Source organism: Cinclus cinclus, chromosome 5, assembly GCF_963662255.1.
Source record: "Cinclus cinclus chromosome 5, bCinCin1.1, whole genome shotgun sequence".
Lineage (NCBI taxonomy): Eukaryota > Metazoa > Chordata > Aves > Passeriformes > Cinclidae > Cinclus > Cinclus cinclus.
The window spans coordinates 62,267,496-62,338,819 of NC_085050.1; the positions used below are offsets into that span (position 1 = coordinate 62,267,496).

The following is a 71,324-nucleotide window of genomic DNA, read 5'->3' on the forward strand; positions in this document are numbered from 1 at the left end:
TGGCATTAAATAAGAGGAAGGGTGGGGCTGCCGAGGGTCTAGTGCCCCTGTCCTGTGACGCTCATGTTGAATTTGGCTGAAATTTGAAAAATACAAAAAACGTAAATTCCCTTGTCACACATGTTCTTCAGAAAAATAATGGCCTCCTTGTCAAGAGTTAATAAATTATCCAATCCCCAAATAGTCCACTGCTGAGCTCATAGCATTTGTAAAGCATTAACACAGTCACCCACAGCAGAAACACCAGCAACCTGATGGAATAAGAGTCTAAGAAAGCAGCAGCCAGGGCTGCTACTCCTTCACCCTCTGGGGCCCAGCAATACAGCCTCACTGGATAAAGAACCTTTCTTCTGCTGTCAATGTTACTCACATAGTTCAAATAAATAAACATTTGCACTCCAGTGCTGCAGAATCTAAGTTTAAAGGTGGATGATTTAAGAATAGCTTGTTACATCTGGACATAATGCGTGGGGTTTTTTCTTCTGAGACAAAACCGCTAACAAAGCAGCATTGAAAGCAAGAACATGAGGATGAAGGGAAGAAGCAGAAGAGACGATGGTGAGATAACAGAATTCCCAGCCCACAAAGCTTTAGGCCACATCTGTAACTAAAAATCCCCAGAGCTTGTAGTTTAGTTCTCAAAATCTCTGCCCTGCTTCAGACTATTTGTCCAGAACAGACTTATTGCAATGGAGGCTACAAGTCTGTAGAGCATAACTTGTCATACATAACTTATGTACCATGAAATATTATTCAAGGAATAAAGCATTGATAGAAAAGGACATGTGCCAAACTTGTTTGTAAACAAGTATTACATTGTGCATGTGTGTGTATGGCAAAGAGCACGTAGTTAACAAGAACATAAAATAAACGTCATTATACTTAATAGTCAGAGGATATGGAAAATTTAGAGGTCAGAACTGTATTCTCTGGGTGTAAATTTTTGCATACCTGTATGTTAATGATTCTTTTTAGACTCTCAGACCTGCACAAGCAAAAGGCAACCATAACTTCAAGGGCCTGGATTATTTTCAGGCCACCTGAATGTGACAATAAAAGTAGGAAAAAGGAGCAGGTGGCAACAGAGAAGGTGCAGTTCAGCTGAGGTCATTGTGGCTTACGAAGCCTCAAAGCCTGATGATCCCAGGAGTGAATCTGAGAGGATGAGATCACACTCAGTGAGGGAAAAATGCTGCCATCTGGTGCCTCTGGAGAAAAAAAAAAAAAAGGAAAATAAAAAGAAAAAGAAAAAAAAAGGATTATGTTGATGGTGTGCTTCATCTGCAGTGGTATCAGTGCTGCTGGTTCACTCCTGCAGACCTCCAGCTGTCTTTTTGTTGTTAGGAGGTGTTACTATTCTGCAAGTGTTACTTTAAACAAACAGGCTGAAAAAGTGCATTTTTCAGTGGTTTGCCTACAAGAGTAGTATCATTAAGTACTAATGTAGTCTTTAAGGCAATTTTAGGAAAGATGGTTTCAAAAAAAGTCACTTACTGACAATAACATAGACGTTACTTATTTTGATGAAGTTATGCATATTCACACAAGAGATTGCAAAAAGCTCTCCTATCACAAAAAAAAATATATATCTATATTTCACTATTATGTAGCAGAAGAAACTTGTAGTTTGTAAAGTACATCTGAGAAAGAATGAAGACACTGGGTTTTGCTATCAAGTTGTGTGAAAAAGTTTAACGGAACAGGAATTCAATGCATTTCTTTTGCAGAACTGACTTTGACCTTGACCATTGCTGCCCAGCCTCTAATGCCCACTATTTTATCTTATGAGCATTGCAGATGATACTGAGTGCATGTCAGAAGCCTCAGAGGATAGAGGACCAGACACTAAACACCACTTACTTTTATAATTTGCCTTTTACGTCAGCCTATTTTGGATTGTTGTTGATAGAGCCTCAGAAGATGTGCCAAATATGTACTGAGACACTCCACAGTGTTCAAATGAGGGAGTGTTATTTTTGTCTAAGATATTTTTATTTTTACAAGCTTTCACAGAAAACCATAATGGTAGCTTGGAGAGATTAAAATTACTGATTGAATTAAAACCCATACATTCCTCTATTTTAGATGTAATAAACATAGCTCTTTCTGGAACTTAAATTTGTTTATCCCTTGACTAAGGGAAATCTGAGGGCCACAGGTCAGCTTCCCACTGGAAGTAAACTGAGTAAAGTGGTTCATATTCATATTCATATTCATATTCATTTTTAGACACAGCTTTTTTGTAACTAAGTGGTCACAAAACCTCAGGAATGAAATTCACTCTTGCAGATAAACTAACTCCTGCAACACCATAAATTTTCTAGGAAGATACATCTAAGAACAGCTTCAAACTCATGGAGTAACTCAAGGACCAGACAGTCTTGCAAAGGATTTATTGTACAACTCTGCTAAGCAAAGAAAAGGAACATGTTCCATTTAGTTCCTAGCCTTAATGCATCTACAGCTGCTTTATGCATGTTTTCCCTAAAAAATCCCTACATTTTCATTCAAAACAGCTATATCCTTGTATCACTAATGTTGCATTGGAAGAACTTGGAGTTTCTTCCTCCCCAACAGCATTGAAATTGCTTGTGGTTACATGGAGGGAGTCTGGATTTTTCAGATGTGTACCTAACTTACGGTAGAGGAGTAATTTCTTTGACAGTCCCTTGACCATGAACAAATCAGGCAACTTGAAGCCCATCTAATATTCCTAGCCCTGTCATATAAAACTACATTTAAGAAACAGCAGAAAAGTTTTGTCAGTGCCTGTGGCAGCCTTGTTAACAGCAACTTCAGTCGTCAGTCTCCTTTTAAGTTACAGTCTGGGAAGGGCATTTCATTTCACACATGAAAGTGGTTTTGCACAACTTCCATCTCCAAGCAGACTAACTGAATCATGCCAGCAAGGTGATCCAAAGAGTTAATAGCCAAACTTTTGGCTATCCCCAAGGGAGATAATAAGAGTTTTCTATAGTAGATTGAGAGATGGCTAAGCAATCTTCTGAGCAAGTAATGGGAAATACGGCTGGAAAGAGCCCTGCCTTGTCAGTGGGTTTATATTAACCCGCTCTACAGGGTCCACATCTCCACTGGATCAATCTTTAGGTTTCCTGCCTTTTGAGAAGAATGGGAAAACACCAGGCTAAAATAAGCAGGGGTCCAGATATTCATGGCCCAGAGAAATGGAACTATAGCAGAGATAAGCTATAGCCCTGATGTATACGTGGGGTCTTGAGGATAACAAAACATAGCTCATGCTCTCTGAAATGACTTGGCCAATGCTTTCCAAATGATTAGATGTGTTAACCTCTGGACCCAGGTTGCCAAGATACCATGAGATTGCCTTACAAGCCCAATTAATTTCTTAAAATATTTTAGCCATCAGCCTAAAATCATTGCTCAGTGCATTCATGCATTTCAAAACCTCCTTTTCAGGGCCAAGAGAAAGATGTAGCACGTCTTAGCTTTTCCTTGATTTATGTGGATGGGTGCAGATAATTATCTGTCAGCACCATTGTCCATCTGCGCACTAACATATGCTACTTTAAACATGTAAAAATGGCACTTTGCCTTCAGTCACAAGAGGAAAGCAGTGACTCCTGGCTTTCTTATGTCATCACTTTAGCCAACGAGTTTTTGCAAATAAGGGGTTTTTTTTATACACAAAATGATTGCTTAACCAGTTCTGGAAGAAGATATGTGCAAATATCCCATAGTAAAACTACCAGCAGCTCAGTACATGGGCATTAGCTTCCTTATGCTTTAAAAAAATTGTCATATATAAATGCTACCTAAAAGAATGACTTCTTCTTTCAACACCCAGTTGCCACTGTCAGATGTAGAATGTTGGCTTCTGAAAATGAAGCAGACCCCTCAGCTACCCCCTGAAGCAGAAGAAGTGGTTGCAGCTTGATGTAATCCGCTTCTGGAATTCAATTAATCCACATGGCCGATCACACAGGATGGGGTTTCAACACTGCTTTGCCAGATGTACATTCATCCTAACTATGTTGTGGCTAGCACGTGCATTTCTTTTATTGCAGATGGATAACATCTTTGAAAATAAGACTGGGGTCTGAAATGCAGCAGTTTCCTGCATGATCTTAAGCTTGTTCCCCCCAACCCCCATTAAATCAGCTGATCAAAAATTACACAAAGTAGCTTGCATGTTCATTTTAATCCTCTCATCTATTCTCTTCCATCATGTGATCCTTTCTTCCTCAAAACATCTGACAGCTTTGTACATTGTCAGCAGTAAGAAACCAAGTGCAGGACCCTCCAGAACTTCATGGGCCTTTGACAGAAGGCAGTCCTGAGCATTATTGCACACTTGCTGTCTCTGCATGAGCCATTCTGCTCTCTCAAAACATCCAATGAATACTTTTGGAAAACAGTCCCATCCCATAAACTCTTACTGAGAATATTCCTTCATTTGTAGCAAAAATCTTTCCTGCCAACAGATTTACTCGCTCTCCTTATCACTTCCTGCTGTGCCCTCTGAAGAGATAAACTGCAAACCCTGCAACTCGCTTTTATTTCCTCATTCAGGCACTGACCAGAAAGGCATGGGGATATTCTCTTGTCGAGTCATCACCATAAAATGCTGACTGTCGCAACTGAGCAGAGATGGCAGTTCCTGCAAAATCTGTGTTCTGGGAAGTGGCCAACAGAGCTTGGATAACCTCTCCTAGCTGGTTAGTGGGAGTACCCACTAGTACATCTGAAACATTACATTTTCCAGCAGAGGCTACAGGGAGGAAATCAAGGTAAAGGAGTTGTATTTATGAGGAAAATAATGAATGTCAATTCAGCTACTTCTAATAATTACAGAGATGGACTTCTGCAGAAGACACTTCAGCTGTTCTTTCTCCTTATCACCTAATGAGAAATCGTGCAAGGAGATTTGTCTGTCCCTTTTGAAGGAAAGCCAAAAATCACATTTTTAGGAGGAGTGCCCTATTTAGCTGCTCATGCTAAAGCCAAAGAGGTAGAAGTTAATGTTTGCAGAAAGAGTTGTTGCAGTAATTCCATTTTACAGCATCTTCAAGCGGTGCAAATATTTTGGGCACCAAAACCTCAGTTATCTCTCATAAAGAAGTCTTTGATCTAGTTTATTCTGTGATTTGTGACACAATGTTAAATTACTGTGAAAATGACTCACCTTTGGTCAAAGATAAGGACTGCAGGAGAAAAGTTGTTGGCCTTCAACCTCTGCAATATAGACTCTCCAAATTCTTCTCATTTCCCCTCAGCAGAGAATCACCCTCAGATACAGAGTCTTCTCATTCTCCTCACCTGGGAATCACAGCTGGTTCTTAAGCCTACCTATTGTAAGTCCTATGGAAGTGGTCTTTAGATTCTACTAGCACAATGGTTGAAAGGGAGAAATGAAGAAAGTTTAAACAAATACTAAGACTAAAGCAGAGAACAACATCCTGTGTTCACAGGAGAATTCATGCTAAGAACAGAATTTGTGGTAGACTTGCAGTATTACATTAATTTAGAGGATTTTAACCTTTATATGAAATCTTAAACAAGAAATACTTATTGGGGAAAAAATCAACATAACGTTAAGTTGTATGATTTGTCTTTTCCTCCATGACTGTCTAAAGACTGGGTGAAGGCAAGAAAAACTAAAAAAATCAAATTATATTGGCTCTCGTGACTGACTCCTGATAGTCTGAGAATCACATTTCTGTGAGCATTTGCCAGCAGTAAAAAAGCTTCTAAATTAAAGGTGAGATTGCTTAGTCATCAGGACGTGGTGGTGTAGTTGTACCTGCTGTAAGGGATTGTATTACATGACCTATGATTACCATTCTATTCCTACTTCTCTGTCGCACAAACTTCCCAGCAGAATTCCTAAAATTGAAAGGTGACTCAATCTCCCTATCCAGAAATAACGTTGATATTTTTTGCATGAGTATAAGCTCTAGCTTGCAGTGTGATGATAAAATCCTTCCTGAGACACCAAGGGAAGGTCTCTACCATGTAGGAGTTTCTATCACTGTTCCTAGAGGCTTACTGAGCAATTCACATGCTTCCCACGTACCACATTTCCACCATCTGCAGCTTCCACGTGGTTTCCAGATGTCCTATTGCCACCAGCAGCCGTTTGTGAAGCAGCCTCCAGAGCAGGGCTCTCACTGTTTCCAGGCAATGCAATGTGGCCACACAGTAGCCCCAGTTCACCAAAACACTATTCCTGGCCTACACAGCATCCCAGAATCTTCTCACACCAGCCACAAGGCTGAATTCAGGCCAGACTCACCTTGTCTTAATTGAACAAAGTGATTCAGAGCAAGAGAAATTGTGTCCAGCAGGCTGCAGAGGGGATTTTTTTTCTGAAGGTGGATTTCAGGGGGTGAGAGCTGCTTTCAAGAGACAGGTGCCAGGAAGGGGACAGATCTTTTAGGGGATGGAAGTGTTTTCTAATGGAGATGGCCTGAAGAATATAATCTGTGTGCTTGAGCAGGTCCAACCAGGCTGGCCAGCTTCAGCTGGGAAATGCTGTGTGCTCTTTCCTGATTATGGAGACAGATCTGAGAGTTGGCTATCTTGCACAACTGCTTTAATTTCATGTCATCTCAGTCCATACAGAAAACAGAAAAACATTAATCTGCTTCCTCTATAGCTCTCTTTCCAAAATACAGAAAATCATTCTTTTTCATAATTTTTTCTACTTTTTTTTTTTTTTTTGGCTAAATGTGCAGGTGAGAAGCATAAGTGGCCAATTCAGAAAGATGGTCTGTCCCAATATTGCAGAGACATTTGCATGGTCTTGTGAAAAAAGATGTGGCACCTCAGTAGATTACTTGATTTTCAAGTTGTTGCACCTAGACAGAGTCATAAGGTAGAAACTCACTTTGTGTTTTAAATACCTAGTTCTGGCAAAGTGTCATCTTTCCCTCAGGTTTGGGGAGTTTGTTCTGTGAATACAGCTAATTTAGGCATTGTACTGCATTCTCTTGGCTGGGTGGGTGTTGGGTTAGGTGCTCGTGGCTCTGTGGGACCACCAGGTAAGTGCACTCTGCAAGGCCATCCTCGGTGCCAAGGACTGCAGACTTGCCTTCAGGGTGGCTGCAATAGGAGAATGGTACCCCCAGCACCTAAGACCCGAAAACTCCCCCGTTCTCAAGCCTTTGGCTTTGCTTTGAGGGTTTTTTTTACAATACCTTGCAGAGGAGATGCCTGGTGCAATCTGTGTTTCACAGTCGAGGAGGTGGAGCCTGCAGGAGGGCTGTAGGTTGCAGACAGTGCAAGAGGGGAGGGAATCAGGATCTTCTCTAAAGCTGCAAGAAGCTTTTTCTGGGGGCACGCACACAGACAAACTTCCTCCTCTCCTCTCTTACTGTACTTGTCAAATCAGTGTTCAAAAAAACTAGTCTGGTTTTGTGGAAACAAGGGCTATTCTCTAAAGACATTGAGAGCAGGTAAAGCATCTAGCTTAGTCTTTTTCATCTAAATGAGACACCTTTCATTTGAACTACTATTCTAGTTCTTTAGTCCAGGACACAAGTGCCATTTTTCAAAATACTGCATTAACTGAAAGTCTCTCTCCCTATGTGAATGCGCTTGATTTCCAGGTTTCTCCTCAAAAGTCTTGCTGTAGAGATTTCTACTGTAGTGTTTTGTGTGTGTTTTTAAAAATAATTAACCCTTCCAAACAAACGTCCATCTTTGCAGCATATCTAAAAAGGCAAACATAAAATAACCCCTTTACTGATGGCTAGATGGAGAACAAAGCTGAATGGCGACAAGGCTGATTTGTAATGCATTTTCCTAAAAAACTATTACTGAAAGAAGGATGTAAGAACCAGGATTAAGCAATAGAGAAGTCACACATCATTTAATAATAATTTTTAAAAGTAAAACAATAGTTTAGCCGTTCTCCACTCTAGAAACACACTAAACTACAGTCTGAGCAAATGTAGTATTATTCACCCAACTGTGTTCTCACTTAGGTCAAGTTTAATTAAGACATGTCTTAATTCAAACAATAATATCACATCCCTGATAAAGAGCAAGTTAAACCTCTCCTTGCAATGAGCACCATCACATTCCCAAGAGTTTCAGTGTTAGCTCAAGTTAATTATGTTTAAATTATTTCCTTCAGTGAGCCGATGTAAAGATCATCATCTGACCCCCTAGAACAGGAGCAGCGAATTAAAGCTTTCTGCCGCTGCCAGCAAAGGCTGCCTTACCACTGCACCCTCGTGGTGGTTTGCCTGCCTTGAATTTTGACACTGGGGGGCTACATCTTGTAAAAACCATTGCTCAGTTACACTGCTTGGCTTCTTACCTCTTAAGATTCTTCCAGGGAGGTTTTTCCAAATATCTTTTTTCTGGCAGTAGCATGAAAACAAAAATCACTGAGCATAAATGCTCACCTGTGAAAGCTTTTAAGCATGGGAGTGTGTAAATTGGAAGCTGTTTCTGTCCTACAACGCAGCTAAAGACAGATGACTTCCAGGTAAGGCAGTTAAGAAAAACTCAGTGTTTCTTGGGTGGCATTCCCTTTTTGAATGTTTTTAAATGAGCCCTCCAAACAGGCAAGGGACAGGAATGAAAAAAAAATGGACAAAATTGCCTCAAATCTGTTTTACAAGTTTCCAAAGGTTTTAGCCCAGGAGCATTGAAATTATCAGACAATGGGGACCTTTTTCACATATTGTGAGTATACAGATGCTCTGGCCACAAAACCAAACCGAACAACCATGAACCAGAAGGATTTGTTTGTAGTTAGTGTTATCAGTGGCTTGAATAAGCCCATCCTTGTGCTGAAGACATGTCAAATCTCTGCACAAATTAAGAACTGACCATGAAGTACACAAAGGGACCTTGTCTGATTATGAAAAATGCTTTCTTCTGACCTTTTTGGGGTAAATTTCTACACCATAAATAAATTAAAAATTACTTAAGGCTTTCTCCTAGAAATTTACCCTTTGTGATCTGGTGGCTAAGGATGATGCCACCTGCAGCAGACAGGCTATTCTTTTGTTCTGCTGTACAGGCGTTTTCACAGAAAAAATGTCTAAAAGTAGCAGAAATCTACAAGCTGTTTTTTCTTACAGCCTCTGTTCAAAAAGGGTAGCATTGCATTTGCTGCATACCAGATGAATAAACATGATAACCTCAATGCTGACAAATTGTTTAAGAGAAGACAGAAGGCAAATACTGCTTCATCTTCTAGCCAAAGCTTCAGAGGACTTTGTCCTTGGTTTAAAAACGAGGTCAAATACATCAATCCCTACACTAGCACTCTTTTCAATGCCACCCTAGCAGGGGACTCAAAGTCCCATCCAACTTGGCCTTGAATGCTTCCAGGCATGGGAACTTTAAAGCCATTCTTCCTTTTTCTGTCACTACATGCCCTTATAAACAATCCCTCTTCATCTCTCTTGTAGCCCTTTTCAATACTAGAAGGCTGCTAAAAGGCCTCTTCAGAACCTTCTCCTCTCCAAGCTGAACAACCCAAATTCTCTCAGCCTGTTTCCATGGGAGAGGTGCTCCAGCCCTCTGATGATCTTTGTGATGTCCTCCAAACTCCCTCTAACAGTTCCATGTCCTTCTCATGTTGGGGACATCGTACTCAAGGTGGGGTCTTAGGAGAACAGAGTAGAGGAACAGAATAATCTTCCTTTTCCTGCCTCTTATGTACTTTTTCATGCAGCCCAGGACACCTTTGGCTTTCTGTGTACATTGCTGGGTCATATCAAGCTTCTCATCCACCAGCATCCCCAGTCCTTCTCAGGGCTCAATCCCTCAATCCCTTTGCTTCCCAGCCTGTATTTGTGCTTGGGATTGCCCTGACCCAGGTGCAGGATCTTGTACTTGGCCCTGTTGAACTTCATAAGGTACACATGGGCCCACCTCTCAAATCTGTCAAGGTCCCTTTGGATGGCATCCATCCCTGCAACATGTCCACCACACCATATGGCTTGGTGTCATTGCCAAACCTTGCTGAGGCTGCACTCAATCCCACCATCCATGTCACCCAAGATTTTAAACAACTTCTTTTCTAGCTGTGCCTTCTTTTTCTCTTTGAATAGGAAGTGTTTGTAAACACGTATTTTTTGCAATGTGGAATTACTTTAGTTGCATAATGACTGTAATTTGTCAGTTTACAGCAGAGCAGTCTAAGGTCAAATTTGCATGCTGCTTTTGAAAGTACATCTGGCATTAGAAGAGCTGAGGATGCTGCAAGCTGAAGAAAAAAAGCTTCACCTCACCTCCATTCACTTTACCAAGTGGCCTCCCTTGTTTTTGTTTGAAGCTGAAATTAGCTACCTTAGGAGTGATTTGGAAATTCATTTTTGCTGAGGAGAGGAGGGCCATTCAAGTGTGGGAAAAACTGTTTAGTAACAAGGTGTCAGACAGTTTTGAGCCCAAGTGGAAAACCTAAATTGTTCCTTTCTATTTGCTAACTATGCTTAGCCTGATTGCATGGGGTAGGAGCAATTTGGCCACTTTGCTCAAGTGCCTGGGTATAAAAGCCTTTAGAAGAAAATCCATCAAGATTACAAAAATCTTTCAGATCAACTTTATACGTTTCAATTAGGACTGCTCCAGTTAATATGAAATCTAGAATTTCATTGAGCCTTTGCTGCACCTTTTGGAAGTCATAATCTCAAAATACATTTAAAGTCACTTTTGCTCTGACAAGCAGAAAGATTAGGGGGTATTTAAATGCCCAAATCCAGATATGTGTTCTCCAGTATTCCTGCTAACTGATCCTGAAAGTTTTTGGCGACACAAATGCCCACAAGTTTTCAGATTAAAGCTTCCCGGGTTCACCAACTCCTGCTTCTGGGACAATTCAAAACATGAGTCTCTTTCAGCCTGAGGATCAGCCTGCATACCTGTTCTTATCCTGAACACACCAAACCCAGATCACAGTCTGCCACATCCTCCCCTCTGAGGTGCTTGGTGTGCAGCACCTGTCAATGACAGCTTTTTCCAGAAGACACCAGAAAGACAAGATTGCTTCCCAAGACAGAGAGAGCACCGGGAATTGGGACCTGCAGCTTTGGAGGTAAATGCCTTGCCCTTTAAGATAACTAAACACGGAGTTTTCTTCTCAGACAATTTCTGCATCACAGGATTTTGCTACAGCCTCTGTGGAAGACAGGGTCTCATTCCTGACATAGTATGGAAACTGGAACCTGAGCTGGCCACTGCTGTACACTGGAGTAGACAAGAAGGGAAGATGGCTGCATCCCTGCCCCACTGCTGGATGTGGGGAATCATGGTCCTTGCTTACCTCTCAAGACAGAAGAATTTGTTCTCTCTTCAGCAGCAGGAAATACCTCACTATAAATCACAGTACCTATATTCTATATCACTATATTCTGACCAGAAATTTAAGGGGATTTAGGATGTACAGGAAGTTGTCTACACTGATTCTGCCAGCTCCTCGTTCTGAAACACCCAATTCCTATAAACATTTAAAAAATTACTGTTACCAGGATTGTCCTGAAATCCCCAAACACATCAGGACATCCAGATTTCTAGCCTCAAAACAGCGTATCCCTGGTGCAACTGTAATTCTTCTGAGACACAGCTTTGCCCAGTAGAAGCCGTCCTTTATTCCTGTGACCTTTACCACGACTGGCTGTCCCTCGCTATTCTTTCGGTGAAGAAAGTTTCCTAATACCCAAGCTATATCTCCTTGCTTGCTGCTTGGGAGAAAAGACTAGCCTGCACCTCACTACACCCTTTCCTCAGGTAGTTGTAGAGAGTGATAAGATCTCCCTTATTTCCCGATCCCACTGCTCGTCCTGCCGAGACGGGAGGGAGTGGGATGAGGAGGGATGAGAAGGAGTGCGTCGGGATGCGCGGACGGCGGGGACCCCTAGTGGCATCGAGACCCGACCGGGAGAGGTTTTAAGTCCTGCTGCCTCACGCAGGTACCTGGTGAAATGCTTAAGGAAAAAAGTAAAGCCTGTTTCTTTGGACTCTCTGTTCAAAAGAGGGAAAAAATAAGTTCAGTGTGAGTAATTGCCACAAAACCCGGTCCACGAAGTGTGGCTGTTTGCAGCCTTTGTTATTATTTAGCATAACTGTGAGACTGTTTAAGTCTTACAAACCAAGCTTAAGAAGTGAGATGAAATGTTGAAGAGGAGAAGGAGGGTCCATTGAAAAATGGGGTGTACTCAATCCAATCAACCCTCACTTTAGTGTCCTGTGTCCATCACTGACATTAAACAGTTGACACCAAGAGCATAAGCCCAGAGCCTTCCTTAGGACACTACAAATAATCTTCTGACTTCATAATTTTCAGATCATGCTAGACCACATACTGGTGTTGTCTATTTAGGATGCCTCAATGTAGTGCAGACATGCCTTATACTCATGGGCCTGCAGTGGTACAGTTCAGTGGCTGGCCCTGGGCAGAGGGAGGCCCATCCCATCCCATCCCATCCCATCCCATCCCATCCCATCCCATCCCATCCCATCCCATCCCATCCCATCCCATCCCATCCCATCCCATCCCATCCCATCCCATCCCATCCCATCCCATCCCATCCCATCCCATCCCATCCCATCCCATCCCATCCCATCCCATCCCATCCCTGGCATTCAGCTGCCCAGGTCTGCCGTGGAACCACCAAGACCATGTCAGGGAGGCAAGAGCTGATCCTTGCCCTCCTGCTGCAGGAGGTTTTTCTTCAGCAGATATAAGAACTATAAGACAAATAGTTCTGATACCTGCAGGAGCTGTCACCTGCTTAGAGGTAATAATGACATCCTCTGAAATTTAAAACTGTACTTTTCCTCAATTTTTTGTTGAACAAATTTTTTTGCATGCACACAACTCAGTTAATTGGGATAAACTGACAATTTTATTGAAGAAAAATGATAACAAATACATATAAAATACAGTCTATTTGCAAAATACGTGAGACAAAAATGAACTAGAGCTAATAACAATGTCTGAAGGGGTATCATAGGCTGGTGTTACGAAGACATGGCCAAGAACAGCCTGGCAGCAGGATGGCCTGGGGACAGCCAGATGCCTGAGGCACTGTCCCTGCTTCCATCCCTGCATCCATCCCTGTGTCACTCTCTCAGAGGACGCTGCTGAGGCTTGGAGCAGCTGTCTCCAGGCTCCTGCCTGGTGCTGGGAGCAGGGCACTGCTGCTCCTGCTCCCGTGGGCGATGGGTGCCAAGGAACACCCTGTACACAGCCCTGAGTGCCCTCCTGAACAGGGATGGGCGCTGCTGTTGCACAGGGGTGTGGGTGGCTGTGAAGGAAGGAGATTTGTCTCCAGGGGGCTGTGAGGCCAACAGGCAAGCTCTTGCCTGCACTCCTGGCACTGAGGGCACTTCCCAGGAAGGAGTGGAGGGTGCATGGCCAGTGCTTGTGGGTGTGGTGCCACTGGCCTTCCCTCGCTGGTGTGATGCTCGACTTGAGGACGTGGCTGGCTCATCCTTTGTGTCCATGGAACCAGCCAGGGAAGTTTTGTTGATAGTCTCTCCTGTTGCTGCTTGGTTCTCATCCTCTTCCCATTTAAACAGCTCTTGGTCACTGTACTCTTCTGACACATCTTGGCTTGGGCTGCTGTCTTCCCATATCTCTGAGGGCACTGGACATGTGATGTCCTCATCCAATATCTCATGGGACTTCTCCTTGTCAGTCTTTATTTCACAGTCCTCATCCTCCTTGGCCAAGATTCCTGAATCAGTGGGAACATGGACTTTAAGCCACTGCAGCACCTTCTGCATGCTCGAAATGGCCTCCAACCCCTCCAGGCCTGTTGGCAATGGCTGCCCAAGATTGGGAAATGCTTTCTCCTGCAAAGTGAGAAAGGAGAGAAGGGCATTTCTTGAGGAGTTATTCCTCAGCTTCAGTAAGAGCTTCTTTACACTGAGGGGGCAGAGTACTAGAATAGGCTATCCAGGGAGGTTGTGGTGTCTCCCCCTCTGGAGACATTCCAAAGCCAGCCGAACTTTTATGTGTGTCACCTGCTCAAGGTGACCCTGCCTTGGCAGAGTGTTGGACTGGACGATCTCCTGAGATCACTTCCAATCCTAATATTTGTGATTCTGTGTGATTCAGTGATTCTGTTATTTTTAAACGTCACCTGGCTCCCTCCAGGAAATGCCTGCTGGAGTCCTGGCAGCAGCAGCAGGTGCTGGGACAGGGCTATGGGAGATGATGGGGCTGTAGTGGTGCAGTGCAGCAGCTGGTCTGGCCAGAGGAAGGCTCAACCCCCTCTCCCTTCCTGTCCTTGGCAGTCACCTGCCCGACAGACTAGATTAATCATAATTAGTCTGCCATGGAGTCTGCCATGGAGCCACCAAGACCAGGTCAGAGAGGCAAGCTGCTCCTTGCCTTCCTGCATTGGGAGCTCTTTTTCCTCCAGGCTGTCCTGCTGCCATGGCAGGATGGCATTCCTCTGTGGAGCCGTGTACCTGGGATGGGCCTGGCCCGTTTTGTCCAGCCCTTGCAGAAGTTTCCACTTGCTTGATGTGATGGCTGGGGGGCTCCCTCCATCCTGAGAGCTCTGTGGGTGGAGGAGCGGCCTGAGCCTGTCCCCGTGCAGGGATGAGGTCTGGGCCCGGATCTCCAGGCCTGTGACCCGTCCTTGGGAAGCAAGACCAGGAGGAGGAGAGGAGTGGGATGGAGGCAGCTGCCTTGGCACAGCATTCCCCACAGTGCCAACAAGCCCAGTCCCATCCCTCCACCGCCTGTCCCTCCTGCCCCTCCCTCACCTGGCACATCCAGTCCAGACTCGGCAGCCCCCGGTGCCGCCGGGAGCTGGCATTCCTCACACGGTTCTCCATGTCTGTCTCTGACACCCTCTGCTGCAGAGCAGCCAGGGGCTCCAGGGGAGATGCAGCCTCCCGTGGAAGTGCTCTCCTGAGAGCGGGCACCCCGGGATTCTGCGTTCCCTCAATCCCCCTGGCCAAGGCAAGGCCCCGTGGTGTCACAGCGCTCTCCAGGCCCCTCGTCACAAAGCCCTGGCAGCTGATTCCATTCCTAGTGCAGGTGTTCCACGGAAAATATAAAAAAACCTATAAAAACATTATTTTTTTGTGTTGAACAAAGTTTTGTGTGCACAACTCAGTTAATTGGGATAAACTGACAATTTTATTGAAGAAAAATGATAACAAATACATATAAAATACAGTCTATTTGCAAAATACGTGAGACAAAAATGAACTAGAGCTAATAACAATGTCTGAAGGGGTATCATAGGCTGGTGTTACGAAGACATGGCCAAGAACAGCCTGGCAGCAGGATGGCCTGGGGACAGCCAGATGCCTGAGGCACTGTCCCTGCTTCCATCCCTGCATCCATCCCTGTGTCACTCTCTCAGAGGACGCTGCTGAGGCTTGGAGCAGCTGTCTCCAGGCTCCTGCCTGGTGCTGGGAGCAGGGCACTGCTGCTCCTGCTCCCGTGGGCGATGGGTGCCAAGGAACACCCTGTACACAGCCCTGAGTGCCCTCCTGAACAGGGACTGCTGTTGTCACCATCCAGGGACAGGGGAGGAGTTCTGTCTCCAGGGAGCTGTGTTGACATCAGACAAGCTCCTGCCTGCACTCCAGGCTCTGGGGGCACTTCCCAGGGAGGCGTGGATGGTGCATGGCCAGTGCTTGTGGGGGTGCTGCTCCCTGTGATGGCTGGGCCAGGCCTGCCCTCACTTGGACAACGCTTGACTCAGGGATGTGGCTCATCCTTGGTGTCCACGGGACCAGCTGGGCCAACAGACAAGTTCTGTAGGTTTGCTTCCATCTGAATTTGAAGTCAGGAACTTGTTTTGTACAGCTGGACATGACACAGCATGGAGTCTGGCAGAGCTTGCTTTTCTCCCTGTCCCTGAATAGCCTATGCTTGTATCATAGTTTGTCACATCAGAAACAAGGTCAAAGTATGCAGAGCTACACACACCCTTCAAGTGTATACAACCCCCAGTGATAAGCCCCAGTTAGGTAGGTAATATAAGCCAGTATTGGGCAATTAGAACTCTCGGTATGTTTTCTTTAGAGGTGTGCATGATGTCTGCCAAATAGTACAAGTATTTCACTGAAGTATTTCACTTCCTGCAATCAAAGAGCCGGGTCCCAACAGCAGAAGTGAAAATCCAGCCTCTTGCTCTGAAAACTCTGCATGAGACTAGCTCAAAACTCAAGTTCCTGCTGAGCTGGGGACAACTGGCCCAGTCAGTTCACATGGGAGCAGCAACCACTTGAGGAAGCAAATTGTTTCTGTTGCACCTGGACACAGACAAGTGCAACTCACCTGGTGGCAATTCAAGGGAGCTCAGGCTTTACACCTTGACTTTCCTGTGAAAATATGTTGCCTTTAAACATTCACTTACAAAGGGTATGTGCATGCTAGCAAAATCCATATAACACAAGTCTTTGGCATCTGTTCCTTTAGGGATCAAAACGTGTCCCTGTAATTTATCAAGGAACAAGCGTCAGTATTGAGAAGTCAGGGTGCAATATGTTTCCAGTGGACAAATCCCAGGTTCTGTAGTACTCAGTTGTATATTAATGGGGAACTTGGACTGCTGGGCTAATGGCTAGACTCAAGCATCTCAAGGGGATTTTCCAACCTAAATTTGGTGTGTGTTTATGTGTGACACATTCCCACCTGTTTCTGGCATCCTGTCAGATACAGGACTCACACCTAAGTTCATGCAATTTGGAATTGCTAAACAAGGAACTGGATATCCATTTCATAATTGGGAAACTACTTGCAAGAGAAAGGGAAATTGCATTTTAGCTACATGCAGGTACTAGTATCAGCTGGACAAAAGGACTCTGGGCAAGTAACACAGAGTAATGCCCTAAATGTTATCCATCTAACAGGAGAAAACTCACTGCTAATTTTCCCCTTCCTTTCCTCAGAAGACCATTAGGAAGTAGGTGCAGACCACAGGAAAGCTCTGTGCTTCTCCGCAAGTTTTCTAAAACCCAAGGAGGTGCACAGCACACTTACAATTGGCTGAGGATAAGTGTTTAACAGATGTAACAGTCTGTGTAATTTAGAAACAAGATGCATTTCTTACCTGGCTTGTCTGAGGCTGTAGGAAGGTGAAGGGCCTCAACTCCAAGACTTAAAAGAGAAGGAGCAGGAAAGCAGGGAGAGGTAGCTGCCAGCTGCCACCCCATCAGCACCACAAATGGTGAATACTGACAGGTTTCTATCAGTATTGCTGCAGTGAGCACCTTTAGGAAAAGATTACAAACTTGCAAATCTTTGGACATGAAGCATATTGTACAAGTTCCAGCAGCAGACATAGATGGTCTGAATCCTTGAGGGGCAAAAGGTTGGAAATTAATAGCAGACTTTCTATTAAGAACACAAAGGTAAAGGAAGTTAAAGGAATATAAATTCCTGTTAAGAAAGCTCCACCCACTGTACATGCTATAGGAAATAAAAGACAGAACTTCTGTCCCAATTTTATTTTATTTTTTTTTTACAACACCTGCTTCAATGAAAGATTGAAACAGTCAAACTAAAACAGACATTAATGCTCATACCATTTACACTATTTACAGAATATACAGAACTTTTCTTTTTTTTGCTCATTAGGTAATTATAGCCACTTGAGACAAAAGTGCAAGTGAAAAGAATCACTGGTGTAAAAAGTTAAACTTCCCCATTTATCAGGCTGCAATGCTTGAACTAACAGAATTAGCCAGTGTGGTAAATTCTCTTCATAGTAACCAAGCATAGATGTCACTTCACAGTGACAGATCCTCTTCAGCCATATTTACACCAAGACTAAACCAGAAGGAAGCTATTACTCTATCTAGAAAATTAATAAGTGAGTTCACAGGTGATTCCATTTTCATTTTAACACTGAAAAGCAGAATTACAGTATTGAATTTTCTACTGTAGGGCTATGTATAGATAGCAATTAATTTCAAATGCTCTGTTGTATTAAATACTAAAATATATTTTAACTTCCTTATTATACATGCTATAAAATTACACTAAAAATTTCAAGTTTCTGAAGTAACAATTATCCTTTTACATATATATTCTCTATACATTTTTTAAATCTTTTGATTTTTTTTGAATACCCAGGATAAAGATATACTAGTTCCAGTATGGCTGCATTTTATCATAACATTTACCAGAGTCCCATACATAATGAAAGCCTCATCTAAAGGCTCATTTTGAAGAACTTCTACTTTGGTTTCCCTTTCATTTTCTCTTCCCTTCTTTTAAAAATCACCTTTCCAAAGGTAGCTGTGCTACCTTTTAACTTCAGGTTATGCTCTACCTGGAGTGAGGGCTGAACTTCAGTCCCCTCCACCTAAGAAGCCAAGCCACAGAGCCACGGATGGACAAGCAGCAGGTTATGTTTTTCACCTCTTGGAGTGTTCCTTCAATACAGTACTGACATAATTTAACTCTGTCAATACTTGACATCAACAGGAATTAATTTAGACCTGGATTTTGCTGAATGTACAAAGGGGTGCCTTTCCATACACAAGCTGTACAAGCCCAAGTGCATGGCGGTCTCAGCTTCATGGTGTTCAACAAAAATCAGTTTAAATTTTACAGATACATCTTATCACCCACCCAAGTGATTTTCTCCATGGTTGTATCCTCAAGTAGCACCAACCATTTAAATTTTAATCTTTAGTATATATACATACATCTTTTAATAATTTATGTACACACAGATAGATGTGGCATCAGTATGTTGAGAAACTTATTTACAGTTAGTTGGAAAAATGAAATTGTATCAATTTACAATATATGAAAACAAAATTGGCATTTGTGCTTTCTGTTTGTACAGCAATCATTTTTGTCATTTCAAAAAAGTTCATATTTTTATTTGCATCAAGACATGTTACATGATGAAAAAAGTTGTAAAACAACTAGGATTGAGAATAATAGAGCATTAATTCTCCTCATATGTCCCACTAAGCCTACAGAATAGCTGCTTTCTATAAAAACTCTCCATTCAAACCCCTCTCTGGTTACCCAAGCTTGCTTGAGGATGTTCTTAATAAATAATAACACACAGCAGAAGAACCACGCATCCTGTCTTGCACTGTGCACATTCATGAGATAAAAGTTCCTGCCTTCACTGAGTAACACACTGATACACACCACTTAAACATCACTTTTTACTCAGGACCTCAAAGTGGTTTCTAAAACAAGGAAATACCCCAATTCTACACAGCAGTTAAGAGGCACAAGGAATAAGGCTTGAATTACTGTCTTCAGACACTGACCTGGCCATGGAAACTAGGGACTTAAGCTTCAGATTCTCCCTGATCGGTTTACTGGGCTGAAGAATTCTGTTTTCTAGAGTAATCTCTACTCCTGGAGGTATACACTTGTTTATGATGTGTAATGTTAAAAACAAAAAAAAAAAAACCCAAAAACAACAACAACAAAAAAGGCAGCTCCACAGCCTGAACTGTCCAACTGTATTTCAATACTCAGCTTTATTTCCATAAATGTACTTTTCTCTTAAAAGTATGAAATGGTTTCATAAGAAAGCTGTTTAAACCTAGCTCTGTTTTTAATTTATCTTCATAACAACTAAGTAAACACAGGTAGTCTGACACAGTGGGCTCGAAGTACTTCTTTGCCCAGGCTAACAAGTGTTTTCTGGCCAATAGCAATTTCAGCATCAGCTTAAACAGAAGTTATTGCCTCCCTGATGTGTTTGCACTTCAGTAACCATTGGAGACCAAAAACATATTGCTAAGATACACAGCTTTAAATAATTCATTAAAAACTTGCAGTGATTTTTTTTTTTTTCTTAAATACGAAGAGTGTCAGGCTGGGTGCTGAGCAAAGACTGCTGTCATCCAGCTCAGGAACTAAAATACACACCATGTGTACCATTACTTTGTAAGCATTTGAATTGTTTTAGGAGTAAGATCTTTAGTGTCCTAGTAGGAAGTCATAGCATTCACATTCATTTCAGGAAACATTCAGTTTTTCTAGACTACAAACTACTTTTCCTTTAGCCATTATTTATGTGCACTTTTTGGAACATTTTTCCACAGGCTTCTTGTAGGTGGAATTTTCTTCTAGTCCTCTGTTTTGACAAACTACCCTCTTAGGGATGGCTGCAAGATCCCCTTTTCAACGAGGTGAGATTTCAGGGTTTTATACACACTTAATTGTTGTTCAGGCTGAAGTATCAACAACTGTTTCAGTAATTTGCTGGGATTTGGACCCCTGTCAATGAAAAAAAAAAAAGAGGTTTTTTTTTTTTTTGTCACCACAGCTCTAAAGAATCTTTTAGATTTCTTCTTGCTGCCCAAACAATGCCTTCCCTTTCTTGAGGGTACCAAGTTACAGATTTCTCCCAGTCTGTCTCCTCAGGATGCACAGGCTGACATTACTGGCAAAGCATACTCTTAGCTCAATATAAACAGAAACTAAAAGCATTTCTATTTGCTGTCAAATGGGGATATTAAGAAGGCTTATAACAAATAAGATTCCTTGATTCATCCTTTATCACTATAATCGATGTTTATTTTTAGCAGATCTTCATTTAGTATCTGCTGCCTGCCAGATAAGCCATGTACTAACGAACTAAATGGGAAATTGGCCAAGTCAATAAAGAAAACTGCACATTAAACCAAGCTTTTCTAAATATCAGCCTCATTTTAAGCTAGCCACTTAGTTACAATCTTCTTCTAAGATAAACCAAAGATAAGGTAAAGAATCTGTTGCTGATTAGGTATCTAATAATTATTTAACCATATGCATTTACAAAACTAAGGGCATGTCTTGATTTGGCCCCTTGAACCACCCCTGCCAAAGAAACTAAAATGCCTGCTGTAAGAGAATTGTGATTCCCATTATTTCTTCTTGAAAGCTGGTGTGGTTCAGGGAAGATGAGCAATATTTTACAAAGTTGTCTCCTTTCTTTAACTATAGTGTTTTCATCTTAAACAGAAAATCCCAAGACAAGCAACTGAGAAATATTGAAACTCATGGGAAGAACTGCAGTCTCACAACCCACAGGCTCTTTAGGAACCACACAGGGAATGCAGATGCTACACAACCCTCCTGTCTGAAACCCCATCCTACACCTTTCTGTAATCAGTAAATTCTAGTAAAACTTTCAGTAGACTGCTACACAAAACTTTCTGCTATTTCAGGTACACAGGTTACTTTCAACAGCAGTCACAGAAACACTAAGGCATAGCTTGAACCTGACACAAACCCTAGGCAGGGACACTGTTTTCTTAATAGTCCTGTATTTGAAGTGTTGGATAAATCCTATTTAGCAACCTGCAATCTCTGCTATGCTAACATAACCCCCCTATGCATTCATTATGGCACAGCTCCTGTGCATTCTTCAGTAGTTAATACTGTATCAAGTCCATACCTTATGAAACTGGTGATATAGACATGAACAAAAGTAGCCATCAGGTACTGACAATCAAAGCGATCCATTATCCCACCATGCCCAGGGATTGTGTCTGCAAAATCCTTTTGGGTGTCAAGGACAAGAAGGGGAATGAAGAAAAAAAAAAAAAGGAAGATGGTCAGTGGTTCCCACAAAACACCAACAGTGTTATCACTTGGCAGCAGCTCATTAGGGCTGCAAGTAAGCCATGGTTTCACTGCATGGAGCCAAAAATTAGCAAGAGGCTCCTTTGCTAAAGGAGTTTTTAACTGCAAAGGTGAGCCAAGGGGTGAGAAGAAAAAGAAGACAAGCAGGAATTTGTCCGCAGTATCAGGCAAAAGGACAGCAGTAGGTCAGGTGCAGGTATGCCAGTACTGAGAACACTTGTGTTCTCAGCCTATACACACTTCATTTTGTAGCAAGCCTCTTAAGCTACTGGCTGTTGCTTCTTGCCTCTGCAGAATCCAATTCTCCTCTTTAACTCCTTTTTTGCTTTATCCTCTACCATAGTTAAAAATCATACCATGCAAAAAATATAAATGGATCTAACAGAATCAAAAAACACACTGTAAAAAAATGATCACTACTTAAAAATTTTATTTCTGATGCAAACAAAGTTCGATACACTACCTTTGCGTTACCTATCTTGTCCATAGAACAGCTTTATCAATCGAAATACCTTCAGACAACCTTTCTGTCAGCCACACTCACCCATGTCCTGAGTGAAAACCCTGACCTTAGTCAGTTGTGTGGGGTGACTGCCAGCAAATTAAACTAGTCCTGCCTAGTGTGTGCCAGGCATGAAGTGTACTGCCTCCAGCAGCAATTCCACAACATCCCTGACTTCCCAACAGTTCTTAAGTCATCACTTAGGAGCCCAGAAGTTTTAAAAGGAATCTACTTTTTAATCTTCTACTTTAAGAATAAGTGCTGCTTTTCAGCAGCATTTTTTTCCACCCCAAATTCCATCTTCACACGAACAGTCTTCTGCTACATGGCCATACAGGTACAAGAGTGCTGTGGCCAGCAAAGTGCTAAGCAATTTGCTGGGACCAGCATAAGAAAGAGGGGTGAGTACAAGCACATGTACAGGGGTCCAGCACCAACAGGTTTACACACTTCTGTGCAAAGCACATGCCAGCTTGGTGGACATACAGGACAACAACATGAATGACAACAAGCAACAGGGTAAGAATTACAGCAGTCCTACCAAGACATAAAGAAGGTCAGGAGAAATTTGGGGCTGCCCTCTTGCCAAACTCCCGCTGTTTAATACCAGCCAAGGACAGCATTGCCACAAGCGACAGCGCACACCTTGCAATAAACAGAGGGTAGCAGGTCATATAATTTGCCAATACACCCTCCTGTTACAAGGCAGCACTGTATTGGCAAAGGCAGCCAAACTTCTCATGCTTTGGTGAGCCTCACACAGCAGTATCTGCCTGTGACACCAATATCACCAGCAAAAACCAGCCAGCCAAAATCTGAAGGGTAAAACACTGTCAGCACTTCTGAGGCATCTACAGATTGCCTTTCATGTCAGTTATCTCACATCTTGCTTGTCTAAACCACTTCTGCAACATGATTTGGAAGAGTAATTATCGGCCAAGCGATGCAACCAAATTATTCTTCGATTTCCAGCACTCAAGTCACATGCTGACTATGCAAAGTTTGAAGAGTATCAAACACACACATCTGATAAAACTAAGTCATGCTTCTTATACTAAAAACCAGCCAAAACATTGTTCAACTTAGTAGAAACACAGCTACAATGAAGGATTTTAAAAACCCCTAACCCACGTATTTATCTAATCCAAAGAGAAAACCAAAACAAAATTTAGAGGCTTACAGGATTCATTATATACCTTGATTTTGAAAGCTCTTTTAAATCCACTGGCAAAGAATCCTCCAAATGGCCCAATTAATGAGGCAAATGTTGACAGTGCAAAGCTGTGCATCTGAAATGGATACATATTCACCGTTTCCTAAAAGAAAAACAATTAACACTGTGTTTCAATATGTACAATTGTAGGCATTTTTAGCTTACATATTTAAAGGGTCAGAGAGTACATTAGAGGTAAGTATTCCTGGTAGTACTTCTTCACTCAGCATGGAAGTAATGACACTAACACACAGGATGCTGTGTGGTGAAGAGAGTAAAACACCAATCCTAACAGCAGTTGCACACTAGCTGAGAAGAGAATAAAGTTCTACAGGCTTACTTCAGCTTGCCACTAATTCAGGTCGTAACAAGTCTTTTTCCACTTCCCACAAAAAATTCAAAGGTTGCTCTTCAAAAATAAGTCTGCAAAATGCTTAAGTGGTACCCATGTGCAGCACAAAGAGAATGCAGGCCTCAAGAACACAGAACTCAAGTCACCCTTGGGTCACTTCAGCAGTGATTCAGACTGGGTGACCACACCCCCTGTATGAGCAATGGATAGGCTCATGGTATTGATTCAGTTCTTAACCTTAAGCTTTATCAGTACTCAGATACCCTTCTAAAATGGTTTGGAAACCCATTCAAGCTGGGAAGCACAATTTCAATTTTAACCAAAGGCTGTTTTTTTTCTTTCCTTACCCATCCCAACACAGCCTGAAGTAATGGTGGCACAGAATACTTCTTCATTTGGAAGAGCTCTGAAGGTTCACACTCTGTCACAAATCTGTTGGTTTCACTGTTGTATTCCACAGGGCAGACAAAGTACTGATGTTGAGCCAAAAAATAAGAAAACTGAAAAGCAAAACAAGAACTCCTGAATTAGGCGTTTGTTATTACACTCAAAAATCATACTTGAATGAATGGCTTTATTGCTACAAGCTCAGGTTAATAAAAATCTTTCTAATAAAAGACACAGAATGGAGAAAAAAAACCAGCCTGCTTAAACTAGAGAGTGCCTCAACAAGGCAGATGTTCAATGAGCTTACTGATGATTTCCCAAATTGCTTTACTTTCTCTATCTCTCAGATTTGTATCTGCTGTATATTTTGTATTATAAAATCCAAAAATGTCCTCCACTCAATTCTTTGCAGTTCACTTGTGCATTAAAATTTCAATATCTCTTCTACTAAGTTTGGCTATTATGAGTTATGCTGACCTCGGTGACAAATTACTTACGCTGGTATTATCTGTGCATATCATTAGAGTAAATTGCTTTCCAGGAAAAATGTCATTATAAAGCATGTAACACAGAAGAACTTTACAAAGCATAAATAATGCTATTGATAAACTTCAATTTCAAAATAGAGATGCAACTAATAGATAAAACTATTCCAGATACTGTCATAGAAATGGCAAAAAATGGCCAATATAATCTAGTCAGAAGAGGTTAAAACCTTGCCTGCCCTTTCCAGCTGGTTATGAATTGGCAGAACTCTCTAGGCAAAAAAAAACCACAACTCCTAACTCTGAGGCTTTCAGGAGTTTGAGATTAAATTAGTGATAAATTTGGTTATTTCAAGGGAAAATACAAAGACTGAACTTATACAAGGAAATTGCCATGCCTGGAAGTGTTCAAGACCAGGTTAGATGAGCTCTGAGCAATCTAGGGTAGTGGAAGGTGTTCCTGTCCATGGCAGGGAGATTGTAATGAGATGATCTTAAAGATCCCCTCCAAACACAACCATTCTCTGGTCCTATGAATGTCCTGTGGTTACTTACAATAAATCCAAATACAACAGTGGAAAAGAAGCCTCCAATGAACCCTTCCCAGGTCTTCTTGGGAGACAGCTAGGCACAAAAGAGAATGTTAGTCCATCAGTTAAATCTCTGCATCCTTTTTCGCTCTATTTCTTGATCTGTGAAAATTAAGCTCCTAGTTTGTTTTCCAAAGGCTGTGTGAAATACTGAATGTCAGCAGCTGCAGCCACTGAATGGGATAAATGGAAGAGTACGGCCACAACCAGTCCCAGGCAAGGTGGGGGAAAGCCAAACTTTGGTTGGTGGCCCTGGGCAGTTTGAGGGAAGGGGCAGCTCCCATCCCATTTGCTGCTGCTGTCTGGAGGCTGCTGCCAGCCTCTGGCTGCATCTGACCCAGATTAAGCAGCTGAACTCCCTTCAAGTACAAGACTGGGAGACTTGTGCAAGCACACCTCAGCTCTGTGGAGAGCTCTGCAAGCAAGTGCCCATCTAGGTAGTGCCAGAAACCCAGGTGTGACACAACCACTGCTGGGGATGCTCCTCAGGAGACACCAGCTTTCTGCAGACTGAACAGCCAATACAGCAAACAACTAGAGATCAGTGTGCCAAGCTGCCACCAAGTTCTATCATATTTTCAGTTTAAGAGCATTTCTTATCAGAACCAACTAAATCCCCAAAAGTCAATGTGGCAACATCATGAAAATAATTAATGTTAATAATTAATCATGAAAACTTCTGTGGGGTCTTGCATATTCTACCAGAACAGGAAAATTAATGCTTGAGCCCTTCTCAGTAAACTATAGGAGCAGGTATCTATGACCTAATAGCTTATTTCAAATTACAGTTTCTGTGCAGTAAGCATGCAGCCAAACCTGCATCTGAAATCCAAAAAGAATGCAATTATAAACAATGATGCAATAAACTCAAACTGCATTATCCCGTAATGCCAACATCACATTAATCCCAGTTTCCCATGTACAAATTTTTAGGAACAGGACAGTCAGTTTGGGCTTTTTTAGCAAAGATGTGAATCATGCAGTACCATGGAAAACTATTTTTTTTCCATTAACATGTCTTTGAACAAGTAACAAAATTGCTATAAATTGTAAAAGCTTGTTAGCAAGGAAGTGCCTAAGCACCTACCTTAATTAATGGAGTTCTGCCAAAGAAGAATCCAAAAATATAAGCGGTAATGTCATTGCAGATAACACTTGAAATTGGAACCAGAAACCTAGAGAAAGACATTAAAAGTTTCACAGAGAAAAACTGTGCCTGAACCTAAACAAGGGACAAACATTGAAAGAGCAGAATTTCTTTCTGGGGACTTTTTCTGCAGTATTTGGAAGGAATTACGTTTCATAACTTGTTCACCTCATTCCCCCATGAGCACCACACTTAGCTATATTGGTTTTTAGTCTTCAGCCAAACTAGATCATAACAGATTCATGTGAGTTCAAGTTAAAGTGTTATTTTGGTGCATGAGCTTCAAAACATGAGCAGGCTGGCTTTTTCCTATCAGACTTAAAGACTGGTAGCTCAGGTAAGAATAAATCAACAAATATAAACATGTTAATGTTTTTTGGTAACATCAAAACAAGCAAATTACTCAAAAAGTTTAAATTATAACTAAAGTTTTTAAAGAATATTTTTACCCCTCTTGTCAATTTGGAACAGCTTTTTAAGTGTTCTTGTCATGCAGACTGCATCTGAAGTTGTTATTCAAGCCTATTAGGCTCTTCTTTTTCTCCTTTTCAAAGTGGGAATATATTAATAAGCTAAAAGTCAGATTTTTTTGATCATCTGCCAAATTGTATAGCAAGAGTGGGAATAAGAAATAGTGAGCTAGCAAATCAATTAGGTTCAGCTTTTGACACACAAACAATCACTACAAAAAGAATTTGCATATAGAAACTTTGTCAAAGGCTTTGGCCTTTCTTTCTAACATATGCCTTGTCTGCAATAATCTCCCCAAATGTACATATATCAGGAAGAAGAGAACATAGAGCATTACACCCTTGGAAGAACACAAACCATTTTCCATGTGCTTCTCCCTTCTTTCTCAACTTGAAATTTACCCTGTCCCTGAAGAAGTGAGGGGTAGGAAAACACACCCGCTCTCTGAGGAGTGGCTTTACATAATCACGTTTAACAGCATTGCCAAAATTTAATGTATCACTGGAAAAGGGGCACAAAGATTGCCCAACCATAACCAAGATTTAAACTCTTAAAATAAGTACTCTGAATTTATTTCAACAGGACAGGCTGCAGGGAACGTAGCCAGATTGGGGATTTCAAATTAAATTGTCCAACTTCAATAGCTCTGAGCAACCCGAAGCTCCCGAGTAATTGCAAAAGAATTGCTGGATATTCATCCATTCAGCAACATGCTGTGGAAACTATTTGACCTAGCATGCAATCAATCCTATTCCCTGCAAGTAAATGAAGTGGTTGTTCAAAACTATCAGACTTGTGTCTGTCAGTCTAGATAAAGAGGTTTCTGCTTCCTATCTTGTATGCTTTACCTCATCACTCCCAATTCCTCTGATCCCCTTCCAATTAGACACTAATGCTCCTATAACTTGTACTGCTTTATTCGTTCCCACAATTATTCCCTAACCAGATCTATGCAAAAGAACCAACCTTTCAATTCAACAGAGGTACAAATCAGTTTGTTACTGTCCCCTTACCAGATCATGCCTTCAAAGAGATTTTGGATGACAAGATGAGATTGAGTTACAGTGATCAGCAAAGTGACATGAGTCCATGCGAACTGTTAACAATGCAACAACACAACAGTTAGTGAAAACACCGACCCGTACACCTCCATAAATCCTGGCACATCAGCTACAGGAGCTACTGAGGAGCTCCCTGGGAAGACCAGTTCTAGTGGTAATGCAAGAGACGTGTGCATACAGTATATCACAAGTGAGCTGGCTTTCTGAATCAAGTGCTGAAACTTCAGCAGGTCTCTTCATCACTTACCTCCACCCAGAATTTTTTAACATGTGGTTTAACACCCGATTTGATAAGACATACACCTCCAGCATGAAAGCAGCAAAGAAGTTTAAGCAATGTGATATTCTGTATATACATATAACAGACATGTTAGAACTGTAACAATAAAATGGCAATGAACTACTCATGAAATAGTCATGTTACACAGATGGGGGTCTCTCATAACAGAATATTCTTATGAAACATGAAAATTCTCAGGATTAGCAAAAATAAAGTGTTGGTTTTTAAGGGCATGGTCATTTAAACAATCATTTAGTTCAGTACTACTGTAGGTACTTGGTGTTTAATCTGTAGAGTCAGTGTACAGTGAAGTGGTTTCCAGATTACCAGTAAAGATTCTGCAATAGATTTTATTTTCTAAACACTTTTAAATCAAGAACTGGTAGTTTTCTCATGATACACCAAACTTAAGCACTCTAAACTTCTGGGCCATTTACACTCAAAATGTCCTACTTCTTTAATTCTCTTACCACATGTGTTTACCTATGGCAGACTCTACTTCCAGATAAGACAGCCTGAGAACCCTTAAAGGGAGGTGGAGGGAGGGTACATGAAATGACAAAATGTTACTGAAAAGATTACCTGCTGGTTAATAAATGCAGCAAAGTTGTTAGTATGTGCACAGTGACATTGGAACACCACCTAAACCCAAATGCCTACTCTACTAAAATCATGGAACAGTTTTGCTGGAAAGGACCTTAAAGATCACATAGTTCCAACGCCCTCACCAGAGGCAGAGACATTTTCCATTAGGTGCCTGAGTTAGATCATGTTGCTCAGGGCCCCATCCAACTTCCAGGGATGGGATAGACCCTCCTTTTCTTCCTAAACACTGTATTGCCACACGGTAGATATATGGCTTCACTCTGTTTTGTTGCAATTCCTGGGTAGTCACATTTTAATGTTTTCTGGGCAGGCACCAAGTCACCCAACAGACACTACACATTTTCACCTTCTTTCCAGAAGGGGAAAAAGATAAAAAAAAAAAAAGCCATGGCAAGTTAATATATTTAGGTTCTGCCAATCTGAAGATGAGGAGGGGTTTTTTGCAGATTAGAAGATAGACTATATTTTCTAGAAAGGCTGCATGTTACAGTCAGGCAAGCTCTCCTACAAACAGGGTATATTATTTTGAGTAAAAGTTTTTTTTTTTTTTTTTTTGTTTTGTTTTTTTTTTTTACAAAGCTCAGTTAAGTCCTAATCTGGAATTGGGGATCCTCAAGGGTAAAGCGCAGAAACAGAAGGGTTAACAGCATTCCCAGAGTTTTAGGAAATCTTTAAATTGTGCAATGCCCTGATTGCTCAAGTTGTTTCAAGACAGGAGCTGTACTGAACTGCTGTTTCCCTGGGATTTCTAACCATTCCTATATAGAAGTGAGAGGTGGGGCGTTGTCAGTGGGGTGCTTTGGGTGTTTTATTAGCTTTGTTTTTGACCTGTAATGTTATAGAATTAGTTTTCAACATATAAGATACACCTAAGGAGAAGGTTCATGCTGTTGCTTAGCTACTATGCTGATTATTAGGTGGGCTGATATGAGGGACGAGAATGCCGTTTTTTTTTAATACATCAATATCTATTGAGACACCACAGTGCAGAAGAGCAGAACAGCTATGAAGTGTCACAGAACAAATATTCAACACGGGGCTTAAGATCAAGTTGGCTTCATGGTACTTCAGTGGGGCCTCTAGAAAGCAACACTTGAGTCACAAGAACACTTTCCTCCCACACAACGCTGAACTGTTTGGCTTCAGACCTGGCAGGGAAATGCATCCCCCCCCTCTCCAGCAATCTCTTTCATATCAGCTTATCACCAAGGGAAACATATCATGTTGGACATGCACAAGGCCTTACCAAGGACAGACTGTACTGACTGAGAGGCGACATCCTGGATATAATAATAATAATAATAATAATAATAATAATCGTCTGGAAGGTGAACACATACAGTCCAGCATGACTTGATTTAATGTTACTCTCAATTTAAATACACCTTCCACACCTCTCTTCCAAACTATTTTATGAGCATATGGACATGACTGTTTCCAGTGACATTCATAAGGTGAATGACCACAGCAAAGTGGGTAATACACACCATGTAAAACTGCAGACGATAATGTTTCTTCACTAAACTCAAAACAAACATGCAGAATCCTGCAAAACAAAGCAAGTGCAGTTTGTACCATCTTATATTTAATGACACTGAACTGTGATATACCAGTAATTCTCTTCCTTTGAAGCAGTTAAAATCCCTCTGCTGCTAGAAGTGTTGGCTTATATTCAATTAAAAGTGCACAGGGAGTTATTCTCATACAAGATTATGGTTTATTAAACACAAGTTTAGCTAACATCAGTAAAGAACAACCATCTAGGCTCATACAATGTCCCACTGCGGACATCAAATTTTAGCAAAGGAAATCATCACTTTCAAGAACCACTCAAAGGCCAAGGTCAACAAACTAGATTTGAATAATTAACAGAAACAAATGAAAATACTAGCTTGTCCCTTTCCCCCAGACAGGGGGGGATGCAAGTGTGAAGCACAGGTGTTGGAGAATTCAGCTGACCAAACAGAATTTTCTGGGTGGCTAATTGAGCACCTCTTCTCTCCTATGGCAACTTCCTGCACCAACAGGGGGCCAGAGGCTCTCAAAAGACCCTGAACCCAGGGGATAGCCCCTAAGTGACCCCACAATCCCAAAGCCAAGGGGCTCTGCTATGCTCTGCCTCCTCCTTTTGCTCATGCTTCCCTAGTCTCGTGTCCTCCCCTCACCTTCTCACACAGCATTATTTAAGTTAGTTTCCCCAAGCCAAAGCCAGCTGAAAAAGGTCAAGTTCTGCAAAGTCGGTTTCAAGTTTGTGATCTAAGCACTGAGCAGAATTTTTATTTGGTTCAAGAAAAATAACAAAAATAGAAAAACTGACAGATCAAAGATCAGATTTCTCAGTACACTTTGGAAATATTTGTAGCATAGCAGGCCCCTGTCCCTTAAGCCAATCTGAGTCTTCAGTTGATTTAATTTTATACTAAACTGCATTGCTAAAATAATTTATTTACATGTTCACAAAGCAATACCCCCCCAAGAGTGCCAACTTGTGTCTCTTCTTCCTAGAAAAGGGGCTTTAACAAAGTTTCTTTGGACAGGGAGGAAATTTTTCCATGAGGCAGGTATCTGAGTATCTTGCAGACAAAATTAAGACTCTGGCATTTTGACTAATCAGTTTAAAAATATATTAGTAAATCCTATTACTGGAGACCTAGGAGAACACCTGCACAGTAAAGAATCAACCCAGCACAGCAATTATACACACACAAGTCATCTCTGCAGCCTGCCAAAATAGCACCATGTCTTCAGCAATCAAAATTAATGCTTGCCAACCTCTTTTGAGCACTATTATCTTAAGTGTCTCAAGATCATCTCCTTGTTCAGGCTGCTTTCTTCTTCTTAGTGAATGCAAAATTTGTTCTCATCTTTTCACAGGAAAAAAAGTAACTGCAAATACCTCATTTCCTCAAGCATTAAGAGAGAAAAGAAACTGGAAGTGCATAAAGATGGGGAACAATTATATAGATATTTAGATTAAATATGCAAATGCAGCAAAAAGTTCCTTCATTTTTGTGATTACCTGTTAAATAGAGTGTAAAAGATATAAATCTGTGGTAACGAATGAGGAACTGCAGCTGTTCTCTTCTTTGTACAAACGTAGCAAAGTAATCAGCTACAGTCTCTCCATAAAAGAAGTAGTTCACACACAGCAAAAAGTACCTGCAATATGCAACAGCTAACAGTTATTTTAATAAGAATATGTATCAAATGCAATTCTTAAGAATAAAACCAACAAACAAGGATTTATTTATAACAAGTTTAAAAACATAAGTAATAAAAGGCCAACTGATTTGTCCAAGTTCACAGGAAAAACACAACTATAAAATTCTGTGTTAGGGACAGATGTCAAGTTTTACGTCTGCATGTGACCCACAGAGGTGTCATTCCACCACAGCAGGAGAGGAAGAAGATTTAAGTTTCACATCCTGGCTTATTGATGTTTGGCTTGTTACTCACCAGCTGAGGGATCTAAACCATGGTAAATCATACGAGTGGTAGACTCTGTAACCAATGGTAATGATTTCATGATAACACTTCACTTGGATGCTTAAGACCTAAAATAAGTGAAATAAAAATATTTTTTAATATGCTGCAGTTGTTTCTTGCTGGAAGAAAGGAGCACTGCAGCCTGCATTAAGAGTTCAGAATAATGTCTTCCCTAATTCCATTCAGAAAACGGCTTCAAAGCAAATCCAAGGAAAAAATAAGCTCCATTTAAAACTTAAAAAGATCTCAAAAGCACTGTACATGAAGGAAAAAAAAAAACACATTGGGCTAGCTTCAAGAATACACTTGTGAAATAAAGGAAGGCTCCTGGACATTAAAACAGTTTGACAGCAGCAGTTCAGAAGTGCTTCCTATAAAGAAAGCTCTCCTATTTCTTCTGGCTAAGTTTTATCTTTACATTTAATCCTAGAAATACTTTTCCAGGCCTAATGGAGAAAACCAGCTGCGCAACACAGCTTGGACACCCAGGTCTTTCATTTGCAAGCATCTCATTAAGGGCAATCAGCATTTATGATTAGAGGCAAAGCTCATCTAACCCAGGCCTGAATGTCACACCCTCCCAGGCCTTCACTTTGTTTTGCTGACCTCACTGCTCCCCTGAGTCAGGCACTATGTCCTGTCATGCCTTTGGGCTTCAAAGGGCTCTGCCACTTCTGTCCAACCCGCAGTGTCCGAGCAGATCACCCTACCCAGACATATGGGAGTGCCAAACTCAGTCCAAGCAGTCCCGTGCAGAGGGTGGAGTGAGAAGCTCCAGGCAGCCAGCACGTGTCAGCACCAAGGCTTGTGGCTCATCCGTGCAGCTCATCTCGCTCAACATGCCAGCACACACTCAAAGCCTTACACCACCTCACTGAGGTCACTTTGAAGCTCCCCTGTCTTGTGCTCTTTCTTCTGCTTGATGAACCTTATGAATTCTCTAGGCAAGAGCAACATAACACGATTGCACCTTCCAGTGGAAAAGGGCATCGGGATCCAAGCCATGGAAGCCTCTTACCCGAGTAGCCAGCACATACAGAACATACTTCCCAGTTCTTTAGAGCAGTCTCAGGTCTCATCCTCCAAACCTCACTGGATAACTCTTCCTACAAGTCTCTGGCCATTTTCAGTCCCAGTATTGAGATTTGGTTTTAACATGACAACTGTTACTTATATACAAGCTATTTTATACCAGTCAAATTAAACAATTCATGAACAATTTCCCTCTATTTTCCTTTTTACATAGTCTCAAATATCAACTTAATTACCAGCTCATTATATTAAAATGACAGACTTTTTGCTTTATGGCACAAGAGAAGAACTCTATTACAATTCTATACTAACTTTAATTACTTTTTGGTTCATGTCTTAACAGCTTGCCCACAACTACAAGTATACCACAGTATACCATGAATACACAAAATCACCCTGCAAATGAATTAGTTCGTTTTTGTTCATAATCACAATTCTCAAATGTAACAGACTACTAAAGGAAGGCTTGCAGGGAAAAAAAAAAATCTTCCTGCAGTTTAAAAGGGCTTTTTTTGTTGTTTCTTCACAAACAGAAACCAAAATCCTCCATGAATGAACATGAATTAGTAGTTTGTTATGTCAGTCATCTGAAAACAGGCAATATTAACCAGACTAATTCAGGTGTAGAAACTGTAATGCAGACCATAATGCTGGTAAAACAGCATTCCAGCCTCTCAAGACACTAGACTTTATGACCTTTGGAAGAAGGGGCAGGTGACTCAGAATGACTACAAGGATGTTGTGAGCTTAGGCAGGAAGAAAAGTAGAAGGGCCAAAGCCCAATGAGAACTTAATCTAGCTACTGCCATAAAAGACAATAAAAAACACCTCTATAAACACATCAAAACCAAAAGTAGGACTAAGGAGAAGCTCCATCCTTTGATGGATGCAGGAGGAAACACAGCAACAAAGAATGAGGTAAAGGCTGAGGTCCTTAATGCTTTCTTTGCCTTTCTAATGGTAAGACCAGTTGTTGAGCTGGTTACCCTGTCCCCTGAGTTGGGAGACAGGGACAGGGGTTGGTCTCTTCTCCTAAGTAACAAGTGAAAGAAAATGGCCTCAGTTTAGATGGGAGTGGAGGTTTAGAGTGGATATCAACAAGAACTTCTTCACCAAGAAGGCTGTCAAGCATTGCAAGCTGCTGTCCAGGGCAGCGTTGAGTCACCACCTCTGCAGATATTCAATGGATGTGTAGATGGGGACTTGGGGACATGGTCTAGTGGTTGACTTGGCAATGCTGGGTAAACAGTTCAACTGAATTATTTTAAAAGTATTTTCCAACCTAAATGTTTCTAGGAATACAATTTCTAAAATTGCCTCATTGGAGGCCAAGAAAGAAAGTGAAAAAATTTTGATACTTGAACAAATTTAGAGTCAAAAATTGAAGCAGTTACCTAGAAGGACCAATTTCTGCACATTAAGAGCTAAATTCCTGTCTGTTCCTTGCCAAAACTAGGAAAGATAGTTAAACCATAATTCCATTGAAATACCAGCAATTAAAATGTTGCAAAGAAGCAGTAAAGGCTGACCTGCTATAGAGCATGTACAAAGAATATTATAATTTTTATTATGGTTATCCTCATCAGTATTTCAGTTCATGAACTAAAAATGCACTTTTTCTGTACTTCAGAAGGGGATCTAGCTCCAACCCACAGATAAGTGCAAGGCCACAATGAAGCCCCATAGAGAAATATGGAATTAAAGCAGCATGTCTGAGGAAAGCCTTTCAATGCCAGTTGCAGACAAGAGGCCAGGGCTGCGTTCTTTCCTTAGCCTCAAAATTGCACCTGTCTCTTAATTAATTTTTTAAATATTTTTTCCTCTTATTAGTGGGTCTGGGGTTTTTCATGAGTTGGTTTTGGTCTGATTATGTTTGTTTGTTTTTTAAAACAAACCTCAACATGCAAGAGTACACGATACAAACTAGTCAATGAAGTGGATTATAACAGTTAAGTAAGGCAACTTCTTTATTTTACTAACTCTTTGGAGTTACTTTGATTAAAAAGAAACAAACCTCAAAATGCAATTACATATATAAGAAGTCCTTAATCTGTAAGGTCCAGCTTTGAATCCCTCAACTGTTTTTCAAAACTATTTACAGAAATAAAAGATAATTGCACTGAATTGTTCATGCAGCTTCCTTTCAGCTTAGGAATGAACAATGAAGAGATCAAATAACTCTTGCACAGAAGAATGCATTTAAATAAACTTACCAGAAGCATCAGCATAAATGATCCCAGATATATAATCAGAAAAAACCCAGAAATCATAGCTAGGGAGAGAATTCCACGAATCCACCAATTTTTCCATCTATCAAAAAAAAAAAAAAAGCAAGCAGTTATAAATGAAAATTAATTTCTCAAAATTTCCTCTGCTAACTAGAGATTAAACTGTATCAGAAACAGTGTGAACAGCAGAAGTTTTTGTGTTTGATCAATGCATAGCAAGAAACACAGAATTGAGCAGCTATCCAACTAACCAGGATGCACAGTAACATGAATTAAAGCTGGACACCTTTCTTCTTCCCCTGTGCTGCCTCAACCCTGCCAAACATCGTTTGCAATGAATTGGTACAACCCCATATTGAAGCTGCTGCGAAAAGACATCAGGACCCTCAAAAAACATCACCTCAGCTGCAAGACTGATGGGGGCCCAGCCATGCAAAGGCTGGCATATAAAAGAAAGGCTGCCAGGTAAAAAGCAAATAATTCTTTGAGGAGTGACAGACCCACAACAAAACCTCCAAACAAGTGACCATCAACTTGCTACAGCAGCAAAGCAGCTCTTTGACCAGAGAGAGGGTTATCTATTGGAAGCAGTCCTGTGCTCTTGTGAGCACTGGGACCAGGACAGGAGAAGATGTGACAATGGGGGATTGATGGGTCAAACTAGCTGTGCTCTTTAGTCCTTGTAGGCCTTTGCAGCTGCTACTGGCTACCTAAGGAAAACAGAATAAAAATTTCTGTTACTACAGAATCATAGAATCATTTAAGCTGGAAAAACGTTTAAGATCATAGAGTCCAATCATCAACCCAGCACTGCCAAGTCCACCACTAAATCATGCCCCTGACTGCCACATCTACACATCTTTTAAATACCTCCAGGGATGGTGACTGTACCAGTTCCCCAGGCAGCTTGTTCCAGTGCTTGACCTTTTTCTTAAATTAAACCTCTCCAAAGGTTTAATTCCAAACCTTTTTCCTAAATTAAATTTTTGTAACATCCAGCCTAAATGTCCTTTGGCACAATTTGAGGTCGTTTCCTCTAAACGTCCGCTGAAGCAACTAATCACAAATTACTGCTAAACACAAAGCCCCCTACTATAGCTTGAAGATATTATTTCTAAGATTTTGCTTTGCATCAGTCTTCTGTTGCATTGCTTCATCAGGAGATACACCTGATTCAGTGTTAGTCTTGAATCAGACTCCAGCTCTAATGTAAACTTCACCTACAATAATTTGATTTTCTAGGATGTGACTCACTGACAGGTTAATGGCAGCTACAGCCACTAATTGGATTTGCCTTAAGTATCAGAACAGAGGCAGAAGAGGCTTTATCACAACATATTTTATGTTGCTCTATGATATGGAATACACAGTAGCAGCTTGGCTCTGGTGGCATATCATAGTGAGCAAGCCCCCTCCAGAAGAACTCAGCTTCCTTTATGAGTAATGTTAAAATACCACATGGTATCTTGGGGGTGCTGGCAAGCACAGCGCAGGAAAGACAACTGCAGTAGGACAAGAAGCTCCAGAATTTAGGAAGCCACCTGGCAAGTTTATTGTATCCTAACTCTTCGCTAGAAAGTTATAGATACTATTTCTTTCAAAGGTCAAATACAAGGAATATCCATATTTCTGAGACTTACAGTGCAACCTACTCGTGTTGCACATGATAATGATGGCTCTGCTGGGACTGCTGGCTGCTGAACTGGCAGGTAATTTCAATTCTAGCCTTCATAAAGCACCAGGAATTCAATTTTTCTCTCAAAGCACCTTTTGTACACCTTTGTGCAAACGCTCCAATAAAAAATTTCAAGCACATGAAAACAGGAAAGGTTCCACCTGCACCTCTTAGTTGCAGGCTTTGAGGTATCACCATGCCCTTCGGAACAAGCTTGATCTGGAGGCCCAAGGCTTCCACATTTTACATGACAGAAGAACTCTGAAACACTCCTTGCACTGTGATGGCAATGGAGAAGATCACATTCTGCTCACAGCTGGTGCAGTTTAGAAACAGGCTTTTTAAAACCTGAAATATTACATCTGCTTATAGCTAATGGACAAAACAGAAACAGACAACAGATCAGAAAATGACCAAGGCAAAAATCTCATTTCACAGTACTGTTGGGAGATACCTGATGGAGACCAGTTTTTTTACAAGGATTTGTAAAGTTTCAAATTATAGTCTGGATTAGAGATCCTTCTTTTGATTCTTGCAAGATGTAAGTTGCTTCTAAAATATACACTATTGTTTGATTTATTATATAGAGCATAACATACATATGACACCCATATTCATTTTAGTAGGCAGGTTTTGGGTATGTATCACCTAAATGCTCTTGCATTGCGTTAGTGAAGAAAAACATAATGCAACTTGCTTGCCCCAAAAGATTTTGACTGCTCAGGTCATCAGGTGTTGTAAAGGGAGTGCATAAAAAGTTTAAACAAGGAACTTTATCTGACAGCCTTCATGAATATGCAGGTCCACACAATTATCTCTATCTGTACACATACACATCCCCCCACATTTGTTGGCCATCAAGCTCCTGGGAGGCTGGAGGTAGAGACCTAAATTTAAAAAGAAACATCAGGACAAAAAAAAGAGCATTGTTTTAAAAAGTACGGACGTATCAGCTATGATATTTCACTGAATAGCAAATTATTCAGAAGTGGAAATGTCACAAAAGTCTAGCAAACCTTATCCTGAGAATTTACACATCTTTTCATTCATAAACCAATCCCCCTCTCAATCTTGAAGGTAGGAAATCAGTTTATTACAACCTCCAGAAATAATCATTCTGTAATTCAAATTCTTTAGCCCATGTTATTGCAATGCTTAGACCCAGTAGATGTTTATGTAAACTGTGTTTACTTAGAAAATAAATACAGGTGTATGCAAAAAATATTTCACTGGAACGACTATCAAATCATAAATCAATAACATCCAGCAACAATCAATCCTTGAAATTTTCACACCTACCATATGAAAGTGTTAAAGCTGCAGTTTTACTTACCTAAAACTTCACTTTACTTAAAGCTTACAATTTGTAAGACTTAAAATTGCAATATAAGCTACATGAATTTATATAACAGCCACCAGCTGTTAAATTTGAGGGGTCCTTGTTTCACTGTACCTGGCAGACAAGCCTGACAAAGCCTTCTTGAGGATTTCTGGAGTGCTGTCTGTTGGTGGAGGAACATCAGGAACATCTGAATCACTTCTAAGGTCCAACTCATGAAGCCTTTCTTCCAAATCCACTTCCTATCAAAAAAAAAAAGAAAAATAAAACTATCAGAAAACTCAGTATAAAACGAAAGATTATCAGCTATTTTGTCAGACAACAATATTCTGTGTCAAACATTAAGTTAGGAACTGACACTATCTGCGTTACCCTTTTAAAAGGCAACAATGGTGCACTAGGGGAACTGTAGATGCTGTATGAGACAAATGTATGCCAGTAAATGTTTATAGGAAGGCCTGTACTTGGATTTTGTGACATTACCTTCTGTATTCAAGAAACTTCCCATTCTAGGCATCACTTTTTCATGGATATATGTTCCCAGAAATACTACAGCTGACATAGAATACTGGTGTTAGCCAGAAAACCCCAAGCCTCTAACACATTCCCTCATCTTCATCTCAAACTACCCTTCCATGGAATAAGGGAAAGATTTAATGTCACATTAAGAAAAAAAAATAAGGAAATGTAAAACATGAAAAAACAGTCCCTTTACACAATGAGAAGAGGTTGCTAACAGTTTTATACATGGTAGGGCTTGAAAAGAACAATCCCAAACCAAACTGTGAAGTGACCAAGTGTCCCACAGACACAGTATTACTGAAAATAATTTTGTATATGGCTACAGCACTACGATTCTTCCTTCAGTATTCACTGGGGACTGCTAGGAAAGACATCAGCTAGACAGACTGTATGTCTAACCCAAATGCAAAACAGGCAATAATTTTAGTGACAATGTACAAATTGTCTCCAACTCTCAGAGCACACTGTCAGGACTATTTTTCCCTCAGTTAAAGCCAATACTAAGGGTGACTTCAGTCATTCTAAAGTTGCAAACACCACAGCTGCAGGGAGCTGGAAAGCTGCGCTCAGCCCTGGCACAGCAATAATGCAGAGAGCAATCTCTAGCTCAGTGCTTGGCTCTCCTGAGACCTGAACTTCCTCCTGACCTCCCTGACTTGCCTCACCTTCTTACAATCTCAAACAGCTTCCAGCCTGCCCTGCTGCCTCAAGTTCATCAGCTCTTAACAGTTCTGGGGACTGTTAAGCAACTGTGCTTTAAAACTTTCTTCTCCACTACTATATGCTATTTTTCCGTCTCCCTCTCTTTCCAACTTCCTCATCCCAGTTCTTTCTCCTTGCTTTCTATTCCCCTCTATTTCCATTAATCAGAAACTTCTGCTCTTCTTTCCTACTTTTCCTTAACAATATTACTTTCTTCCCTCGTTGTGAGAATTTTTGTCACTTTTCCTAAGCCAGCAGAGGTATATCCTCTCTTTCACCCCCACTGCAAGACACCACAGAATTTAGGTGCCTACACCCCCAGCCATCCCACCCAAGCCCAGTGTGGTCGCTCTGTTTATAATCCAGGGCTTTTTCCCTGCAGCTGCACTTCGGTGTAACCTCTGTCGACAACACGAGGCAGGAGATGAGGATTTCCAGAGCTGGCTGCCCAAAGCCAAGGGCTGAGCCCATACCTCTGGCTCGGCCAGAGGCGCCCATGGAGGGGCAGGGGTCAGGAGCTGACCAGGGTGCTGCAGGCAGGATCCGACCTCCGACCACCCCCAGGCTCTCCAGGGACACTGATCCGAGGGAAAACACCATCCTTTCCTCTTAGACATTGCTTGCAACCTTTTAGAACCTGAGACACTGAGCTGGCACGACACACATGCACAAGGCAAGTGGGTGTGTCCTCTCTTTTTTTAAGTTAGGCCTGGGTTTTTTTCATTCACTTGATGTGCCACACACACACCCGAGATGAAATTCTCGATTTTACACCATTTACTTCTTTCAAAAAGGCGATCTGTGCTTCCCCAGACCTTGAAACCCCACAGCTGAATCATTATTAGGCAGAGTCTGCCCATAATTAATACAAGTAACAAGAGCAAATAAGCTGTGGTCCAGACTTCAGAAAGTCTGTAGAACACCTGAAAAAGCACATCAATAAAAAATTACCACACCCACAGTGCTGCTATTCAGAGATGTTTCTCACAGCCTAGGAAATCAACTCTAGATGCAATCGGGGGGATCACAGCTCTCTCCCAAAGCCATGTTCCAGCTCCTGTGACCTGCTCTGGAGTGCAGCAAGCTGTCTGTGCAGCCCTAGGAGACACTGCTCAGATCTCATGTGCAGATGATAGGCAGTAATCCTGGCCCTAAGACCATGACTTAGCGTCTTTAATATTAATCCCTGCTTGCAGATAGCAGAGATGTTCTCTCTTCTAAGCACGCAGAACTAAGAATATCCCCAAACTTTTTTATTCCACTTCGGTGTTGCAGAAAATGATTGTGTTTAAACAATTAAAAAAAAAAATCATACTTAGTTTCGTCCCTCTGATCTTTAGCACTCAACTATCACTTAGAAGCATCTCATTATCAGCAATATTTTAAATTTGCTACTTCTAATATCTGAATTCAGGAGTGCACAGCTTTCTTCAGAGTATCTAACCAGCCTGAAGGAGTCTGTCTTTATCTGATGTGATTTTCAGTAGCTCATGGGAGCTTAGCTAGTGCAAACTGCAAATTGCTTAGGACTTGGCACATGTTTTTCATCTCACATTACGAAAATAACCAACAGGAATCAAGACCTCAACTATCTTCAACTTCCCTGGCAATATACCTCAAAAATTACCATGAATGCTTTATTTTCCAGTTAACTGCTATCTCAGCCACAACAATTTCCTGAATAAGGCATTTAATTTGTAAAGTCAGGAGTCAAAGAGGACATTGCTCACTAAAAGCTAGTTAATTGTCTTCTGCATCATTAAGTGCTTAGAACCCAATTGTTGGGGGACAAGACTTTCTTGCTAATAATTTTTAAAAATTATTTTACATGATTGATTACAAACATTCCAGTTTATAGCCACAAATAACAACAATCATTATGGAAGGAAACACTAAGTTAATCACTATAAAAGCACTCAAAAAAAATCAAGAGCCTTGCTACTGCAGCTTGACCTTGTAGAAGCAGTTTTGGAGTTCAGCACAAACCCAAGCAGCCCTTCCTTCTCCTGCTCTTCAGATTTGAGATGTGGCCAAGCTTAGTACACGGTAACATCAAGGACCTGTGAAGGTCCATGGGAACTGCCGTGGATTTCACACTGTGAGCATGTATTTATGAGGTTTACAAAGGTTAATTGAAACCAGCACAGGTTGTACTGTCCTAAGTGCCTAGGAAACCCTTCAACCCCAACTCCAAATTAAGTGTTTCATCCAAGGTGTTTGGATTTTTTTCCTAGACTTTTCAAACTGCAGGTGACAGAACTGTTTATACACAGAGAGTGTGCCACTCCTGCCTGCTTGATTCACACCCAAAGGATAGATGGTTTAAGTTTGGTATTCTCGAAAGACATGACTTTCATCCTTGTGCTAAATCTTCTGTATAAGACCACAAATACTTGGCCATGCAAAGGGGAAAACTCAGCCAGTCAAGAGCTTGAGCGTCCATACTAGGAATCCAGAACATGTGACATCTTGCCATAAATTAAGCTTGCATGTGGATTTCTGCTCACTGGCCATTTTGCAACAGCTCACAAAATACAGCCATGTGTTACGGAGAAAAAAATAGACATCTCCATTTAAAAGGCCACACTTCTGAATTGCAGTTTTGTAATTAATTACAATTAATACGTGCCAAGCAAACCACGCATCAGAATTATTCTGCTTCCAAAGGCACTTGCAATGTTCCCCTCATACGGCGTTTTTCCAGGACACCATAAGAAACTCCTAAGTAGATAGTAAATATGTTCTTCTTTGAGAATGTAGCATCTCCATGAACAGCAACTGAAAAAACTCAGCCATTGTCCAGCAATTTATGTGAAAAAGTTAATGAGCAAAATAATTTATAAAATTTAGTAATTGTCATTTTATAAGTCTAATTATTATTCAAAGTAAGTTTTCTCCTCCATCTTCCATCTTTCTGCAGTCTCCCTCACAAGTTCCATTGTAAAGTCAATAGTTCAGTTAGAACACATTGTAAAGTATTTAATTAGGTGTACCTTGATACCTTCCTCTGAAGCCAAGATATCAAAGTATCAGAAGAGCCTGAATAATGAAACCTTTTTTTCCAAACTATTAAAGACTGACATATGCAGGAACACAGGTGGGAGACCTGCACGTACTGAATCAATGACTGGAAACTACAGACCCTTTGCTCTCTGCATTAGTACTAATTCACCACCATTTCCAGGAAGACAGAGGCTTGGAAACAGTCTGCCTTTATTATTATTACCATGCTTGTAGCAGAAAGCATAGAGGTCAGACCTCTCTGTGAAAATTAAACTGATCCATTTTCAGGGTATTCCAAGAGAATTAATCCCAATGAAGTGACTAAGTGATCCATTACAGACCAACAGATCCACACTAGGCTATACCTCAGTTAGGAATTTATGTCCCAGCAGGTTTGTGAGGTTTTGGACATCAAAGATCCAAGTACCAAATGGGGCTTCACAGGTCTGAGCAACTTATCTGGCAACTGATCCCCTGGAAGGGCTGTCCCATGGAACAGAAACAGCTTTTTCAATACCACAAGAGAAACAGCATTCAGTGATTCCAAGCTTGTTTTAGTTACAAATAATTAAAAGCCAGCAATGCAATATGATCACATTTTCCCCTCCCTGTCCTACTCTGACAACTCTTTACAGTAGAAAGAGGAATAACTGTATGATTGCTTCCAGGATACACTGGGGGGTTTTTTTTGGGAGATTTGAAAACACTGTCTCCTGCTTTTTAGCAAAGAATGCAAACAATTGAAGTTTTAAAAGAATCATGAGCACATGCAGATCAGCCTGTAAATCTTTAATTGATTTATACATATTAAGTATCTGAGTGCCAAGTCATTCCTCTTTCTCCTAAGGCTCACAGAGTATTTATGAAGGCACTTTGACCAGACATTCCTAGGAAAAGAGCAGCCAGGGCAAGCAGCAGGAAGTAAGAAAGTGACAACAACAACAACAACAAAATCACTCCTGCATGCCACAGGACAATACAATGAAAACAACAAACCTGTGAAATTGCAGGGCCCTGCAAGGCAAAGGCATATTCACAGCAATTCTGTAAAATGTCACCAGCTCAACAAGGAAGCAAGCAACTGGTGACACTGAGACTTGAAGAGCTTGGGATCTTCAGGAAGCTTTCACAAAGGGTACATCATATTCCTTCATAAAAAACCAAGGAATTTAACTTTCCTTTGAAACTATATCAATGTAGAAATAGCTACCAGTTGTTTCCAATTAGTGACAAAAAGGCATGCAAATGAGTAAAAAACAAAACAAAACAACAGCTTCACTCAAATTCAGTAGGAAATGAGCGTCTATGGACATAGTAAGTGTAACATAAAAAGTACCAGATAGTACACTGAAAACAGGGCTCAAAGTAGAATACAGAAAAACCTTAGATATACTTAGTGTTTCTGGAGTTCTGCAACAAACACAGAGGGCTTCTCTATTTGGGGAAAAAAAAGAAAGAGGTGCATGTTGCCTGTATATATCTGGGAGGCTTGGTTTGGGCCAACAAGAGCAGAAGCAGAATGAAGCACATATGACCCAAAGAAACAAGTTTTCTCTTTCATTACAAGTGATGGAGAGGGTGATGTTTCTCAGCTGCATTCTAAAAAGCAGTGCATTGTGGCTATCCTGAGTAGTTATCAACAAAAGAGCCAGTTTTGAGTTCAAATAGAGGATCACCACACTAAAAAGGTCACCTCAAAATAACCAGAGGAAAATAAAAGTATCCACTTGTTGTAAAGTTCAGGCAAGAAATAGAGCAGTGATAACCATCTAGGGAGCTGTATAATGTGACACCTGGGAATCCTGGTGGAGATACTGCTCATCAAATCACCTACAGCAGACATTACGCGTGTGCTCTTACTCAAAACAGAGTCCCAAACTGTGACCCACTGATTGAAACCTCAGTACAAAACACTAGTTGATCTCTACAGTTACCAAGGGCACTAAAGCCAGCTTAATATATAAAACCAATCCTTACTGCCACTTGTGAGCCATTACAAGGTTATATTGCAGACGGGTTAAACAACTCCTGTGGGAACACGGAGGGTCCCACAAATAATCCATGAGAAAGTCTCTTGTGCAGTGGAAAAGGTTTTCCTTATCTGCTGTTCAAGTGAACACAGATGTATGCACATTGAAACCCACCTCTTGTCACCAACCAGCCTCCTGTCTGCTCAACATCATCTGAAATGAGATGAAACACTAGGCTGTTGCGCAGCTCAAGTGAAAAAACAGTAGGCCTGTCAGTAAGAACAGCATTTTCCTCTCTGAAAATCACTCAGGTAAACCAAGATTAGGGGCACCTTTTGGAGGTCTAGGGAGCACAGGCTTTGAATTGCAAGAATTTTTTGAAGGCAGCTCACTGCACACCTCAGAAATAAACTTTGCAAAATAAAGCAAACCAAAGTAACTCCACAGAAAAACAGCTTTTGGAGCACACTGTGAAAAGAACTTATGCTTAAAAGTTAATTCTCATCTACAGAGAAATACTGTGCACAGCCATAGTCTAAACACTACCCTATGTGATCACAGCCCTCAGTGAGGCACAGAACTACAAATTTGCAAGTTCATTGGCTTTGAGTTAAAGCAACCAAAGCATGGACTAAGAAGTCTTGAGCTTCGCTTTCCAGTTCCTTCCCACAATGCCTAAGGCAGACTACACACTGCAACATTGACATCCATGCAAGTTTAAGCAGTTACTGATTCGAGTAAGAAGACACGCATTGCTACCTCAATTTAGCAGTCAGAAAGCTTTTTTTTTTTTTTAAACTTTAATTCCAGTAACCCAAATTAGACTTTCTCTTTCATTTTATTCAGACAATTAGCAACTGTGATGTGATGATGTTTTTAGCTTTTGTAGAGATAAGCCTTAACTCCACAGCAAACAAAAGAACAGCACTGTGGCTATTTTGCCACTGTAGTGAACCTGATGCATAGACTTAGTATTTCAAAAACCTCTTGCCTTAGCAAAAATGTCATACTGTAAGTCCTTTCCAGGCCAGAGGTGAATGCCTATCACTTAACAGGCCATAAAGCAGGAAGAGTTGCTGGGGAAGTGCTGACACAGCCTTTAAATGGAGCAGATCACTGTTCTGAGTTAGTTCCAGTGCTACTGGACTGGCCCAACCACACCGAAGCGTGCTCTTTGCCAGTTTCATCTGGGATAGAGTTAATTTTCTTCCTAGTCGCTGCTGCAGTGCTGTGTTTTGGATTTAGCAGGAGAATAATGTTGATAACACACTGATGTGTTGGCTTCGCTGAGCAGTGCTTAGCCCAAGTCAAGGACTTTTCTGTTTCCCGTGCTCTGCCAGTGAGGAGGTGCACAAGAAGGAGGGAGCATGGCCAGAGCAGCTGATCTTGACCTGGCCAAAGGCTCTCCTGGGGGATATTGGCTGAGAAAGGCTGATTGCTGCTTGTTGTTGGGCAGGTGGTGAAATAATTGTATTCTGCACCACTTGCACTTCCTAGGATTTTATCGCCTTTTTGTCATCTCCCTTCCATTAATATTAATATTACTATTTCACTTCAATTATTAAGCTGTTCTTATCTCAACCAATGGGCTTTACCTTTCTTCCCGACTCTCCTCCCCATCCCACCGGGCGAGGGGGAGTGAGGGAGGGGCGGGGTGGTGCTCAGCAGCCGGCTGAGGTTACACCACGCCATCAGCTCCCTCCTCGAGAGGTGAGACACGACACGCAGCTACGGCGCTGAGCTTTAGCTGCGGGCCCGGAGAGAGCCGCTCCCATTTCGGTCTCGCCACGGGGGAACGGCAATAGGATGAAACACGCGTGGGCCCACGGCCCCTAACTTGGCACCTGGCCCTCTCTCTACTCCCGCCACCCGAGAGCGCGGCGGTGCAGCCCGGGAGGGGCCGGGAGCGCAGCCCCAGGCGCGGTGCGGTCCGGGCCCCGGGGGGAGGCAGCGCTGCCCCCCGCCCCAAAACCCGCCGCTGCCGCCGCTCCCGCGCGTCCTTACCTTGTCGCTACCCGCCTCCTCCTCTTCCTCCTCCTCCTGCTCGGCAGCCGCCCTCCGCCGCCGCCGCGCCGACATCGCTCCGCGGGAGCGCAGCGCCCGCCCGGCGGGGAGCGGACGCAGGCGGGGCCGCGGTCGGGACGGGGAGGGCGCGGAGGCCGCGCCGCGGAGCCCGTCCGCCGGCTCTCCTCCCTCCTCCTCCTCCCTCTCCTCCCGCTCGGAGCCCGGTGCTGTCCCCACTACCGTGGAGGCGGCGCTCCGCCTGCGGACGCCGCCGCAGCTCGGAGGCGCGGCCGGACCCGGAGCCCCGGGAGCGGAGAAGCGGCGGCGGCCGGGGCGGAGCGGGCGGGCGGGCGGTGTCGCCCAGGTGCGCCCGGCGCTCCGCCCCCGCCGCCGGGACCGCCCCCGGGGGCGGGGAGTGCCCGGCCGGGCCCGCGGGGCTCCCGGCCCGGTGAGTCCCGTCGGCGGTGAGCGCCCGCAAAGCCCCGGAACACGGGCGTGGAGCTCCAGGTTGTTCTCTCCCGGATGCCAGGGATGGCCGCGGGACGCTGCGTGCCTGCAGCCCGCCGCTGGAATCCCCCGGGAGCCTGGGACAGGCGTCTCCAGGCAGCCCCGGTGTCGGCGGCCGCTGGTCCCCGTGCTGCAGCCCGCGCCGGCATCGCTGGGTATCTGCAGGATGCTTCGTTTCCTTCTGGGATGCTCATGCCCACCTGCTCTATGTCCATTTATAAAAGCAGGTTCGGTGCTTGGTCCGTCCCTGCCCCACCATGCCGTGTGCTCTGCCGAGTGTGTTGCCACCAGGCTGCACGGAAAAGAAACATCTGTCTAGGAGCTCTCAGTCGAGAAAATCGCCCTGCAAGGCCAGCTACACGTGATGAATTCCTGCAGCACCCTGTATTGGTGCTTGTGCCACTCCACCATGTTTGTATGGCAACAGCTGGCTACCTGGGGGCATTCCCATAAAGTCACTCAGTCGAGATGTCGCTTCGATGTCCACACACACTGGCTTACTGCGCCTGCAAATACAGGGTCAGCACCTCTTGCGAGGCAGCGTTGAGTCACTCCTGCTGTCATTTACATTATCCATATGGTGACTGGCTTCACCAAGATTGATCGGTTTTTTTTTTTTTTAGTTTTATTACATAAACAATATTATTATTGTGTCCCTCCAAAAGTATGCCTGGCATGTTTTTAATGTAAACGCCATGGTTCAGAACTTATGCTGTGGGTGGACATGGATTATGACATTAGTAAAACAATTCCAGTCTTGCTGCCAGGAAGTGTGGGCACCCCAGTATTCCGGGAAAGCAGCAATTTATGTGAAAGGCCTGTGCACTGCTGACAATGTCAGGGGATAGTATGTTTGCAGCATCCCCCAAAAAACTGCAAAAACATGGTGTACTAAGAGAAGGGCTGGTCCAGCACAAGGCAAAGCAGAGACCCAAAGCCAGGCCAGACAGGTCACAGAAGCACAGTTCCAGCATTGTGTCCCTTATGGACAAAGATGAAAGCAGCAGCCCACTGCAGGTCAATGATATGGCCGGGCCTCACCAACATTTTGCTCTTGCTAAGTGTAATTTTGATGTATTTCTCCACAAGTGAAATACTATGGGGTAAATTGAGTTGGAAAAATTCAGCTCTCCTTACTCAGAATATGAGAAGGTGGGAAACAGATCCCCAGCAGGTCAGAAACCTAAATCATACCGGGTGAGCAGAGGGGACCCCAATGAATGATAAAGTATCCTTTCCACTCTCTCCTGTTTCAGTATGTTTCTCCTATTGAGTTTTCCCTTGTGAGTGTCCCTCCAGCAAAGCTCTCAGAAGAAACCAGTTTCCTTTACTTCAAGTGCCAGATGTGCATTTACCCTGTTGGCCCTGGAAGTGGGAGGAGTTGTCTGGGGGAAGGCATAAACATTTATTTTCCATGTGCAGAGAGAATAAGAAGTGGTTTGTCTGGTCCCCACAGCTCTGCCAGCCGTGGTTGCTGCAGGGTGTGGAGCAGATATCCAGGCTGTTTCCCCCAGCATGCAGATCCCACACATTGGTCAGTAGCCTGGATTGGAGTGGACACCAACTATCCTATCCACTGTGGAGCATCTGGGTCTAGCTGAAGAAGTACATGATTTGTTAAAGCCCTTCCTGGTAAACCTCAAGTGAAAAATATAGGGCTAGAATGACTAGATTTCTTTTGCCACAGAAAAAAAAACTTTCTGTGGCTGATGAGATGGAGACTATGTTTCATTACCTGCATAGGATCATTAGATCTTTATGTCCCATCTAGGAGAAAAGTAAGAACCTCCATTTCTTCTACATCTGTGCTCCATCCTTAACCTAAACGGTGAAGGGGGAAAGAATTTGTTTAGAAAAGCTCAGAGAAAAAAAGATACTTGCTTAGCAAATGGTGTGTTGGAAAAGAAGTAGCAATAATGTCAAGGATGGAAAAGGTGAAGTACTCGATGTATATTAATGAGCAGAAGCAAGGCAAATTCAAGAAGATGAGCCAGTGCACAGCAAGCAATGAACAACTGGTGACAGTGGGGTGAGGAGTGAACAATCTTCTGGGCAGGGCCACTGGGAGAGAGAAAATTAAAAACAAAGATCAGGCCCTGGCAGGATCAGACAGGAATCCAGCCCTAGCTTCACTCCTCTTTCCCAGCTGGGTGTTCCTTCTCCTGTCATGGACCTTCTCACCCACAGAGTGCTCAGAAATGCGAGGAGGGACAGCAAAACCTACTGTATCACAGCAAAGTATTTCAAGCCTCTCCAGCTCAGAGGAAAGAGGCAAGGTCCTCCCAGAGGAGCTGTGGGGCAGGGGGATTAGGGATGGAGCAGATCGTGGGAGTGTGGTTGTCCCTTTCTCAGCCGCAGCACCTTGCAGCCGTGGGAGCCCAGTACCCGGTTAGACTGGTCGGATGGGAATTTTCCAAGTCAACACCCTGTTAACTCAGGTTCCTTTGGGGCAAGTAACTACACTGGCTGGAACGTAACATCACTTCTCCAAATGTTGTGACCGGGCATAGTTTCACGTGTGGCAGAAATGTCCATGTGCTCGCAGGACAGAGGGATTAGCATGTCAGCTGACGACTGTCTTGATATTCAAATATTGTCACCTCTCCTGAATGGATTTCAGTGTCTCGATGTGTGAGACCTCAGAGGTTTCTGCTGCTCTGTCTTGCCTTGTATTCCCCACACGACTTTAGTGGCTCCAAGCTGCCAGAAAACAACCCAAACCTCATATACCTACTCAACATTATCTGCATCACAGGGAAGCCTCTAACAAGCAGAGCCCTGCTTTTTCCCCAGCTGCCCCAGGTCAGGACCCATGCCTGCCCTGGCTATGCTGTCCCTGCCCTGCACTCTGGTTATCCACAGCAGGCAGATCTGCCTTGCCTGCTGCCGGCTGAGCCCAGAGCTACCTCTGCTCTGCGCCTCGACCTACGCACAAAAGGAGGAGTTTTCTGCAGGCAGACGCAAAACCGGAGCCCTGACATTAAAAGAGTTATATAAGCCCTTACACAAGCTGCATCCAGCCTCCTGGAAAGGCAGCCGGCATGGAGCTGCTGCTGTCTCCACTGAGCAGCATGGCAAGGAGGCAGAGTGGAGCTGCTTCGTGGCTGCAGCAGCAGAAGGAAATGGAAGGAACTGGTTCCCTCCGCTCAGAGCCTGGGGGACAAAAAGCATCTGGCTCAAAACGTGTTGTAAAGAACTGCATATCTGCAGTTATAACACTGAAGATCCCTACTGCCAGCAGTCTCGGAAACAGACGTGGTTTGCAGGGTTTGGGGTTTCTTTTTAATGGATTCCTACGAATGCACAGAAGTGAGACAAGTGGAATATGTCGATACCTACTGGGCAGCACAGATAGCAATTTTGGCCTTGTCAGCAACAGTTCAGTATCCTCTTAAATAATATGAATTATGAACAATATTGTAGTGTGCTGCATTCAATCAATTTATATAATCTTCTTGCATCCCTAAATAATTTTAAAGAGGATAACCCCAAGTCAGAAAGAAGCAAGAGGAAACAGCAATACAGCAGCCTCAGTCAGGCTGTATGATTGTTCTCCAAAGCACAAAGATAGCTATTAATACCCTGTGCTTCCCTGACAAAACCAAGAGCTGCAAAACACTGCCTGGTGCTGCCTTGAGACAGTGCATGGGAGCCCAGGTGTTCAGGATATGCTTAAAGCTGAAATTCCAGGTCAGAAGCTCATTATTACACAACCTGTGCACTCTGGGATGAATCCTCCTCCAGCTCTAGGCACTAGACTAGATGCTAGAAAAAGGGAACGATGCACTGAAATATGGACTTGAATGAGTCAATGAAGAAGCTGCATTTCCCCCCTTTAAATGAATACAGCATGAGCTCTAATACTATCTTATTGGGTTTAACAGGGGTCAAAAGACAGTGATACTTAGCCAAAGCATCCTGAAGAGAGCATACATATCTATATTTTAGTAATTTAAATCCACCGACAGCACTGAATTGTTCTTTTGTGTTTAGTTAATATGTCATGTAATCTGTTTACATTTGCTAGTCTGGCATAAAAACCTCGTAGTCTGTGGCATTTGTGGTCGACTATTTGCTTATTAGTTGTACATTTGAACTTTATAAAACAGGCCACTTGTATGCCAGAAAAAACAAAGCAACAAAACAAACTGACCTCATTATTTCCAAGTTATGCACCAAAGTCTGAGGGACATAATCTAGTGACTGCTGTGAAAGCTCTGGCAGCAGAAACCTTTGCCCTAGGCAGCTGTCACCTTCTGTTTGGTCCAAGTGACTGAGTATTGCACAGCTACTGAGTTATTCTCTTTCCTTTATTCCTACCATAATCCCAGGGATGGTGGTACTTTTAAAAACAAAAAAACAAACCAAAAAAAAGCCAAAAACAACAACAAAAAAAAACAAACCAAAACAGGGTTCTTACATAGGTGGTGGGTGCTTGGCAAGCTGCTGCTGTTTTTGCATTAGACATGAAATTAATTCTTGAACTTGTTGAGGCTGTCTGAGCATGCCATGAAATTGCAACACATCCTCCTTTTGCAATCACATGTGCACTATATGTTATATTATCCATGTAGATCCTTTTCTTACAACCCTCTCTTTGGAATACCATACTTGCAACTCTTTTTGCAAGGAGCTGTGGGCAGGCAAAAAAGCCTGAAGAAGAAACAGACTTGCCAGGGGTAAGGACTATACATTTACAGTTCCAGCTAGGAAAGGCTAAAGGGGTAACCACTGGATTGTTTAAAGGGACAAACGGCACCTCTCTGTCAAAACACAGGTGGCTGCCAGAGAAAATAGAGGAGCTGGCTCTATTCTAGACAAGTCCCACAAAATGTAGCACTGGCAGAACCAGCTGTCCCCCCAACAAATTCAGTCTAAAGTATTTGGAGAAACTAGCTTACCCTCTGTGTGCTTTGGGCAGGACTGAAGAGTGAACCATTCTTCAAAACGTTTCATAAGATGCTTTTATAAAGGCCTCAGTAGGTACAAAATAGCTCCTTCAGGTGACCCCATGCATGGTAGCTCCCCAGCACCTTCAGAGTGGTACCAGCCCAGTGGAGACTCAGGGGGTGCTGGGACACCTGATCCCTCACAGGACAAGGTCAGGAGCCCTAAACCACAGCCTGCAGCAGGGAGGGCAGGAGGAAGGAAGAGGAGAGTGATTGCCTCCTATGCAGCTCCTATCTCTCTGGCAATACCTCCTTGACAGGAGAAACTTGGCCAAGCAAACTGACTGTGCCCAGTGCCACTTCCCAGTGGTTTCCTGGAGGTGGAGACCATTTCTGTTAACACATGTATGGTTGGCACCAGCCTTAATACTACAACTGCCTGGAATTACAGCCAGCTGCAAGAGGTAATCCCTCCTGTATGATGTCAAGGGAGAGGGGTTTGTGCCCAAACTTCACTGCCGTCTTCAGTCTCAGGTCACTCTGGTTCTTCCTATGTAACAGAGCAGACCACAATGCTCTCTGATGGATGGACTTTTAGGGAATGGGCTTTCCTACCACACTATGAGCAATCCCCATTTTATCCTCTGGCAACAGTCATGCGCTCCCCCACATGCCAGATATGAGGCTGAGCCCTGGTCCCATCAGTGGGAATTTTGCCATCTTAGGCAAAGGCAAAAGCTCTGACAATTTCAGCAAGACCTCCCACTCTCGGGTCTGAGCAACTTCCACAGGAAATATTTGCTCTTTACTGGATTTCTGGTCCATGGAGCACAGCCTACACTTGTCTCTGCTCTCTGTCACGAGATTTGCTCCCCTCCTCTTTGTGTTGCTTTCAATAAGCTTATATAATTTCATTTAATTGAGCTCCAGTACTACCCACTCTATTACATTTCAGTTCATGAGGAAAGTTCATCTAAGGTGTGATCAGGCACATCACCATTGATTTTTAGCAGTTTATGAAATATCACTCTGTTTTGCCAGCAATACCTTCTAACTATCTTATCTCAAGGGACAGGAGGAGCATTATGGCACACTCAGAGTGTATTTTATAAGTGGTGAGCAGCCGACAGGATGCAATTAATCCAAGTATTACAGTCACAATCTGGAAAGGTTGCCCTGTAAAGACTTGGTTTGCTGCCACTTTGTTGTGGTAGTCTTCAGACTGAAATACATTTTGTACTTTATGAAGGTGCTCCTACATATTCACTTAGGTGAATTCTCTGAAAGTTGCCTTCCAGGGGTATAACTGTAAAAATACACTAGAAATGACCAGCTGGTTATACATCTTTTCCATCTTTCTCTAAACCCTGTGGACTGGAACTGTGTTATATGAGATCTTAAAGTTTTTACTAGGGGGATTTGTCCCGAGAGAAGCATCTTCCCCGTACTTGAAGAGCCAAGACAAAGATAGAGCAAAAAAGACAGAGACTCATGGCCTCTTCTCTTTTTTCTCTGTGTTTCCAGGTTTGTGGTTGAAAGTTGCTCTATTATTCTTGACCACTGACTTTTGGATATATGCCACAGCACTCCCGTTCCTGATCTCACTTTTCTCCTCCCTAAGTCACCAGCATATGCAGAGGCAGCTCCTAAGAAGTTCCTCTTTTACCTCTTTTTCTTACCTGAATGTTCCAGATTTATTGGGAAAGCACTTGATCTTGGAAAGCTTCTTCTAGAGACTTGCTCTATGTGCTAAATGGGCAAAGCCATCCAGGCTCCATCAGCCCTCAAGCCCCCAGCTGGCTTCCTGCCTTGATCACAGCGAAGAAGCGGTCTGCAATACCAGGAGGAATGAGTGTTAGTTACCCAAAAGAGGCACCAGTTCCACTTTTTAGAATTTTTAGCTCTTTTGGGGGCTCTGGCCAAACTGGCTGGTTCTCAGTCAGCTACTGCCAGGAGAGCAGGACCCAAAATGGGAATGGAAGGCAACCACAGCAAGTGACTTTCTACTGCTTCTATCCTTGTGCCAGGTGAATGTCTGCTTACCTGAAGTCCTCAGTGTAAAGCCAAAACAAGAGAAAGAAGTCCAGAACTGTATCTACAGGCTCACTCACTCTTTGATCTAGGTAATTTTTTTTCATGTAATAGCAAACTAAAGAAATTCCCTGTTTGCCAGCACAAGAGGATGCAGTTTCAGCCAGCTGCTGTACCAGCATGGTGCTTTCTGAACAGCATCCTTCATGCCCTCATGACACCTAACTAAAGATAGTATTGGAAGAAATTACCTGGGTATCTTATTACAGCCCACAATTCCCTGCTGTCGTGTCCCCAATGCCAGTAGAGGCTCATGCAAGCTGCAGAACATGACTTGACATCACTGGTTATGAGAGATGAAAAGTCAAGTGTGAATGTAATCAGAGCAGGAGCTGATAGAGATGACTGAGAAACCTATGGAGAAATGACAGTTTCCTCTGTTGGGCAAGACATGTCAGTATGCTTTATCCCAGGAGTTCTTGGCATTGCCATTGCAAACTGAAGCAAGAACTGGGATTCAAACTCACAGTGGGCAACAGCCCTTATGGATAAAGGCTTTTTAGCTGTCTACATCTCTGATCCTTCACTAGAGAGGGAAAAGCACGAGGAAAATAAACCAGCCAAACTAAAACACTGAACAGTTCTGCTAAGGATTCAGCTTCTTACAGAAAAATCTGACCATCGGTTTTCATGTTTCCTCAGCAGCTCACTCACACCTCTGGAGAGCAGGTCCACCCATCCTGTGCTTCCCTGCACAGGGCCATCCCCAGCTGTGAACGTGCTTGTCCTGTCGTGTGTAGCACTTCATCCTCCCCACCAGAGAATGGGGTCGAGCCTGACAGAAGCCACCACATCCCCTCATTCTATGGCATAGCACTAACAATTCCCTTTAACAAACCCCCATGCTGTTGCCGGGGCCAGTAAGATGGAGCTTGCAGGGCTGGGTGGCACCGCACCTCCGAGGGAGAGAGGGAGGGAGAGAGGGAGGGAGGGAGGGAGGGAGGGAGAGAGGGAGGGAGGGAGGGAGGGAGAGAGGGAGGGAGGGAGGGAGGGAGGGAGGGAAGTAACTTCCCTGCTGCTCAGTGTACTGCCAGGCTGCTCTGCTCCAGGAAGTCCCACAGGCAGGAATTGTGCACACCAAAAGCTACTCTGGAGCCTCCAGCCCAGGCTCATCCAAGGAGATGCTCCTGCCCCTTCCATAACTTCACAACAGCCTCCGCTGGCATGGAGCAGGCAGGTCCATGGTGTCCTTCCTGACTGGACTGATAGACTTGTACCTTCCTGCGGTTTCCAGCGGCAGGCCAGCGCTCCTCGCTAGGTGGAGCTGCCGGAGCGAGCACGGGAGCGCCGGGAACCAGCCCCGGGATCGCCGGGCGCTCCCGGAGCCGCGCCGCCTCCCAGCCCTGCTCTCCGAGCTCCCCGAGCTCCTGACGCCGCCGGTATCCCTCGGCTCGTTTCGGTTGCACTAAGCTGAAACGGAGAAGGCAAGAACTTTTCTTAAACAAAGTCGTGGTATGAAGTATACCGCTGTCTGTGGTTTTCTCCATCATTTGGGATAAATCTGCTAATCAATGTGGCCCTGTCAGCCTTTGATGTGATGGAAAATGCTGAAATATGATTTTCTAAAAATCATAAAATTATGCACATAATGATAACCACCACCACTGCTTCCCCCCTCCCACCCCCATTTAGATCATCACTTTAATGATTTTCAGTTCCCTGACACTGGACCACCTTGTGCCAACAATTTCTAAGCAAAGCTCTCACTGCTGATTTCCATGGTGGGGCTGCTCAAAGATCAATAGCAGCGATGGCCTAGTGTACATATATTTGCCTCACAGAGTGAAAGAAACTGCATAAAAGCTCCAACTCTGCCAATTAGATTTCCATACATTTTGGCTGCTAATGTGGAACCGAAGTAAAGCCGGACATTAGTTTTAGCCATAGAGTATATGTGGTTATCCACATCAAGAAATCCTTCACGTGGATGCCAGGGCAGTGCCTGGATCTGTACCCAGCTATTGTGAGGGCACTCACTGCCCTGCAGGTGCTTGGGAGGCTCAGCGGGTCAGCCAGGGCTGGGTGGATGATGGGTGAACTTCTGTTGGACCTGGACTGGTGTCTTTATCCACATCTCATATGCACACTGCAGAGTGAGACGTTTCAGTGCAGCAATGCTCAATGGAAGGGAAAAGGAAGGCAACTTTGGAAGAGTGGCACCTTCACAGCCCTTAGGCAAAGATGAATGAGGGAGATGGAGCACCAGTGTTTCTTGTCCCTGCTGTTGCACACCTGGCCTACAGCATGTACACTTCAGCATCACTTTTAACAGTGCGTTTCCAAAATAGTTTCCTTGCCTGGAGCTAATCAGCTACATGCATCCAGCCCCCATGGAGTTCCCACCTGGAAATGGAACAGTCCCCTCACCAGCCACCACACCACAGACTAAGGTATGCAGAGGTGGCAACAGTCCTGTTGCTGCTGCTCCCAGATGGAGACAAGGGCCGTTGCTACCACAAGGACCTCAGTCCTTAGGAGCTCAGAGGGAAATGCCTTATCTGAGTGCCAGGTCCCATCACGGGCACATCTGTTTGTGCTGGCTGCAGTGTTTGGCAGCACCACACAGGAAGACACAAACATGGGAGTGTTGAGAAATCTGTTGGGTTCTAATTAGGATAGACAGAGGGCTGGTAATCAGTAAAGCCACAAGGCTTTGGACCAAGGATGTCAGCAGAGGGGTGGGTGCACCTGCAACCGACTCCTGTGGCCATATAAAATCATATTAAAACACACGTGATGTTTCCACAGCTCAGTGTAACGGTGGAGGTGGTGACAGGTTCTGGAGGTGTAAGCTGCACAGACTTCAGGTAAGGCTTGTGGTGCCCAGAGGGGAGCGTGCAGTGTGGGCAGAGCCTGAGCAGGGCTCGGGTCTGGGGTGGGAATGGGGCTCGGAGCAGGACAGCGCCGGGAATGGTCTCCGGTGAACCTGGGCGTTCTGCGCGCTCTGCACTTGTAATCCTCACCTGCTGGCTTTCCCCCAGCAGGGGTCAGGCTGAACCAACGATCACAAATCAAAAGTAAAAGTAACCGCTCCGCTTCAGCAGCAAATATTCTCAATGTTCCAGAAACGAGAAAAATATTTAGCCTTCCTGAGGATATGGAAAATGCTTGAACATTTCACTTAAGAAAAGCAAAAGAAATATTGAAGTGGTAACAGAGATGAGTGCAGGCAGCGCCCTGCTCTTTGCAGATGTTTTAAAAGCTAATGACCGTGTCCTGTTCCCTCTCAGTCTCAGCCCCCGCTCCCAGTTACTCTGGATACGCTTCAGCGTAAATGCAAAGAGAAATTGGGACAGAATGCGCGGTCCACAGCGTTAGCGCGGCAAAGGGACGGGAGCGTGTCCTCAGAAGTGACTGGGAGCCCCCGGGGAAGGCAGAGCTCGCAGCATCCGCCAGCGGCTGGAGAGGGAAAGCTGCTCCCCCCATAAACCATTCCTGCGCGGTCAGAACAAGTAAGTAACGCAGAGAGGTGCCAGCCCTAGCGAGACGCCTCCAGCACACCCCCGGAGAGAGCTGGCAGCGTTTCGTGGTCCTTGGCACTCGGAAGAGCAGCCCAGGGAGCCCACAGCGGGATGGACCGCGAAGGGACGCCTCTGACTTTAGCTGTCACCAGAGGTCTGCGGGCAGACACTCTGGGACAAGAATGCTAAAAAGCAGGTGAGATGTACCCAAAGGCCCGTCTCCTGAAAATTTTTCTGGCCAGCTTTGTCTCAGTTTATCACCTAGCAGGAGGACACAGGATGGCATTTCATGCGTGGAATTTTAATGATAAATTTATTATATTTTAGTGTATTATTGGCATGCGATTTTGTAGCCTTACAAGAAATTTCCGTTTCCACATCTCCATTAAATGTCTGATTCATTTTCTTGGCTCGTGGTAATGCCTCAGGCTACATCACTAAAGAATCAGTGCTCTGCATTAGATAAATATAAGACCAAGTCTGATTAACCTATTAACTATTTTTAATTAGCTTTTACTGTTCTTCAAATATTCCGTGTTTTTGAGGAAGCAAAAAGAGCATGAGAGCAGGCTAGTGCTGTAGAGATGTATAGAGCTAGCATATGGACCGAGATTATTCATCATCATTGGCAGCAGCTCTGCTGTAGGGAATCTTGCAACAACATCACAATTTTCCTGCTAGAGTAAATGCCATAATGGACGCATTTGTGGGGTGAGTTATGGCCAAGATAGAATAAAATTTAAATCTTTATAGCGTTTTTATGCTCTGTCTTCCTTTTCGGTAATCAGATCTTGATTAAGAGTTCGAATTAGCACCCAGAAGAACATTATGCTTTCCTGGCTCAGTTCCTTCCCACGATGTAGGGCAGGCAACAAATGATTCAGTGGCTTTACAGTGCTGCTACAACAAAAAGGAGTCTCTATACCTATCCACCGCTTCAGGAAATCAACCGCCTGCTTGCTTGCAATGAAGAACATATGGTAGCAGCAAAACATTTTATTCGCTAAATAAAGGGACTGCTTGATTTAGTTCAGACAGGCTCCTCTCACAGCCACGGTGACTTATTAGGGAAAAAGCTGGGCAAGGTGGGATTCGCTGTCCCCGCTGCTGGGGGGCTGGAAGAGCTCTGTGGGGCAGAGCCAGCCCTTCCCTCGAGGGCAGCGCCCCGCGCACAGCTGGAGCGGCACGGTGCTGCAGTGCGGGCTCTGTCTCATCAGCCTGAAGAACATCTGACCCTGCAATGCCAAAGCACGTTCGACCCTTTAATTTTAGGTGTCCTCGTGCTTTGGTTGGGGTTTTTTCCCCTTTCAGATGCGTTGAGACCATTCCGGTCGAAGCGAATTTTGGAGGCACCGCTGCTCCAGCTATGTCTCGAAAGAGCAAAAAAATAACTACAGCTATTTTTTCTTTTTTCCTGACAACGCTTCTTCTGTGTACCTGTGAATCCATTCACACCTCTTCTTCGTTTCCACCCGGGCTCCCCATCGCACCTCAGCCCCTCCCTGCCCCCAGCCCCCGCCCCTCGCAGCCCGGGACCCCACTGTCCCTGCTACCCTGGTGCCTCCAGGGCTCTGGGGGCTGCTTTCCCGAGGCCCCGAGGGGACTCGGAGGGAGCTGCCCTGCTCTCGCGGCGCTGCATCCTCCGGGATGCCGCTGGCCCCTGCCCTCTCCGCTGCCCCGGCCGTGGGCCGCCCGCACTCCCCGTTCGCCCTGGCGGCTGTTCTCTCTTTCTCGACCACTGGACGTGGTCGTTGCTCTGTACGAAGCGGCGAAGTGCTCGCGATGAGAGCCCGTGAAACTGGTGAAAAGCAGCCGGGTTATCGGTGAGCAGCCGCGGCTGCAGCGGTCCGGTCAGTAACCCCATCTGCTCAAGGAGTACTTCGGCTGCGGCGTTTCCAGGCTGCGGTTTGCTCACCCCGTCAGTGAAGTTTGTTGCTGGGGTGGGTTTCACCCCCACCGCTGCCGGGGATGCTCACGGTGTACCCCGCCCGCTTCTCAGCTGCTGAGCGGCGTAGCACAGCCCCGGCTGCCTCCTGAGTTACTTTGTCTGACTACTTTAGGTTAGGGACTGACTGCCCCAGCTTAAGGAAAACAGAAGCTGAATATGGAAAAGGAACCAAATATTAATATTTTAGAATATTTCGGTCATTAAAGACAGAGAGGAGGCGATTCCGGCTTTTGAATCCGTTTTTCATGCAGGGGCAGCCCTATGGGCGCCATCCCACCTGCGATGCTATCTTTAGGGAAAAAAGTTGCGTGAGGAGACCCTCAAATAAACACTCTTTTTATTTCAGTATGTCATCAGTTCCTTACAGTAGAAAGGGAGGAAAAGCGCTTGTGCTGGAGGGACTGTTCTGTTTTGCTTCCGCTAGAAAACAAGCCGAGCGGTGTCGGGCGGCGAACGCGCGGCCGGGCCGGGGAGGAGGCGCGGAGCGAGGGGAAAGGGCCGGTACCGCCGGTACCGCCGGGCCGAGAGCGGGGCTGGCAGCCCCGCTGCCCGCACAGCCCCGGGCGGTACCGCAGCTCGGGCCGGCCCGGCAGGACCGCGCTGCAGGCTCGGGGCCCTTTCCCCTGGACCCGCGGTCGAAGCCGCCGCCGCTGCCGGTACCGGACCCTGGCAGAACTCTCTCGGAGCGCTCCGAGGAGGGAGGCAGCGGATCCGGGCCCGGGGGAGAACCCCTGCCCCCGCAGCATCTCATCTGCAGGAGGGAGGAAAAGACGCTCCCTTGGGTGCTGGACACGCAGCGGGGCCGCCCCGCGCCCGCCTCAGCACTTCCAAACGCCGTTTAGCATTTCTCTCCCCACTAATTCAAATGCAAATCGGTCTCTTCCAGAGGCGGCTCCCCCCTCTCCACGCCCGCTGCCGGAGCCGAGCCTGGGAGCGGCCGGGGCTTGCGGGGCCGGAGCTGCCGCGGCTCGCTGGCTCCTCTGCACCCAGCAGCAAAGCACTTTTGTTTGCTCTACTTTTAGAATATTTGCGAGGTGACGAGAGGATAAAAAAAAAAGAGAATAAAAACAAAATTCTAACTCGGAGATTTAACTCGAGCTTTCCGGAGGTGTCATTCGTGTGGCTGTGCCAAAGTTAAGGCGAGGCAAGATCCTACGCGCCCTTCCTCCGAGTGTATTCCGCTGGTTTATACTTTAAACTAAAACAATTCAGACCATAAAATGGATTATTTACAAATAGGAGGAGACATCGTTGCAGGTAGAGAACCAACGTGCCTCCGCTTTAGCTAAGATTCGTAATTAAAATAAAATTAATTTGTACACCATCCCGTTTTTCCACGTTCGAGGAAAACAGCGTTCACCACAGGTGCAATACACGGGCACAGATAGCATTGTTCAGGGTGATTTTGCATCACTCTTCCGTGGAATATTCTTTAGGGAAGAGATGGGATTTTTTTTCCCCTTCCAGCCTTAGGCTACGTGAAAAGCCGTAAGCAGCCGGAGGCGCTGGGCAAAAGTGTCCCTCTGTTACCGGGGGCCTCGGGTGTACAGCACCGGGGAGTGCCGGGCAGGAGAGGCGGCACCGACACCCGGTTCTAGCGGAGACAGAGAGCATCCACATGGTCCAGAGGTGTGCGGGAAGGGTCGAGTCACTTCACACCACCCGCATCCCAAGGAAGCGCCGGGGCAGGCCTGGCCCGTCTGGGACTCGGGCGGTCCCGCTTTATGGAGTCGTTCCCAAGGCACAGAGGGACAGAGAGAGAGAAAGGAAAAAGGAAGGGAGGGAGAAAAGGAAAAAGGGAAGGAACAAAGGAAGGAAGAAAGAAAGAGAGAGAAAGAAAGAAAGAGAGAGAAAGAAAGAAAAGAAAGAAAAGAAAAGAAAGAAAAGAAAGAAAAGAAAAGAAAGAAAAGAAAGAAAAGAAAGAAAAAAAAAGAAAAGAAAGAAAAGAAAGAAAAGAAAGAAACGAGTAGGTGATGCGAATAGGTAAAAAGATGGGGAAAAGACAGAGGAATACAGAAGGAAAAATTAAATGTGAGAGGGGAAAGAAAAAGTGAAGGAAAGAGAAAAGGAAAAAGGAAAGGGAAAAGAGAAAGTAAAGGAAAAAGAAATAAAATGTAGAAAAGTAAATTAAAATTTAAAAATTAAAATAAAAAGTGAAAAGAGCAGGGAAAGGAAAAAAACAAAGAGAAAGGGAAAGCAAGAAATAAAATGAAAAAGAAGATAAAAAAAGAGAGGAATGAAAGGGAAAGCAAAGGGAGAAAAAGAAGGAGAAGAAAGAGGAGATAAAAGGGGTAAAGAAGGGAAAAGAAAAAGGAAAGAAAAATGAAAAAGAGGAAAAGGAGAGGAAAAGTTAAAAGAAAAAGAAGAAGAAAAGGGGAAAAGAAAAAGGAAGAGGGAAAAGAAAAAATGGAAAGGTAAAAGAGGAAAAAGGAGAGGGGAAAAGGAGAAGAGACAAGAGGGGAAAATAAAAGAAACGCCCGGAGGAGAGAGAGAGAGGGGAGCCGGGCGAGCCCGAAGTTGGCGGCAGGGCGGGCGCGGCGCGGGTGGGCAGGGCCCGCAGCCGCCCCGCCCCCGCCCCGCCGCCGCCGCCGCCGCCGCGCCCGCTGCCGGCCGGGCCCCCGCTAAAGGAGGCAGGGAGCGGGGCGGCGCGGCAGTGCGCCCCGAGCCGCACCCGCAGCCCCGACAGCAGCCAGCGGGAACCGCGCCGGGAGGGATGCGGGGCGCCGGGGAGGAGGCAGGGGCGGCGAGCGCGGCCGCCGCGTCGCTGTGAGCCCCCGGCCGCCGGCGGGCAGCGGGAGCGGCGGTACATCGGTGCGGGCGCACGGCCGCTGCGCGGACACGCGCGTACAGCCGCTCTCCGACAGCAGCGCCGCTTTCCGCCCCGGGAGCGTCCGCCGAGGCGCAGCCCCGATGCCCGGCGGGACGGCGGGGCCGCCGCTCGGGCGCGTAGCTCCCCGCTAGAGGCGGCGGCCCCCGCGGGCTGGATGCGCGTCGCCGGCGCGGGCGGCACCCCCGGGCCGGCCGCCGGGGCCCCGCGGCGCTAGGGGCCGTCCGGGCCCCCCGCCCCGGGCCGGCGGCGGCGGCGCGGGGATGCTGGCGCTGGGGCAGATGGACGGCGCGCCCCGGCAGGGCGCCTTCCTGCTGGGCAGCCCGCCGCTGGCCGCCCTGCACAGCATGGCCGAGATGAAGGCGCCGCTGTACCCCGCGTACCCCCTGCCCGCCGGGCCCGCCTCCTCCTCCTCCGCCTCCGCCTCGCCCGCCTCCGCGTCGCCTTCTCCGCCGCTCGGCTCCCCCGGCCTCAAGGCGCCGGCCGCCTCCGCCGCCGCCGCGGGCGGGCTCTCGGCGCTGGGCACGGCCCCGCCGCAGCTCTCGGCAGCCACCCCGCACGGCATCAACGACATCCTCAGCCGGCCCTCCATGCCCCTGCCGGGCGCCGCGCTCGCCTCCGCCTCGCCCTCCGCTTCCTCGGCGGCGCCCGCCGGGCTGCTGGCCGGGCTGCCCCGCTTCGGCAGCCTCAGCCCCCCGCCGCCGCCGCCGCCCGCCCTCTACTTCAGCCCTGGGGCCGCCGCCGCCGCCGCCGCCGTGGCCGCCGGGCGCTACCCGAAGCCTCTGGCCGAGCTGCCCGGCCGGACGCCGATCTTCTGGCCGGGGGTGATGCAGAGCCCGCCCTGGAGGGACGCCCGCCTCGCCTGCGCCCCCCGTGAGTACCCAGCGTCGCGGGGCACCCGTGGGAGAGGGAGGGCCCGGGGAGCCCCGGTGGGAGCCCGCTCCCGGCGCTGGGGAGACCCGCGCCCCGACATCGCTGTGAGACCCTCCTGCCCCTCCACCCAGGGCCAGGCCGTAGCCGAGGGGGCTGGCTTTGCCTCGATTTCTTTTGTTTTCGTTTCTTAAATTCACTTTGGTTTCTCGGTCAGTGCCAAACTCTGTAATATGCCGCCGGTTATGGCTGGCGAAAAGCGCAGCCCTGCGAGGGGAAGGTGGCCGCGCTGCCGCCGTCGCTGCTGGGGACTCTCGGGGCCGGGATTGACTTTAGGGGCGCGCGCAAACTTTCCCCTTAGCAGGACTTTCTTACCGGCCGCGGAATTTTTAGAAAAAAATATCGTTTGCCCGCTCAGATTTTTGATCCTTATAGGAAAAATAAGCAGGGAGAGCCGAAAGGCCAGAGCCGTCGCCTTGCTTAGGCAGTAGTTTTCTTACACACGCATCCCCCGCGTAGAGACCACTCCGTCCCCTGGGGCCGCTTGAGAGTGAAGCGCTTTCCCAAATCCGTAGATTAACTTGTCTGTCCCTGCCTTCCCTTTCTCTCCCCCCTCCCTTCGCCAGATCAAGGCTCAATTTTGCTGGATAAGGACGGAAAGAGAAAACATACAAGACCCACTTTTTCTGGCCAGCAGATTTTCGCTCTGGAAAAGACTTTCGAACAAACGAAATACCTGGCGGGCCCGGAGCGAGCCCGGCTGGCCTATTCCCTGGGGATGACGGAGAGCCAAGTCAAGGTGAGAGCAGCGGCTCACGCACCGCGTGGTGCGGGGCTGGAGGGGGGGGAACAAAAGGGCCCCAGCGCGGAAACCGGGTCCGTGTGAACCGGCCGGAGATGCTGCGGGCTGCCGTGGCCGAGCCCGCGGGCACACGGCGAGGGCTTCCCCAACAGCCACCGGCACTTCTCCCCTTATTGCCGGGCCGAGAAGATTATTTTAAAGCATTATTAAAACCAATCAAGTTGAACCAAAGAAACCCAAGCAAGAGTGAGAAGCCCTGAACGCCACGGGGGTGGCCAGCGTGCTGGGAAAGCCGGGGGAAGGGTGAGGTTGAGGTGTCTCACTGTCGCACCCGCCTTATGTTTTGGTTAAAAACCTCTGTGCTTTGGGCAAAGCGGAGGTGTGAGGGGTTGGGAGAGCAGGCTGAGCTCCCCGAGAACGTGCAGAGGCTTTTGCTCGGCGGACCGGGCCAGAGGGGCCCCTCGGCGGTGCTCACGCTTTCAGTCTGATCCGCAGAGCCTCTTTTGTCACTGCAAATACGTCCCGGTGGCTGCGAATAAATTATTGCAGCTTCTACAATGAAAATGCCCCCCTGTTCTGGCAGTGCCCTGCCGGAGAGTAAATACATCTGGCGGGGCAAGGAGGCTGGGGAAAGAATCAGCCCCAAATGTGTGTGCAGGATGGCAGGGAGCGGCCCCGGAGGAGCTGGGGACGGCTGCTGGCCCACGCCGAGCCGGGTGTCGGCGGCTGCCGGGAGCGCGGAGCCGCGGGGCTCGGCCGCTTTCGTTGTGGGGACATCGCCCGCAGGACGGCGAAGCGGGAGTCGCTGCCGCACGCCGGGGATGGGAACTGGCGGGGCGGGAGCGGCCCGGTCCGGCCGCCGCTGGCCGTGCCCGTGATGGTGACGGTGACGGCGGCGGCTGGGGCAGGTCTGGTTCCAGAACCGACGGACCAAGTGGCGGAAGAAGCACGCGGCGGAGATGGCGACGGCAAAGAAGAAGCAGGACTCGGAGACGGAGCGGCTGAAGGGCGCCTCGGAGAACGAGGAGGAGGACGACGACTACAACAAGCCCCTGGATCCCAACTCGGACGACGAGAAGATAACGCAGCTCCTGAAGAAACACAAGCCGGGGGGCGGCGGGCTGCTGCTGCACGCCCCGGAGGGAGAGGCCTCCGTCTAGCCTGCTTCTCCCGCCGCCGCTTTCGGAGATGTACAGTTCTATTTTTCTAGACTCTACGCGCCCGGGAGGAGGAGGAGACGCCGGAGGGGGAGCAGAGGGGACCGCGGGCAGCGGGTCCCGGCGGGCGCGGCCGGTCCCCGGCGCCGCGTGTTGTTGTAGGGTGGCGGGCGGAGGGGAGCGGCGGGGGCTGCCCCGACCCCCGGCCCAGCTCCCGGCCGTGCGGCGGCCGCGTCTTTTGCCGGCTCTTTGTAAATAAACCGTGAGTCACCGCGACCATAGGCGTTCCTTACTGTGAATATTTAAAATGTAAAATACCTTCTTTTTTTTTTGTACAGCGGGGGCCGGGGGGACGCAGCCGCCCCGCCCGCCCCGCGCTCCCCGGCAGCACCGGGGGCACCGCAGGAGCCCCCGGGACGGCGGCAGGGGGGCCGCCGAGGAAAAAGCCGCCGTGGCCGCCACCGGTCCCTCCCTCGGGCCGAAACTGCAGCGGCCCCGTGTGCTATTTATTAGTATTTTTGAAACACTTTCTGTTGCCGTCGTCGTGCAAGGGAGGGGGTGGGGGGGGGGAAGAGGGCGGAGGGACAGAGTTTGCTTTCATTTACACCGTTTCCAATCAACCGCGTGTTGAAAAAGTAGCTGGTGGGAATTGTCACAACCACTGTCAGTCAAAATATAAAATTCATTTAGTTGCTGTATTTGAATTTAAAGTGTGTTTTCTTTTGTATCATACAGAATATTAGAGAATGTAAATTGTTTTCTTTCTTTTTTTTTAAGCTAATAACGATGATATATCGTGATATAGCATCTTAACATTTATTAATTTATATTAAAATAATTCGGTTTGTAAAGAGAAGAAAAGCCCTTTGCAAGACCAGTTAAATGTAATGCACTTTCTGTTAAAAAAAACAACAAACAAACAAACAAAACAACAAAACGATAAATCAATTAAACCAGTTTAAAGACGTCTGCTGCCTTCACTAAAGGGTACAGATAATCTCATTTTATCAGAGATTAAATACTGAAACCACGGTACACGGGGAGGAAAAAAAGAAGTGATAATTATCATGGTCTGTTGTTGATTCTTAGTAGTAGTTTTTTGTTGTTGTTGTTGTTGTTTGGTTTAGTGGAAGATTTTTGTTGTTTGGGCGCTTTATTTTGCCGTGGGAGTTCAAGAAGGATACAAGTAAAATAAGCCGCTGGTTGTTTGGGGACGTGAGCTGCGGACAGGCAGTTTTCACCCGACCACTGGAGCAGTTCGGCTCAGCCTAAATTAGGCTTTTCAACTTTTTCAGAGGCGGGCGGCGCCGGGTTTTATTAACGGCAGGGTGTTACCATTATTATGGGAAAGAAATCGCTTTCCAAGAAGAAAACAGTGGATAAAATAAGAGCCCGGTAAACGTCTAGATCAAATAGCCCCAATATTAGAGCAACTGGTTTAAATTGAAACTCATTATCTGACGCGATCATTTCCATATCTAAACAGTCCAGAAACAATCGCGCTTTTTTTTTTTTTCTTCCCAAGGACCAGCAGAGCAAACAGAATCGCTGACAGGAGAGATAAAAAAGGCCAGTTATTCTGGACGAAAATAAATGAATAAATTATTCTATTTGCGAATAATTTTCTAAACAGGAAAAACAAAAATAAAAAAAATAGAACAGGGTTTTATTCCTCATTCTGCTTAAACAATGCCGAGGCCGGGAGGAGGGAAAGAGCCCGGAGCTCTGCGTCTGTCTCGGTGCAGCTGCCCCAGCCCTCTCTGGTCCGGGTACCGGGGGCTGCCCATCGTTCACCGACACTCCCCCCCCCATCCCCCCATCTTTCCCGACTCGTTGTAAAGGCAGGAAGGCAAAGGCCGGTTGCTTCCCAGAGAGCTAGCTCGGCCCTGCCGGCTCACACTGTTACGCTTTCCCCGCGGGTTTGCGGGGCGGCGGGAGTGAAATCAAAATACCTTGGGCTCCGGATCACCGGGATGGGGACCCGCCGGAGCCCGGCTGGGGATCTCCGCCGGGACAGCACTGCCCGCACACCCCCAGCCCCTTCCCCCCGCAGCCCGGCCCCGGCCCCCGCCCGAGCCCTCCCGAGTGCCCCCGGGCTGCTGCGAGTGCTCGGGCGGTCCCCGGCCCTTTTCCAGTTCACCGCAGCACCGTCTGAGGCTTTCCAGTTAATTTACTTCTGCACAGAGACCCAGCTGGCCACCAGTTGCAGTTGGCACCGTCAAAGTGGAATCGCAGGGAAAGGAGCCCAACGCTGTCCGCTTGGTTAGGCTGGTTTTGTCTGGGGCGCTGGAAGAAAAAGCAGGGGATTCACACCAGCTCGCGGCCCCCCTTTTCGGGACATGTTTTGGAAGCCAAAGCCGGCTGGGCTCCCTCTCCTCCAAGAAAGGACTTTTTAGGAAGAGATTCAATAGCTAACCTCGGGATCGCTGCCACGGACAGCACGGTGAACAATTAAAAGACAAATGTCAGCGAGCTTCACGGGGCGCGAGGTTCCCCCCGTGCGCGGGGGCCTGGCCGAGATCAGCCGCAGCTTCGGCTCCGTCCTTGGCGCAGGCAGGAGTTTGTGGCGGAACTGTATAAACTCCGGGATAACGACATTAGAAAAAGCGCCGCACGGCCGTGTCCGTAGGGAATGGGGCCGGCGGAGCCGCTCCCCGGCAGCCGCCTGGAGCTCGGGCCCGGGCCGAAGCCCCCGCGGGGAGTGAGCGGCCGCGCACACGCGTGGGGAGCGGCGGGCGCCGGCTGCGCGGCCGCGGAGCTGGGCGGGGGGGTCCCTGCCTGAGCGGTGAGAGACCACCGCAGGCCGGTCCCGACAGCTCCCTTTGCACACAACTTTCGGCTTTCCCTTCCTTCTGTGGCAGAGCCCTCGGTTTTAAACTCCTCTCCCTTCCATGTGCGCGATTTCCAGGCTCAGCGGAAATAAAGGCGGTTGTTTCTAGGATTTCCAGGCTCAGGGGAAATAGAGGCGGCTGTTCCTGGGTTTACCCTGTCTCGGTCCCTGCCGATGTGCCTTCTCTGGGATGCAGAAGATACCGCCAGAGAAGTTCCCAGCTGTGCAATCCCAGGGTGCCCAAAGCATCCTCCCCTACTTTCCCAAAGCCCCTGCTTTGTCGAGGTGCTTCTCAAAGGGAACTCGCTGCGGTCCGTCTCCAGCCCCAACGAGCAGAGGAAAATCTTTTTCTGCCCCGTAGAAGCGCCCCAGGTGCAGGATCCGCTCCTAGCACTTCAACAGCCGTGGGCACCGCGGGAATGCGGGGAGGGAGGCAGGGGGGGTACGGGAAGCAAGAGAGGGCTCGGGGGCCACCCTGCCGCCCGTACCCCGCTCCCGGCCGGCAGCTGCTGCCTGCGGGACACATGCATATGCATGCGGGACATATGGATCCTGCGCGCTCAGGATCCGCACCGCCGTGCCACAGGGGGCACGCAGGTTGCAAGGGGAAGACCACGGCTGGAGGGCGGGGGGGAGCGGCTGTAGGGACGGGGAAAAGGAAGAGCCCTTCATTACCGCGAAGGGGTTGCTCTACTCGGGACGTGTGCGCTGGGGGGAGCCCAGCACGCAGGCCGCTGTCACCCGGCCCCTGACAAGGCCCTACACCAGCGCTGTCACAGCCCCGAGGCCTTCGGGCTCTCTCATTCCGACAGCAGCTCCCACCCAGAGCCCCCGGCGCGGGCAGCGGGCAAGGCAATGCCTACCCCCTGCCAGAGGGATGCCCGGACCGACAGCCAAGCGGGGTCAGCGCGACCATTTCGGCGAGAGATGGCTTCTCCCGCCCTTTCCCTCGCGCGTGATCTCCTGTGATAAGCTCTTGAAATCCTGTTATCGCTCATCACTTCTCAGTGCTATTAATTTTTAACGCTTCCGATATTACGTGCACGTTTTCCCTCCGCTCTCCCTCCGTTTTCTGCCGTGATGTTGTTTCCTGCCAGACTTTCCTTGTACCCCTGCCAGCCACCCCGAGGCTTTGCTTTAGGGACACGAGTCGTCCCGCAGGCCAGAGACCCCGGGGGTTAAAATGAGGGTGATGCTCTTTCACCCTCGGCCCGGACGCTCCGAGTCCCTTCCCGTATCGCGGCGAGGGAAGAGGCACCGCCGGGAGAGGCGTTTGCTGCGGGATCCACCGCTCAGAGCCGGCGTTGCTAGCCGCAAATTAAAAAGTAAAATGAACTGCTCTCCCTCTTAATTGCAGCTCCGCCTTTACCTTCTGCACCGGTAGGTATTTCCCAGATACACGTTTCTGGTGGCACTTGCCAGCTGTCTCCAACAGCGGTTACAAGTCTCCGTGAGGGATGCAAACATCTGCCGGGGAGGAGGAGGCGGCGGCGACGTCGCCGTGGGGAGCAGCGGGCACCCCGCACCCGCACCCGCACCGCACCCGCCGCGGGCCCGGCAGCGGCTCCGCGCCCCAGAGAACGTGTTTGACAAGACAAAAGTTATTGATACAAGGGCACGAGCGGGCAGCACCGGGCCTCTCCGCACCCCCCGGCGGTTCAAGCCTTGCGGGAGGCGCTCGGCGGTGCCCGCGCTGCCCTCCGGGACCGGCGGGCTGCGGGGAGCGCCTGGCACCGGCCCCGCCGCAATAACCCGTTTCCGCACACCCAAGTGCATCCCTGTAATAACGTCCTCGATCATTTATTAAAAGTCGTGTCAAGCGAGCCCATATAATTCATCTTTATGCAAATACATCAATGTCAAGCCATTAGTGTATTGCTCGGGTTTTTTATTAAAGTGCATTCTTTTTAATTCAGCTCAGTAAAATACGAGCCCTATTGCTCAAGAATTATAGCAACTATTAGAGTAACATATGGGCAACATGCACTCAGAAAATAAAAATCAACAGATAAAGTGGCAGGGTCACAACGGGGAGCAAACACTTAACAAAATGGCAGAGGGGTAATAGATTTTCCGCCCGCGCCCCGGCCCTGGGGTGTCAGGAAGAGCCCGCCGGCGGGATCGTGGGGAGGCCCTGCCCAGAGCCCGCAGCCATCCCCGCCCGGTCCCGGCTCCAGCACCTTCCCTGCTCCCTTCCTGGCCGGGGCTGCGGGAGCGCAGCCCTGCCCCACCGACGCGCACCTCCGCGCCGCCCCCCTCCGCAACCCCCAGGTCTGTCCCGGATTTAATGAGAGAGTTGCCCACATCCTCATCACCCCAGCATGGTAATTGAGCAGATCTATTAACTTGTTACACTAGATTTGTTTAAAGAGACTATTACACAGTCATTTAATCAATTTGTTACACTGGAGGTCCTGACTTATGAGACACTTGCCGTATGATTCCTTAATGACTGAATTAATTTGTTTTAATAAAACCAACATTGTGTACAAGCACATTTCGAGAAATGTAATTTTGGAGACGGAACAGTCCAATGCTTCATCTGATTAAGTCTTTTCTATGGTTTATCAAAGTCGGGAGTTGCCGTCATAAACTGCATGTATGGGGTATTTTTCTCTTTTATAGCGTCATTAATTTAATATGGATCATTAGTTCTTTATACACACGCATGTTCTGACAAATGTACCCAATGAATAATGCACCTAACGTGTTTGGGCTCAAATGCATCACGCCATAAACAGAAACTGCCGCAATATAAATAACAATAAACAATAATAACAACAATTACTGTCGCAGCCGCCCCGTTCCCTCCCGTCCGGCTGCGCTCCGGGCCGGTTTCGGGCCGGAGGTGTCGGGGCGGCCCCCATGCCCCCACATCACAGCGGGCTCACTGCGATAGATTTACGGTGAGCTAAGGTTATCCCGAGAGCAGATGTAGGACAAGAAAATCGGTTTTGCTCCTGATGGGAACTGACGCGTGTGGAATAAGTGCAAATAAACACGAGGGTCCCCAAGAAAAGGAACTTGATGGTATCGATTATGTAAAATAATCGCCGCATTACAAATGTTAATGTACTATGGTAATGCACTGCAAACAGCCGGCGCTGCGCGGGGGAAGGAGGGAGCAGCCACGGGAAACGCTCCGGGAGCCGGGAGCGATACCGGCAGCGTTACCGACAGTGATGTCGCTGTCGCGGGGAGCGAGACACGACCCCGCTGTGGCCCCACGAGGGGCACCACGGGACCCCCGCCCCGCAGCGGCATCGCCACACGTGGGGCCGTACACCACACCAAGAGCCAAAACCACTTCTCTACAGAGCGTCCCAGAGCCTTAATATCCCTCAGAGGAGGCGCCCGAACA

The 71,324-nt window shown here is 45.8% G+C and overlaps 2 protein-coding genes across 2 annotated transcripts; one reads left to right on the forward strand and one right to left on the reverse strand.

The window, feature by feature from the left end:
• Positions 1-20,046: 20,046 nt before the first annotated feature.
• CDS1 (CDP-diacylglycerol synthase 1) lies at positions 20,047-46,656 on the reverse strand. The gene is made up of 13 exons (XM_062493883.1): positions 46,582-46,656; positions 38,495-38,622; positions 35,352-35,448; positions 32,077-32,174; positions 31,640-31,779; positions 30,108-30,166; positions 27,687-27,769; positions 26,143-26,230; positions 25,021-25,089; positions 23,941-24,093; positions 23,225-23,344; positions 21,339-21,442; positions 20,047-20,176 (listed from the first exon to the last, which is right to left on the reverse strand). The coding sequence occupies exons 1-13, from the start codon at positions 46,654-46,656 to the stop codon at positions 20,047-20,049; spliced, it is 1,344 nt and encodes a 447-aa protein (XP_062349867.1).
• Positions 46,657-62,567: 15,911 nt separating this feature from the next.
• On the forward strand, positions 62,568-65,136 carry NKX6-1 (NK6 homeobox 1). The gene is made up of 3 exons (XM_062493884.1): positions 62,568-63,177; positions 63,801-63,973; positions 64,885-65,136. Exons 1-3 carry the CDS (start codon positions 62,568-62,570, stop codon positions 65,134-65,136), a joined length of 1,035 nt encoding a protein of 344 aa, XP_062349868.1.
• The last annotated feature ends 6,188 nt before the right edge of the window (positions 65,137-71,324 follow it).

What these genes read in the sequence shown, in the direction of transcription:
- CDS1 (XM_062493883.1), bottom strand. Translation starts at nt 46,656, where the DNA reads ATGTCGGCGCGGCGGCGGCGGAGGGCGGCTGCCGAGCAGGAGGAGGAG. An exon ending in TTCAGGCTGTGTTGGGATGG is followed by an intron (nt 23,345 to 23,940) that starts GTAAGGAAAGAA and finishes TTTTTCTTTTAG; the next exon opens with GAAACGGTGAATATGTATCC. An exon ending in TATATCACCAGTTTCATAAG is followed by an intron (nt 20,177 to 21,338) that starts GTATGGACTTGA and finishes TTTCATTGACAG; the next exon opens with GGGTCCAAATCCCAGCAAAT.
- NKX6-1 (XM_062493884.1), top strand. Translation starts at nt 62,568, where the DNA reads ATGCTGGCGCTGGGGCAGATGGACGGCGCGCCCCGGCAGGGCGCCTTC. An exon ending in CCGCCTCGCCTGCGCCCCCC is followed by an intron (nt 63,178 to 63,800) that starts GTGAGTACCCAG and finishes TCCCTTCGCCAG; the next exon opens with ATCAAGGCTCAATTTTGCTG. An exon ending in TGACGGAGAGCCAAGTCAAG is followed by an intron (nt 63,974 to 64,884) that starts GTGAGAGCAGCG and finishes CGGCTGGGGCAG; the next exon opens with GTCTGGTTCCAGAACCGACG.